This window comes from Melanotaenia boesemani, chromosome 23 (assembly GCF_017639745.1).
Source record: "Melanotaenia boesemani isolate fMelBoe1 chromosome 23, fMelBoe1.pri, whole genome shotgun sequence".
Lineage (NCBI taxonomy): Eukaryota > Metazoa > Chordata > Actinopteri > Atheriniformes > Melanotaeniidae > Melanotaenia > Melanotaenia boesemani.
In genome coordinates this window covers 2,127,330-2,192,557 of record NC_055704.1, presented here as the reverse complement: position 1 = coordinate 2,192,557, position 65,228 = coordinate 2,127,330, and the positions used below count along the sequence as shown (strand labels likewise).

At 39.3% G+C, this 65,228-nt stretch overlaps 1 protein-coding gene across 2 annotated transcripts; it reads left to right on the top strand.

Annotated features, from left to right (window-relative positions):
- Positions 1–4,565: 4,565 nt before the first annotated feature.
- On the top strand, positions 4,566–58,379 carry LOC121634677 (leucine-rich repeat-containing G-protein coupled receptor 5-like). Of its 2 annotated transcripts, none has more exons than XM_041977537.1 (20): positions 4,566–5,140; positions 17,563–17,634; positions 25,193–25,264; positions 25,805–25,876; positions 31,401–31,616; positions 33,205–33,276; positions 41,899–41,967; positions 42,061–42,132; positions 42,413–42,484; positions 44,341–44,409; positions 46,007–46,078; positions 46,265–46,330; positions 46,614–46,685; positions 47,961–48,032; positions 48,236–48,361; positions 48,476–48,615; positions 48,954–49,034; positions 51,555–51,798; positions 52,701–52,858; positions 53,877–58,379. In XM_041977537.1, exons 1-20 carry the CDS (start codon positions 4,821–4,823, stop codon positions 54,563–54,565), a joined length of 2,826 nt encoding a protein of 941 aa, XP_041833471.1. In that variant the 5' UTR covers positions 4,566–4,820; the 3' UTR covers positions 54,566–58,379. The 2 variants fall into 2 exon arrangements, with proteins under 2 accessions (XP_041833471.1, XP_041833470.1); XM_041977536.1 differs by having other exon boundaries at positions 48,951–49,034.
- The last annotated feature ends 6,849 nt before the right edge of the window (positions 58,380–65,228 follow it).

Below are 65,228 nucleotides of genomic sequence, written 5' to 3'. Positions count from 1 at the left end.
TATATAATTAGATAAATATTTAAGTGAATGAAAATTGATAAAAAATTGATATTTGTATTTGTAGTTCCTTATTAATCAGTAACATTGTCTTTTTTTCTCGTTTCATTTCTCTGCACACCTTTTTTGTATTTCCTTGTGTTTATTTTCAGATTTTTGTGACACTCCAATTTTTCCTTTAATTCTTTTAGATTTTGCGTTAAAGGTGGGAAACCCAGCCTATTACTATTAAAAACAAGAATCTTGTCCGTTTTGAACATTATTTTTTTGTAGTATAGATTCTGATTTTAAAATTTCACAATAACATTTTTAGACAAACAACAACAAAAACATCTAAATTGTAATGTGAACAGTTACCATTTGGAAGAACAAATTATCATATTGTAAACATCTGAGCAAAAATTAACCCAAGTTGCAAAAAGAAAAGAGCAAAAATGACCATTTGAAATAAAAAGGGCATTTATTCACTTTTTATGGCCTAAGAAAGTAATTACCTAACATTAAATTTATGGAATGATAAAGATACAAAAACAGAAATCTCAGACAAACAGAACATGCAACGTGTGAAGTAAGAAAAGAAATAAAAAGCCTTCATGCTCTTCTCTTTATGACATGCCAGGATGCTTCATGGTGAACTTTGTTCTAATAAAATGTGAATCTGGATTGTTATCTGTTTTAATCTCTGTATCACAGAAGGTCATTCTTGTACTTTTTATATCATCTCTAAACTTTGAATTACATTTAAAGACTTGGATGTACATTTAATCTGGCTTCTTTAAGAATATTTGGATCAGAAACTCCTGGAAACATAAAATTCCTGCTGGTATCTTTCTTATTTTTCTTTTATTGTTTTTATTTTTCTGTGGTTGCAATACAACAATTTGGCCACCGGAGGTCGCTGTCGTATCGGAAATAAACCCATTTAAGGAAACGCGCGTCAAATAATGATGATGATGTTTATGTCGCACAATTCTGTATTTTTCAACAGTGGGTTACTTTAAGCTGAACCAGTTTAATTCAATAATCTAACTAAGATTTTATTTTATTGTTATTATTATTGTTATTTTAGTTTTATGGTGCTTTCCAATAGTTTTTTTTTTTTGTAGATCTGTCTGTATTTCTTACTATTGTTTAAGTATGAAACAAGAAAGTTTGGCTCAGCAGAGTGGTTCAAAGTAACTGAATATTTTTACTCACCTGCAAAGATTCATTTGCAGTCTTGAGGTGGGTTATTTGTTCTCTTTTTCAAAACAGAAATAACAACAAAGAGACAAAAAGATTATATAGTTCTTTAAATGACTAAATATCCAAACTAATGAGAAAAACATAAACAGACATAAAATTACTGCAATTAGATACAAAATAAAAATGGAATGACACAAAATTCAATTCAGTTCAGGATATTTAGTGTCATTTTACAATCATAGCAGAATTTTGAGGAGTGATGACCAGAAACAAGATCAAAAAGAGATGCAAAGACAGAGAAAACAAAAGAAAGATGAAAGAAAGAATATGACCAAATGTCCAAAAGAGATGAAAATCAATGATTAGCACACGTGCAAATATTCACAAAACACAAACAAAATTATAGAAGAAGAAGAAGAAGAACAGTGGGTTAAAAAAGACATGAAACAATCTGAAAAAGACTCAAACAGTGTTTATAGCTGCTTTTAGTTTCAGTGTTTTGCTGCTCTGTTTGACTCCACATCTCACGACCCTTCTGGATCATTCGGTGTCCCTTAGGAGGACCCTGACCCTTGGATTTGCAGCCACTTAATTCACCACAGTATTTATTTGATCCATCACATGGAGCTAAAGGAGACGTAGCTCATTCACCTCCATGTTTACTTTAGTTGTTTTTTAACTTGATCTCATTTAGTTGTTGCTTTAACTGGAACTCGTCACTCAGGTCTCACCTGCAGCAGCTTTAAAACTTTTCTTTTTTTTCATAAAATCCAAAAAACACACAAAGAAAGACGACTTATGTTGAGCTCTTTCTTTAAATAAACACAGAGGCAGATATTTGTCCTGGTTTTACACAGACATGTTGCATCACTGCCTCCGTGTGTGTGTGTGTGTGTGTGCGCGCGTGTGAGATAACCATCACCATATCTCATCTTCGCTCCGCCCCTCAACACACATCTCTATAATATAAAAACACAGTGTCTTATTTCCATGAAGTCCCACAGGAAGTCTGCAGTGTAATCATTAACCTGGACTCTGTTTCTGGTTTTCACTCTTTATGAGGACCAGAGTCTCAGAGTTTCACAGCTTGTGAGGACATCTGCTCAGTTTTAAGTTAAGTTGCAGCTGGATCACCAGGGGGCGCCAGAGGAAGGACCATTTTGTTTAATTTGACTTCAGGTAGCATAATTTATTTTGGTCATCTATAAACAAGGTTTACATGTGCTACAAAGAACACACTGTACACACGGAAATGTATTACATATACGAGTTACTGGCTGATTACAAATGCAGAACAATAAGGAAAAGGTTAAGCAGTAAGAAGAAATGCAAAGTTTCTACAAATATATAAACCATGATGAGATACTAAAAATGCAACACAAAACTGGTGCCAACATTCAAAATGTCTCACAATGAAAGTTTTACATCAACAAAGTAGAGTAACAGACTGTAAAGAGCCAAAAAACAACAACCTGCAAAGAGTAATAAGCCCAAACAGCTGGAAAACTGCAATAAAAAGACATAAAACTGCAACAAGAAGGCAAACTGTGCACAAAGCGATGCCAGAGAAAGCTCCATGAAAGGAAAACAACCACAACACAAACTGCACAAAACCCATCAGGATGGAAAAGGACACAAACCAGCCAGAGTGCCGTCAAGTTAAACCAACACAAAGAGTAGGCATCTGCTTAAAAGCTGTTTGTTTATTGTGAAAATGTGAGATAGTTGTCAGGGTTGCGTGGCGTGGAAGGTGTGGACCCAGGCGTGACGAGGCAGACCGCTGCAGGAGTTAAAGGTTTTTATAACATCAACTGAAAACAAACTAGTGGAGAAACCACAGTAACATGACGTGAAGACTACAACGGACTGGCAAGGTGAAAAGGAAACCAAGCGGTATTTTTACACAGGTGAGGAACAGGTGAAGTAAAGGAACAAATCAAACCAGGTGAACAAGAAACAGAACTAAACCGGACTACGAAAACCTAAATCAGAACCTACAGATCATGACAATAATAACCCAAAAGTCAGAAGATGGACACAATTTTTCACACACCCAATGACTGCAAGGTGTCCAGGTCCAGATCATCATCCTGCCACCCCCGTGCTTGATAGCTGGTCTGACCAAACACGTCCACCTTGGTCTGGTCTGTCCAGAGGACCTTGTTCCAGAGTTCTTGTGGTTTGTTCAGAAGCTTTGCCAACCTGAGCCGAGCTGCCATGCTCTTTTTTCTCCTGCAACTCTTCCATGCAAACCATACTGGTTCAGTCTTTTTCTGTCATGAACTTTAACACTTAACCTGCTGACCGAGGCCTGGAGAGTCTGAGATGTGGATCTGGTGATTTGAACTTGCTGGGACATCCACTCCCGGGAGGACTGACAGCCGTCCTGAATATTTTCCGCTTGTGAACAACCTTTCTCTCAGTAGAACGACGGACTCCAGACAGTAATGACCTTATAACCCTTCACAGATTGACATCGGCTTCTAAGATCATTGCTGATGTCTTTCCTCCTTGGCACTGTGTTAAAAATGCAACGAACTGATGATGAGCTGCTACTGATTCTCGTATTTCCTGTGGAACCGTCACCGTGGGCTTAATTTTTCTCACAGTGCTTTTATATTTAATCTTTATCTGTGTTTGTTAAATAAATATAGGTAATTTATGTCCTTCATTTTAAGAACTGGTTAAAACAAAATGACTGTTTTGATAAAACAACAATAATTTTGTTGTTTTTTTTAATGGTGATCAGAACTACGAATTTTATTACTTAATTATCATCATTATAATTATAATTAAATTAGTCGATCATTTTGTGTTTAACAATTTATCTTCCTATTATGGAAAATAAAAGTAATCCATGAATTTTCAATAACTTTTCACTCAGAAAATGAAAATACATGAATAAAACATGAAAGAAAGAAATGGGTTATAATTTTGGTTAAAACCTTTAAAAAAACAGAAAATATGTAAAATGAACAGGTATGATAATTAAATAATAATAATAAAAAAATCTGATTATTATTGTTGACATAATTTCTTTATAAAGGTATTTAAATATGAGCAAAACCAGTTTGATCTCAGGATGTGTGTAACGTTCGTCCCCTCTGGTTCATCAGGGGTTAATTCTGCCAAAATCCGTGAAAATAAAATCATGTTAACTTTGTGAAGGATGGCTGAGTTTTATCAAGTTTAAACGTCATGAAAAGAAAGTTTTACTGATGGAAACCAGCTGCATAAAACCCACGCGGATCGATATGTGACGTGAAATCAATCACTTTCCGATCAAATGTGACATAAAAGCTCCCAAAACGTTTGCTCTCCTGCATACAGGCAGTATATAAGTGGACGGGGTTTACACGCTGCTGTAGTGTGAGTGGAGGGACTCTAGCACACACACACACTTTCACACGCGCTCTGCAGCTCCACGCGTGCAGCCTGGAAAGCAACCAACAGCAGACTTGAGCTCAGACAACCTGCGCTTTTATGAAGCTCTGAAGTCTTCCTTCCAGTCCGGATCAGGGGGAATTGTGCGTGATCCAGTCCAGCGGCTGCAGTTTTATTTCCCACTGATCGCCATCTCTGAGTGGGCTGCAGCTGGACCTGAAACTTTCACCCTCCAGGGAGAACCCGTGCAGAACATGCGGGGGTTTGTGGCAGTGCTGGCGGCGTTTGCAGTCCTCTCGGCCGGATTAAGGAGCTCCGCGGCTGGGGTGGAGATGCACAACTACTTGGCCGCAAGCGAGAGCTCGATCGCCGGCTTGCAGAGGGCTGCAGCTGCGGTGAACAGCTCCGCGCTCGTCCGGGCGGAGAGCTCCGCGGACGGGGACAGAGCAGCGGGGCGGACCACCTGCCCCAGCCGCTGCCGGTGCGAGGTGGACGGGCTGCTGCACAGGGTGGACTGCTCGGACCTGGGGCTCCGGGAGATACCGAGCAACCTGAGCGTCTTCACATCCTACCTGTAAGTTAACACCGAGGGCTCACGCGCCTCTTCTATTCAGTTTCACCAACCTGTTGCTCTCAGTCTGTGCTAAGTTATTCAGATATTCTGTGTCTGCACGCATGCATGCGTGCGCGTGCACAGATGTTACGTAGTAGTGAGAATCGGAGCACCTGTCAGCTCTGCCTCTGTTTATGTCTCGCGCATGTCACGTAGTTTTGGCGGTTAAAGTGGCCTAAAATGATCATTTACACCTAAAATCACCACAAAAGGGGTTTAAATGTTCGTGTGTGTATTTTTAAAGACAATTTTAGATGTGCCAGTAATTCCTAATGTTTAAGTGTCCAGGTTTTACAAATGTTCCAGTATTTTTACAACATCTGGGATGAGAGGTTCAAAGATTATCCTTCTGAAGGGAACTACAAGTGCTTTTTCATTCTTAAGTGGTTGTTCAGGTTCAGGTGCTCTTGGAGACGTTTGGTTCGGTCCACAGAAGCTTTTCTCAAGAGTACGAAGAGGTTCTTGAAGAGATTAAAAAGATTACTTGAAACATTCTTCTTAAAAAGCTTTAAATTCCAGGATTTCTTCAACGTCCTTGGTTAATTTTTCAAGGATATCTATTAAATTCTAAGTTCCCTGCAGATGTACAAGTTCTACAGTTTCTACAGACTTTGATATTCCAGCATTTTTGCCCATTTCCTGCAGGCGATTAGTTAAAGTGGCCCGAAGGGATCATTCATGGTACTGTATGTAGTCATAATGGACAATTAATCAGGACATATTTTCTTTATGCGTTTGTCATTTTAGAAATTCTAGTCTGCTTCCTATTAAATTATTTTAGTGATCTCAGACAGGGAAATTAGGTGTTGTAGCAGCAAGAGTTAAGGAAAACAACCAAGCATGCAAATCAATTAACAGAATGTACAAATCAGCCAGATAAAAAGGAATACGCATAATAAATAAGACCATATAAAATATGCATAGGTGTGTGTGGAAGAACATGGAGAAATTTAAAAACCCCAAACAGAATAAAATCAGATACAATAAAATAGCAATGAAGTTGAAAATGATGTTAAAATCAGCAAGTAAAGCCCTTTTTCCATTTTTATCCAAGCATTGTTGAAGAGGATCAAAGATTTCCTCCGAAGTTCTTGAGACTTTAAGGACCCCGAATCAGTTCATGGTGAGACCAGTTCACTTCAAGTGGTTCTGTTAGCTCCACCAACAAAGTTTTTAATGAAATGTATGGATTATTAATTATGTTGTAGTGGTTAATTAAGCTTCAAATTCCAACTGATCTTAAGTTTCATCAATCGATTTAGTTTTAGGAAAGAATCATTGTTCAGAATTCCAGCTCTTTCAGACATGAGGAAGTTGGAGTTTTGTTTGCCTGTGATGAATAAATGCGGTTGTTGGAGTGCATAACTAAACCAAGAACAAAAACAAGCAAAGTGGAAGAAAAAGTGTTGCAGCCCAGCCGGCTGGACTGGCGCCAGCTCGCTACTGGAAGATCGTTCCTGTGGAAGCTTCAGAGAACCTCGAGCTGTGAGAAGTTTCTTTAAGACGTTTTTGAGGTCATTTACATGATTCCTGTGGTTCTTGATGAAGGCGTCCAAGTTTGTTAGTTAAGAAAAATTCAAGATTTTAAGATTCTTATTTAATCCTAATGAAGTTTAAAGACTGTAGAGATTCCTGTGAGTCTGGATGATGCTCACTTTTTATTAGTTTATTAGTTAGTTTGGCTGTTCGGGGCTTTTAGAAGAGCTTCAAATTGTCGTCATGAAGTTTCTTGTCATCTTTAGGTTCTTGGAAAAATGTAGTTAATTAAGAAAAACTCCAGAATTTAAGGATGTTTAGAGATTTAAACAGGTTTTTGGGCTCATTTACAAAGTTTTGGAGGTATTTCAAAATGTTCTCTGCATTGTCATAAAGAAGGTTTCAGTCAAATCTGAATGCTTGAAGGATTTCAAGATTCCAGTGTCCTGTTTTAGCATTTTGAAGTTCTTGAAAGTTAAGATAAATTTTAGAAGTACTTCAGCTGGTTCCTGGAGCCAGAAGAATGTTCTGGTGGCCTTTTGTAAAGTCTCAGGTCTCATTCTTGAAGATTCTTTAGACGTTTCTACGAGTTTAGAAAGAGAAGTGATGGATGCAGTTTAGTCCAGGCATCAAACCTGGTCCTGTAGGGCCGGCGTCCTGCAGGTTTTAGATGTTTCAGACTTGTGCAGAGCTTGATGTCAAGCATCGAAATATTAAAGTTAAAGTGGTTTGCAGTGACCCTCGTGAAGTTTCAGGAAGCCTGAAAATCTTCTGTGTACACTTAAGAAGCGTCGGCGGTTCTGAAAGATATTTGAGGTCTTGAGTGGTCCTTAAGTGTTGGGGTTAGGGTTTCCCGAAGCGCTGTAATGAGTTTCCAAGGTGTCAGATGTCCTCAGGATGGGATTTTGTGGGCTCTGAAGGAGGCTCCACAGGCTGCTGTGGCCCTTTGACAACAGTTTAAATAAAGTTTTAGTGTTTCTACTTTTGCTTCTACTCCTGTTTAAACAAGACAATAAATTTAATTTAAATCCATTTCATCCCACAGCAGGTGACTGGCTTTAATTCAAGACGTGTCTCAGCTCCGGCACAAGCATTACATCATTGTATAATGTGTGTGTGTGTGTGTGTGTGTGTGTGTGTGTGTGTGTGTGTGTGTGTGTTTGTGTGTGTGTTTGTATAGAAGGAAAACCTGCTTTTGGCTGCAGTCTGAAAGCAGCACAATGTCCAGGATTTAAATTTCACTCTCATTAAAGAAAACTCACTTCTATTCAGAGCTGCAGTGTGTATGTGTGACTGGCAGATGGACACACACACACACACACACACACACACACACACACACACACACACACACACACACACACACAGAGAGAGAGAAAGAGCGACAGCCGATCAAAGGCTCTTTGTGTCGTTATTAAAGCTCCAATCAGGAATCGAATCCAAGCAAACATCAAGGAGTTTCTGTGTGTGGGTTTTAGGGTTTGTGCTTTTTAAAATTAGTTTCTGCTTCTTCTGCAGGAGCCAAGATGTTCCAGGAGATGCAGGAATGCACTTTTTTTCTTTTAACGAATAAATTAGATATTAATCGGCTGTTGTGTGGTTGGGTTTGGAGGCAGATGTAGTTTTTAGCAGAGTTTCAGCGACGCGTGTTAACAGAAGGAAAACAGGATGTTGGGTTTTGGGGCTTCACATAGTTTTTGTTATTATTAAGATTTCTTCCTGCAGCACAGTGAAAGTTTTTTACAAGTGAAACTTCGGCTGATTTAACATATAAATATTTTTTGCTGGACAGTTGGATGTATATGACTGCATCCAGAACCATCACCAGCTGATAGAACCACATGAACAAGGATTACCATGGTAACCTTCATCAAGCTCTACAATATAGAATTACATTTACAGATGTCACTTCAGACTTAACTGAGGAGAGAAGAAGCTGCATGTTAACCTGGTCCTGAGTTCCAGAGGCAGTGTCCTCTTCTCTGGACTCGGAGGCATCTTGGATGGATCATCACACAGTGGAAACCTGGATGGTGCTCAGTATTCCAGATCCTTGCTGGAAGAAATGGAGCATTAGACTGGCCTACCTGTCCCCTCAGACATGTTTACAGGACTGAAACTCTCCCTCACTTGATGCCAGAATGCCTTGACATGTTTGTGGTAAGGAATGGAAACAAAGCAGAGTGGGAAATGTTTCCTGTCCCAGCTTTGTTAGGAACGTGCTGCAGGTCTGAGATGTACAAATAGATGAATATTAACTAATGAGAAGGAGTTGGCGAGACAAAACATAAAGCTTTTTGGCTTCTTTTGTCTGTTAATTCTGCAATAAGCAAGCTGCTTCCAAACCTTATAGTTTACAGAAACGAGTTTATTTAGCCTCCTCGTCAGGTCTCCTGCAGCTCTGTTTACACTGAGGTCTGAGCAAGGTGACGTGCTGACAGATGGCTTCTCAGGGTTTGTGATTTTTTTTCTGTCTTCACACTTAAATCACTAAGAAGCAGAAAAACATCCAGCAGGCCACCATTCTTCATCCCAACCAGAAGTCAGACTTTTCGTCCACAATGAAGCAAACAATCCATCCTCTCATCATCCGCTGCTTCAGCTTTGTTGTAGCAACTTTTATAGGACATGAACTGATCTCAGAGCAGCCAACATCAGACTTCAGCATCTCCTGTGTGTGCGTGAACACTCGCTGCATGCCTAAGCAGCGCTGCCTGAAGCATGAATGGGCCTGTACGTCTCCATTCTGCCTCTGACTGACAGCAGCAGCACAGGAATGCCTTCAGCCTCAATGTGATGAATGAACTGATGTGCAAATGAAGGATTCAGAGGCCACGCCCCCCTCTGGCAGCCATATTGGACTTCCTGAGCCCTGACCATTTAGTTTTGCTTCATTTACCTCCTTGGCTATTGACTCTTCACAGTAAAAAAAACTCTGACATGAGTCTGCAGCAGACAAAAGACAGGTGACCTTCCAGGTGTGTGTCTGACCTCTCTCACCGCCTCGCAGGACAGGAAGTCCATCCTGGATGTTTGGATGGCCTCTAAGCTTTTAGACACCATGGTCCAGCACAAAGTCACTCAGGTATTTCGAACATGACATCACAGACAGGTAAACCTGTCTTCCTGTGAGGTTGTGAGAGAGGTCAGGCAGACAATGGGGAGTGATACTGAAGTAGCCTCAAGCCTGCGGCTAATTTTTTTCAACTTCCAGCTGAAAAAACACCATCATTGATCAGTTTCAGTCCCTCAGCTGTGAGGACAAACTAAACAGGGCTGGACTCTGCGGAGGACAGGAGATTTATTTAAAGCAACTCATCCATGTGTTTTCCTCGGCAGGTTGCAGACAGATGGGTGAAATTAAAGCAAAATCTGTCATTTTAGTCTTCATATTGGTCTTAAGTTGCTGGATTTGACACCTTTTACATGGACAAATATTTCTTCTATGTCATTTAAATCCATGTGATTAGAATCTCTGACATGTTTACATATTCGCTAGTGATCCGATCGCTTGTGTCTACATGATGGGCAGATTTTAAATGATCGTAACGCTTTTAACGTGCACAATGTGGGCTGATTTAAAAGACTGGAAGCTAAATTAATAGAGCAAGACCCTTAACCTCGAAGTGGTCCCTGGGTGCTGGGATCTGGCCTGGCCCACTGATCCTGGTTTAACTAGGATGGGTAAAACGCAGAGAAGAATTTTTCCCAGCTGGGATTAATAAAGTATAATAAATAAAATAATTATTAAAAAACATGTCCTTTATTTCAGGAATTAGTGTTCACAGCCCTGTTTCCTTGGTAACCGGTATGCCCCTACCCACACACACGCGCAACTTCACTAGACATGGAGGGCTCATCATAATATATAATAACATGTGTGTGTGTGTGTGTGTATATATATATATACACACACACACATATAATATATATATACATATAATATATATATTATATGTGTGTGTGTGTGTACAGTATAAAACTTACTTTGGTGTGTGTAATTAACAGCTACTTACTACCTACTTAGTTACTTTTTTTCAGTAACATGGTGTTTACAAACAATGACGTGCCCTGAACCCACGACGATCTTCGTTTTGTAGTCTGCTTCCTGTGTTTGGGCCACGTGAAGTGGACTGAGGTGTGTGTTTGTAGGCAGACCTTTGATTCTTCTTTGATATGAATCAGTTCGTTTGCTCATCGACAATTCCCAAAACGAAGCGACTTTCCGAGCAAACGGACTAGGATTGGAATCAAAAAGGCTGGTGTGAATGCGCTCTGAGTGTGTGTGACTGGAACCTCACGCTTACGTTTACACTGCCCCCTGGTGGCAGAACAAAAGCATTTTATTAGAGATGAGATTTTATTTTGATGTAGAACGAAACCGAACATCTCCTGATCTTGATTTTTGGCCATTTTAAATCATCTGAACTCATTTTTCTGCTCTGGTTGCATTTTAACTTGCAGTTTTTAGTCCGACACCACCGCAAAAAACAACAGTCATAAAAGTTATTTAGTGCTGTAGGGAATTCAAATGTAAACACAGACAGAAAAAACGGAAAGCTTGGATTTTTTTGAATATTGAGTGGAAAATCAAATTAACTCCATAAACATCTACATTTACAGATATTTGGTTATTTTTCCCGACAGATCTGATCATCACAAATATTTCATTTAAAGACTTCTGAAAAAAAATGAAGATTCAACTAATTTTTCTGTCTTTACATCATTTATTAGCCAGAAATGGCCTTTTTCTCTCTTCTCTAATCCATCTCAAACATTTTGACATCTCTTCATGTGATATCATCTGAATCTTGGCTTCCACTTTTTACTCTGCCTTTTTAGGTTTTAAGCCTGTTGTAACATTATGGGCTAAAACTGAGGTCTTGATAATCAGATAAACATTTTATGTCCTGAGTTGTGGTGATTTAAGACGAGTTATTTTCTGGTTTGTAACCGAGAGTTCCCACCAGCCTCTGTGGCTTCAGGTTTCCTTCAGACGAGCAGATCTGACAGAGCTGATTGGACAGACAGGGTATAAACCCCCCTACGTTCACCCGCCCGGGGACCCCCACTGACCCACCCCTCCCGAAAGATTGAAAGAAAGGCAGAGAGAAAGAGGACAAAAACAAGGAGAGGCCTCGCTGTCACACAACGCCTCTAAACTACACAGCTCTCTTTTCTTTCTTTCTCCAGAGTTTGTCTTTCTGCAGCCTGCCGACATTTGAATAATTGCCTGATATCCATCAGGTTGAGCTGGAAGCGACAGAAAAAAGACACAACTCGTACAAAGCTGCCTCAAATTCAAGAGGGAAAAACACACAACATGGTTAATGTATGCGTCTTCTCTTTCATCCTTCTGTTCCCCTTCTTCATCGAGGCTCTTTATCCTGAAAAACACACCAAGCATCAGCTCTCACAGCTCAAACTGTGTCAAACAAGATCCAAAAACTAAATAAATGAATGCCTCAGAATCAGGGTTAAATAATTAATCAGAGGCTCGTTATCAGGGTAAGATCCTCTTCCAAACGCCATTGTACGCTCAGTTTTACAATATCATGAAAAACAGTACTTACTTTTTAATCGGAGTCTAATATTTCATATTTATTGTTACACAGATGTTGTGTACTGGTGAAAGGTCTGGACTGCAGGCAGGCCAGTTCAGCAGCCGGACTCTTCTCCTGTGAAGCCATGCTGCTGTGATGGAAGCAGGATGTGGTTCAGCATCGTCTTGCTGAAATCTGCAAGGCCTTCCCTGAAAGAGACGTTGTCTGGATGGGAGCAGATGTTGCTCTAAAACCTCCATGTACTTTTCAGCATTGATGGAGCTTCACAGATGTGGAAGCTGCCCACGCCATAGGCACTAATGCAGCCCCATCCCATCAGAGATGCAGCTTTTCACCTGTCCACTGATAACAAGCTGGATGCTCCCTCTCCTCTTTAGTCTGCAGGACACGCCGTCCATGCTTTCCACAAACTAGTTCACATCTTCATCCAGGTTTCCACTTTGCCTCAGACCATTTTAAATGGGCTTTGATCCAGAGAAGACGGCGCTGGTTCTGGATCCTGTTCACATCTGGCTTCTTCTCTGCATGATGGAGCTTTAACCTGCATTAGTGGATTTCAGGGTGAACTGTGTTCACAGACAGTGGTTTCTGGAAGTCTTCCTGAACATATGCAGTGGTTTCCAGTAGAGAATCATGTCTGGTTTTAATGCATGGCTGCCTGAGGGCCCCAATATCACCCAAATCAAATACTGTCTGCTGTGTCCCCAGCACACAGGGATTTCTTAAGATTATCTGAATCTGTAGATATTATGTTGTGTATATGATGGAAGTTTCAAATTTTTAACAACAACATTATTCTGAAATTAGTCCACAATTTCTAGATAGTTTTTTCATGCTGATTGTTAAATCTCAGTCCAGTTTCACTTCTGAGAGACTCTGCCTCTCTTAGGTGCTTTTTCTCTCTCTTTTTTTTAAGGTACTTCTTTTCTACACAAGGGTTGATACATGTTCCTGCAGTTTTTTCTGTTTTGTCCAAACTGTTTTTGGCCTCCATCACATATTTACAACATGCCGCTGCCGTTGAAATGAAGATGCTTGGCATTTTAAATGAAATAGTAAAATGTTTCACATATTTTGTGCTTTTATTTTCTTTTTTATTTACTTTTTACAGTGCCCCATATTTTTATGGCTAGGGTTAAGTCTTTTTTGTTTATTTGTAAATTCTTGAGTTTATTCAGTAATGAAATGGTTGGTTTCTTTTCCTATTTTAAAAATATTTGCTGTCTAAAAAAAAAAAAGCTTTAATGCAGTTTGATTTTATGGCCTCAGAATCTTCTTCTTGCTTGTTTCCATAATATTAAAGTTTTTAATAACAGAAATGAGCTTCTGTTATAGTTGTAGGAAATTTCCATTTGTAATATAGTTATTAAATAGTGGATGATGACAAATTAATTTTATACAACCCCTTTAATCACACAGTTACCACAAAATGTCAACTACCAGGAAAAATAATGAAAAAAACGTTGTAGTTCTAAAAGTTTAAATATTATTTTTTTTTTAATTAAAATTTCACTGAATAAGTCTCAGAAGTTTAATTAGGAATAGTAATAATATTTAGTGAACTTTCCTGAGGTTTTCTAGGTTTTAGTAAACCTTCAGGGAAGTTTTCCTGACTTTGGCTGAATGTTAAAAACTCCAGTTTGACCATCAGCTGTTATTGTGGTACTTTTAGAGATCTATCTGGGATTGTTTAAGGAATGATCGGGAACTTTAAAGTTTGAAACCCTTCCAAAACAAAGCACAAATGTTTGCTGAGCTAGACTGTATGAATCAGGGGTTTCCAAAGTCGGTCCTCAAGGGCTGCAGTCCTGCAGGTTTTCAGTGTTTCTCTGCTCCAACACACCTGACTCAAATTCAATGGATCCAGCAGCCTATGACGTTCTATACATTGACTCAGTCATTTGAGTCAGGTGTGTTGGAGCAGGGACACATTGAAAACCTGCAGGATTGTGACCCTGTGGTTTAAATGATGCTGTCAGACGAAGAAGAGCCTGGTGGCTCTGCACCATTATCAGCTGCTCCCTTTGGTTCATTTAGCCGGGGACATTCCCTGTGATCCGAGTGCAGCCGGTCAGTCCGATAATAATTACACAGATGTAGCAGGATGTCCTTGAAGAAACTACAGAAACGGTCCATCACGGTGACTGCTGAATGCCAGTAGTTTATCGAGCAAATATGTGGTTTTTGCTGAGGTACTCTAGCAAATATTTCCATAAAATGTTCCAAAGAAAACTTTCCAACAAGACCATCAAGGAGCGTTAAGCGTGTCTAAACTTTCCCTGAATGAAGACATACGTTCTTATTCGGGAGGTAATGACGCTGCAGGTGTTAAATGACCTCAAAAACACAACCGATGTGTGTGTTAATGTTTAGTTAAAACTCATATTAACCACAGACAGTGTCTGTGTGTGTGTCGGAGCTGCAGGAATTACTTTTAAACCTACAAATGTATAATAAAGTGCTCGTTCATCTTCCAGCAGCGTGTTTGCCTCCAATAAAAACCTTTAAACTCCGATTCTCCTCCACATAAATCAACTTTGAAACCACGAAGAAACACAAACAGTCATTTGTGTAAAAGATGGTTTTAATGGTAAATGTTTATGTTGATATACAGTATAGGAGCACATTTACATTGCATAGGCCTCAGTCTGGCTAATGAACAACTCTATGTCTGGCAACACACTGCAACGGTGTATTTATGAGTGTTAGCTAATGAATGAATGAAATCTGCTTTCATGCACAGTGTGTTGTTGTGAGCTGCAGTAAAAACCAACCAGCCGTAACTCTGTTGGTCTGCACAGATTCTGCTAAAACAAGACCAAACAAACCCTCTGTGTGTGTGTGTGTGTGTGTGTGTTTGTGTGCGACTGGACTACCTGTGGACGGTGTCGTAAAGCTGCACTCACACACATTAACAGGCTTTATGGAGTGTTGAGAAAGTTTCTTAACAACTGGTATATTCAACCTGGGACACACCCTCAGAGTGTCGGAGACAGAGACAGTCTGTCTCCGTCTCCTTTCAGGCCTCCGGAGTGGAGAGACGCTACCTGCCGATATGATCACACACAGAGCGGGAAGTAGATGGTCAGATAAGGAAAGAAAAGGAGAAGGAAGAGCAACATGGCTGCACACAAACACAACTTAAAGCAAACTGTGTCCGTGTCTCTGCAGACAAACATGATGTCAGCTTGTTTTGACTCAAAGTTCTGTTAGTGACCAAAATATTCACAACACCCCTCAAAACACAACGTTCAAAAGGTTTTTCTGTTGTCAGTACGTCAGAGAGGAGATAACGTAAACGGCCTCCACCCGTCCTGCATCGTCGCTCTTTACGGTCTCTCCCTCCTTCTTATTTTATGTATTTTGTAGTAATTTTCATTCCTTTTTCATAAATTTTTGCCTGGTTTTTTGAATTGATTTTATTTCACTCTTTTTCTTAAAAAAATATTTATTTTACTCACTCAACATCTTCCTGTGATAGTTTTCCGTTTTACAGTTATTTTTCACCCAATTAAACTTATTTTATTCAAAATAACTTGACCCATGCTGTTATTTTTGAGTCTTTTTGATGTCATTTTATATGGATTTTTTTATATATAGGTTTAGGTTTAGGTTAAGTTTAGGTTTAGGCTTCTCTTTGTTTCATTTTCAGCAAACTGACTAAATTTAAAGTCAAATACACAAAACAAAATCAACAGAAAGTCAATAAACTAATAATAAAAAGAAGCAGAAAGAAGAAAAATGTACATCTGCCCTTCATCACATTTACAAGTTTTTATCATATATTAAGATATAATAATACATTTCTCTAAGACAAACAGACCCTGGTGGTAAACCTGCTACTAGACTAGCACAGTACTTCATATTTTTTATTGCACAGTTTTTAATTTGTCACCTAAAGAAAACTTGAAGGTTAGGAGGAGAATTTTAATATCGGTCTCAAAGGTCTGTGTGTCAGTCTGAGAATGTCAATGTGAAGTTTATTTATAAAGCACATTTAAGCATAGTATTTAGCAATACTGACTCTGAAATACACAGAATAAAAATACTCAATAAAAGTGGAAATTGTTTAAACAACTAAACATTATTAGACAAGAGCTGCAGAATTCTGCTCAGCTTGTGCTGAATGCCGGTGCAAACAGATGGATCTTCAAAAGAGACTTGAAAATATTCAGAGACTAAGCGGTTCTAATGCTCGGGGGAAGAAAAGGGTTATAAGGTAATTTACAAACTATTCCTTTATTCTGCAGAGAAAAAGATTATTCACAAGTTTGAAAGTTTGAAGGCAGCCACCAATATTTCCAGGAGTGAACATCCCAGCATGTTCAGCCCAAGATCAGACCCTGCGATGCTGCAAGAGCCACATCTCAGACTCTCCAGGCCTCAGTCAGCATGTAAATGATAATGTTCCTGCCAGTCCAGTTACAAAAAGACTGAACCAGTATGGCTTGTATGGAAGGGTTGCAGGAGAAAGTATCTTCTCTCTAAAAGGAACATGGCAGCACACACAAGAAATCCACAAGACCTCTGGAACGATGTTGGACAGACCAGACCGAAGGGGAGATGTTTGGTCAGAATGTACAAAAACCAAACAGCATACCAGCACAAACACGTCATACCAGCTGCCAGCACGGTGGTGGAGGGATGATGATCTGGACACCTTGCAGTCATTGAGTGAACTCCTCTGGATACTAAAGTATTCTGGAATCTTTTATAAGTTCAACTTCAGAATCAAAGACTTTGTCATGATGACATGCATATGAGAAACAACGATGGCTTTTTAAACGTTTTCTCAGTGTAAAAAATAGGGACTCTAAATCTCAGTAAAACCAAGAAACCAGGAAGGTAAAAACTTTAACTTCCATGACATCAAGGAGGGAAAAACTTGCTGTTTTCATTCATTCTGTCCTGGTTTCCAGTAACTTCCATCCTTGTTTCTCACTCAGGTGTGTGTTGACCCGATGTTTTCAGCAGCTCTTTGAAGGAGGCGTGAACTCCTCTCTGTGTGGCGTCTGATTCAGACTGTAGGTCAGGGTCAGTATGAAGGTCTCCAGAAAAGCCAGCAGGGCTGTCAGCTGTGCAATGTTTTACATGTGAGGTGTGTTGAATGGCATCTGTGTGAACAGAGTTGATGTTCTCTGGTTCGCTAATAATTCCTGACTCATTAACTGTGTTTATATTTCCCATTCATGTTTATGTTCTGCTGCTGTGCAACTACATCTCAGGTCTTTAACTGTAAATGCTGGGTGGTGTTCAGCTTTTTTTGTTATTCGATTTCCAGGTGTGTCGATAAGATCTGATCCAGAAAGATAAAATGTCTGTTTTCTGTCTGTGTGTCTGCAGGGATCTCAGTATGAATAATCTGACCGTGATGTCCAGCGGAGCTTTATCCAACCTGCACTTCCTGGAGGAGCTGTGAGTCGCATCCATCACTACCTCACCTTCATTTCTTAAACATATTCACCTATATGAACAACTTCATACAAACCTTTGTTTTTGCCCTCAGAAATATTTTGTTTACCTCTTTTAATCCAATTTTTGTCACAGTTTGTGTCTTCTTTAAGTCAATATTCACTGGAAACAGGTTAAATATGTCTTATTTCAGTCACTTTCTGTTATATTTTAATCATTTTATGTATCTTTGCAGGTTTATTTGTGTCTTTAAGATGCTTGACAACAGAGAACAGTTGTGCTTGGAAAAAAGTTTAAAATCATTATGTCAAGATGTTGAGAAAGCAATAGTTTTATCGTTAATGGGGTAACAACATAAATCATTCTGTAACAGTTTATTTTAATATCTGTGATAAAACAAACGTTTTTTCTTTGTTAGAGTTCAGGAATGGCATGGTCAGGAACAGGACATACCACATACTTAATAGCTTAATGTTAAAGATTCTGACCAGTTGCGACAATTACTGATTAAATTAGGTGCCAACCAAAAATTTTACAGCTCAGATTCAGATTCAGAAAACTTTATTACTCCTGTACGGACAATTCATTTGCAGCTTGCCACAGAGGACAGTGGCTCCAGAGCCCAAGCCATGACTCTAGGTGAGTGCAACTAAATCAAGCCAGAACCGCTCAACCTCACCTCAGACTCCTTCCCCACCAGGGAGGTGACATTCCACATCCCTAGAGCTAGCTTCTGCAGCGGAGGACAGCCCCGGACTGGCCATAGGGAGAACCGGGAGTATTCCCGGAGCGCCGGTCTAGGATTGGCCTGCTGACCTGCGTCTCTTTTTTTTTTTTTTTTTTTTTTCTTTTTCTTTCTCTTCCCGCCCAGGAGACAGGCCAGGCCAATCAGAGGCCACTCAGGCCAGTAGAATGTAAGGAGGGCAAGACGATTGGTTTATTACAATTAACACCCGCCCTAATAGTCCGTAGCAACCACACAGACAGCGCGTGTCGAGGGATGAGACGTGTGTCTGGTGCTACGGTGTGGGGGTGTAGCTACTGCTAGCAAACGACGGGATGGACTCCTCCCAACGAGGAAAAAGGAAAGGCGGCGCCGAGAGGGAGAGAGAGAGAAAAAGAAAGGCGCTGGAGGATGATGCGGCGAAATGCCTTAAAGTCACAGAGTGTGTCTCAAACCGCGCACTTACATGAGTGCACTGGAAGGTAGTGTGTAGTGCGCACTAAACACTACCTTCTGTAGTGCACACTATCGTGGGTAAGTCCTGATCCAAATTGAGCACTAACGTTTTGCACTTACCGGTAGTGACGTACCAGCTTAGCAGCGCCGCTCGGTTAATATACTTTTTTTTTCTTCCAAAATCCAAAATCACGTCAACATACGTGTTTGCATGTCATACTTTTATGCTAAAACAGTTTTTAAATAAGCAAAGATATCTTAACTGAATTAAAGTACGTTACATTATACATTTGTTTTTATTGCTGTTTACACTGATACGTTCACGTCTGCAACAGGAAACCGATTATACTAGAAATCATCATTCAAAATATGAAATGCAGTAATGAAGACGCTAAAACAGGGATGCAGAAAACATTTTATTTAAACTTTTTATTAAAACATTTCTCTCTTGCCGCCTCCTCTTCTCCAGAGCAGCGTCCAAGCCCGCAGGTGGTAAACGCCTCAGTGCCACTGCTGGCTCGGTAGTTTGATGCCACAGTGACCTACGGTGAACACAGAATGGCAGTTTATATAAAAGCAAACATTATTATGTACTTTATGGGTACTTTGTACATCACTTTAGATAAGAGTCTGCAATCAGCTACGGCTTCGTCAGTGTTACCATGGAAACGGGCCGGTTCTCTAACCAGCGGTGTTTCCTAATCAGTATTCAGATCAAGGACCATTTCGTTTACGCCAGAGACCCCGCAGTGCTTAATCTGGAGGTTCAGCAATCATGAATAAACATACGGAACCTATAGCATTAATCATTTTTAACACTTATAGCCCATCTAGATCCGCGAAATCGGCTATAAAACTGCTAACATTTACGTTGCTAACTCTACTGCAGCCTCCAACAAATGATCAGATCCATAACTGTCATCAGGGACAGAAGAGATAAGAAACATGCTGCAGTTTACATTAGAATTTTGATCAAATATCTTCATACTTACAACAGTAGAAAACAGCCTCCACCTGCATCGGTACCGCTGAGTCGGTGGCTGCCAGCTCTGAAAAACTGGTTGAAAGTCCCTCCCCTTCCGCTACGTCAGCAAGATGGCGTGCGTTTAGTGCGTGTAGTGTCCATCGTTTCGCACTAGATTTTTGGCCGAGTTTAGGGCAGCATCCGGGTACTTTCAGTGCACTGAGTTTTTACTGAAATTTCTGTGTCAGCGCACTAAGCACTTAAATGTAGTGTTCGAAGTATAGAAGTGCGCGGTTTGGGACACACCCACAGACTTATTCAGGCTCCCCATACCATTAAAAAAAAAAGATGCGTCTACAAGTAAGTTATTTAAAAAAAACACACAAAACTTTGATACAAAATACTCTTTTAAACACAGTATGAGGTCCAAGGACCCAAGGGTCCTTGAGGCTGTACACTTTCAGGCTTCACAGTGTAAATATGTAGCCTGTGTAGCCCTTGCCTTGAAATGAAGATAAATAAGACATAGGTTACACCAGGGGTTCTTAACCTTTCATGCACTGGGGCCCAACTTTTCCAGTACAAACTGGTCCGGGGCCCATTCGAACACCGTACTGGTTTAATTGGTCTCATTTTTGGTATAATTTATATTGAATAACTAAACCAGATCTGCTTCCAGTTTAACAGCTAAAACCTTTTAAAGTATGACATGATGCAATGACACCACCACAATGATACATATATCATTGTATATATGTGTTATATATATGATTGTATGTGACACTTCACATAAAACAAGAGGCCTGATATGTTGATAATTCATAGAATGTAATCAAATCAACTCCTACAAGAACACATTTAAAGGCTCAAGTCAGGCTGACAGACACAATATATGTAGTAGATTTAACTACAGCAAAAAAAGGGACTTGGAAAAATATGCTAATTTGATCAATAAAATGGTGAAGTGATTAAATATATTCGAACAATACTAGGTTTCGAATTAAATACATAAAAGTAAATTAATTTATCAAATATTTAAATGCATATAAAATATTTAATGACAGTGATTTATGTATTTCATAAACTTTTCTTACAATTTTAAGTTTTAAGAGACTTACAATTGAAAGTTGATAACCATGACAGATGTTTTTTGCTCTCTAATTTTGATTCTTCTCTTTGTTTTTGTTTGTTTGTTAAAACTTCCACCATCTTTCCCTCCAGTATTGATATTTGGTTACTAGATGCTGTTGAAGGCTTCAGTACTTCACTGCTAGTTAGCGTTAGCTTTCCCTCTATGTTGGTGTTTGGTTACTAGATGCTGATATTCTACATGACATGATTATGTTTAGCTCTAACCTTGGCACTACTTATTATGTAAAATATTTATTCTCTTAGTACTATCACAAATACAGCATTAAAGTTACTGTATATTTCAACCTTAAAAATTAAAGACCAGGGTGGCCTGATGCATGAATGACTCTTGGCCTGAAAAAGTTTCCCAGTCCGGCCCTGGCGGAGGATCAGACCGCCAGGGTTCCCGCCTTCGGCCATGGGGCTTGAGGGGATCCGGTTTGGTGGTCTCAGGATTGGGTCTCTGCTCTTCGTCGGGCCATGATCTTCAGCTCTCGCTGGAGCGATTCGCAGCCGAGTGTGAAGCGGCTGGCATGAGAATCAGCACCTCCAACTCCGAGACCATGGTCCTCAGCCGGAAAAGAGTGGAGTGCTTTTTCTGGGTCAGGAATGAGGTCTTGTCCCAAGTGGAGGAGTTTACGTATCTCGGGGTCTTGTTGGTCTCCTGGACACCTCCTGATGAGGTGTTCCAGACACGTCCCACCAGGAGGAGGCCTCGGGGAAGACCCAGGACACGCTGGATGGACTCTCTCGGTTGGCCTGGGAACGCCTCGGGATCCCTCCGGATGAGCTGGTGAATGTGGCCGTGGAGAGGGAAGTCTGGGTTTCCCTGCTTAGGCAGCTGCTCCCATGACCCGACTCCAGATATGCGGCAGACAGTAGATGGATGGATACTGAGTTGACAAAAAATACGAACGAAAATAAATAAATAAATAAGATTAAAAAGAACATTAGAAAAATGGAATGGAAAAATTTTATATAAAAGACATGGGTTAAATATCAAAACAAGTTACAAGTTACAACAAAAATTTTAAATGTCTTTAGAAATTACTTAATATAATTACTAAATAAACTGGTAAAATACAATCAAAAACACAATCACAAAATAATAATGAAACCAGATCAAACATAAGAGACTTGGGAAGAAATAAATGTAAATAAAACACCAATTATGAATATTAAAGAAAAAAAAATTAAAAATATATTTAATTAAAAGCTTTACTAAAAAGGCAAGCCTTAAGTTGTAAATTTGTCTCTCTAAAGGTGTTTTGTGTCTCTTTTCGGTTGGTTGCTTGATTGTTTTAAGTCATTTTGCACCTTTTTATAACATTTCTTCTCACTTTTGTATGTAAATATAAACAATAAACCAGTGATTCATCATTGCTTTAGGAGCAGAACCTGTTTGATCTGAGGAGGTTAAGATGAGTTGAAGCACATTTCTGAGTTTAAATGTTCAATCCTTCTGTAGTTGTTTCCTTTCCAATCCTCAAACATGATCAGCTCTGAACTTTGGTTTGTGACAGCAATGCTGAGACGGATGATGTCTGAGGTGTGGTTGTCTATATGATATGTAATCCCATCTCTCCTCACCTCCCAGCAGCATCGTGCTGTATAGAAATGTTTTCCCAAAGCTAAACGGGATCGAATCAAAAGACAGCAAGGCAGCTGGGAGAGACCGAGCCAAAAGAGACGGGCTGACCTCCCTGAGACCTGAACATGACTCTGACTGCTGTTCTGCTCTGCTGCCAGCTGTGTGTGTCTGTGTGTGTGTGATATTTGTCACCGTGGCGTGAGAAACGTCACTGCAGCGAAAGCACACCGCAGACATGCAGAGTGGATGAACTTTGTGTGGCCTCTGAAAGCAAACAGATTCATCATGGTTCAGTCTTTTTCTGAAATTTACTAGGAGCATCACGTGCACGGTGTAGTTGTATTTTATATGGTTACCATGGCAATGATAAAGAAATCCTGGAAAATGGAGATAGAATGGAGCAGAGTCTTGTTCTGTGCGTTGAGTACGGTGGCCTCTAAGGACACATGCAAGAGTGAAACCATTAAAATCTAGAAATGTCAAAAAAACAAACTAGTTGGAAGTGCTTCACTGCTTCTGGTTTCTGCATTGCTGTGATGTCATTACTGGAAAATATAATGTGGTTGAAAAGTTGACATGTAATGTTTGTTTACAGGTTTTTCTTTGGGAAAACATGGAGTACTGATGGAGTAACATCAGTAACAGAAGACTGGTTTTACTGGAGGACTTTTCATGTGAAAAACAACAAGAAAAAACAATGGCAAAAAAAAAAAAAAAAAAAAAAAAGACAACAAAAAACTAAAAACTAAACATTAATCCAGCTGTTGAGAACAACTGCTCAGTCAGTATTTACACTTGGTTTTTTTTTTTTTTGTTTGTTTGTTTGTTTGTTTTGTTTTTTGTGCAAGTTTGTCAATGTATTCTACCACTTCAAAAATATCACTTATTTTTCATAACAGTTCAATATTGTTGCAAATTTCAGCTCAAAGTCCCGTCACTCATTAGCATCTTTAGCAACTCCAGCTGTTCTCTGCTGTTTGATTGATTAATTAATCTCTTGACCTGTTGAATACCATGTTTTATTTGTGATGGAAATTAAAGCTTGAAACTCAAGATGTCCGCGTTCCAGTTGGAAAACTAGCGGGATTAGCTTATGAGCCAGGCTAGCTATTGCTAGCAATGATGTTTTTTCTTCCATTCGGTGAAAACATGGTAATAACATGTTCACTGATAGAGGTGGAAAAGTGTGTGACTGCATCAATGAGACGCGTGTTAATTAACTGTTTATTACAGTAGCTATAGGGTAGCTACCCTTAGCAAAGAGTAGTTTATTCATGTGTACTATGAGTATAATTATTTTGTACTAAAACTGAGACAGTATACTGAAAGTTTACTTTTTATATACTTTGTTATATACTTAAGAATAGTATGGTGAATGGTACTTAGCTTTTACTAAAAAGTATAAAGAAAAGTCTGAGACTAAGTACATTAATAGTACAACTTATACTTTCATACTAAAGCTTATACTTGTACTTAAGTATACTTTTTACTTCTTTCTGCCACAAAGTACTAATATTTAGTATATCTTGATCCAAGTACAGAATAAGATCAAGTCATCAACTCATGCTTACATTTAATTTAGCAGAATAAAAATGTTTTTCACTACAAACATTTGCTTTGAGGTATTACCCCTGTTTTAAACTTACATGTTCAAGATCATATAGAACTGGAGTTTAAAAGTTTACAGGAAATAGTATATATGCCCAACTGCAATACCCTTATGTTCCTAAAAGTTTAGTTTTGTAATTCTAAGTTCATAAAAGTATACTTAAAGTATACTTTATTAAACTAAAATGTGCACTAGAAGTATTTACCCAGTACACTAGTAGTATATAGACAAGTGTACTTGTATACTTAGACGAAGTCTTTAATGGGAATTCAATTGGAAACCTCCATTAGCTAACTGGCTAATGGTGTATAGCTAACAGTAGCCTAGCTTACACATACACGTTAATAAAAATGCATTGTTTTCCAGATACAAACACTGTAGTAGGATGTTAACATGACTGAAATTGGACAGTTTGTGTAGATTTGATGTAATGCTAACTGTTAGAAGTGCTAATAGGCTAAACATTGCGATAATGGAGTGATAGCTTTCCTGTTCAAGGCACCCATGATGAATTCTAAGGTCATTGCTGATGACTTTCAAAGTTGAAAGTCCAACTTTGAAAGCTAAAATCTGACCTCAAGGGTTGTTCCAGTTCATTTCAGTTCAACTTCCAAGTTTTAAAGGAGCGCATTATCAACATTTGCAAGTCTAGTTTAGCATTAGCATGAGTGTATTGGTAAACTGCAGGCAGTTTTGCCTTTTTTTGCGGTTTATACGACCTCTTCAATCACACCTGAAGCTTCATCTCATTTATCAGTTAAAGACTCCACCAGGTGGTGCAAATGAATAAAATTGCAGAAACTTATCTGACAGTCTCACCTCAAGTCTGTTGTTTTCAGCCTTGTAACTTGTTAATCAATCAAATTACCAATGACAAGAAATTTCGCTTGTGTTTTTGTTCATGTTGGATGCCTTATTTCCGAATTACTTTAAACTTCTCTGGGCAGTGTACAGTGAAAGTATCATGAAATGCCTCTGTTATTTCTGATGCTGTGAAGTGGTGGATGTCAGATAAAAATGAACATAAAATATCAAGATCTCAGCTCCCTGCTTGTTTATCATCTTTGATCTCTTTCTGTGTTCCAGACGTTTGGCAGGAAATGATTTAACCTTCATCCCCAAAGGAGCTTTCTCCGGCCTCTACAACCTCAAAGTGCTGTAAGTCATAAGTTGTCTTACTTGTGAGAACTTACTGACTTTCTGACATGGAGCTGGAAGATTCATGACTGCGATGTGAGATAAAGGCACTCAGAATTACCTGGACATTGATTTGAGCATTGTGGTTATTTTTAAATATGCTGTTATTGTCATTTTGCGTCCTTTTTAGGTATTTAGGTAAAGTTTGTGTAAATTGGATGTGTTCTGCAGCTCAGTTGGAAAAATATACATATAAATATTTTATTCATTGGAAAATGTAGTTGTGTTTAATTTTATGTTGTGAAATATGAATGTTTTTCGTAATAGTGTAAGTTGTGGTAGTTCTTTCAAAGATTAATTTTTATTTCCTGTAAAACAATAACAGACTAGAAACAAAGCAAGCAAAACAGAAAATGTACTTAAAATAATTTTTGAAAAAATAAAACATACAATTTAAGAAAACATAAAAGCTGAATAAAATAAATGAATGCATTTACTGACTGTCATTTTCCAGATGTACGGATTTTCTTATTTTACTTATTTCATTTATTGTTTTTTCAGGATGCTTCAGAACAACCAGCTGACGTCTGTACCTGCTGAGGCTTTCAACAACCTGCACAACCTGCAGTCACTGTGAGAACATTTCATTTCATTTACAGCCACGTCATAATACAGTATGTCTCATCTGTGTGTTGCCTATGTACTGTATTAAGTACAAGTAGCAATGATATACAAACCTTTCATCCTCAGGTTCCAAGAATCAGGACATAAAAAAACATAATCTGACACTAACCACATTTTAAAATGATCCAAATCCAACTTAAGGAGAGCAACAACACCTGATTTATTACCACTGTTACATTTTTCCTTGAACAACAGCTGAACCAAAATGCAGAAGAATCATGTAAACAACTAGATCCGGCCTTTTTGCTTACACTGGAATTAAGTGGGTCAGTCAGCCAAGTGCTGCTAACCAATTCATTTGATTAACTGATCTTTATTTTAGAGACTAACTCTGGACTTCAATGTAAAACAAACAGAAACAGAAATACATTTAAACAGAAGCTAAACTCTGGAAAAACTACACGGTTGACCAAAAAACAACAACAATGGTGAGGTTCTGGACATGAAAGAAGGACAGACCGCCTGGGTGAGCAGTAACATGGAGCAGGTGTGGCGATCGGTAACTAAAAACAACCTCTGTGACACAAGAACAGAAAACAACGAAGACACCTCCACAGAAAGAAGCAGGAAGTGAGACTAACAAATATTTACTAAACAAATAGAGACTAACTCAGAGGTACAGAACAAAATATAAAGAACACAACCTAGAAACCCCAACCTGGCCTTGAAGGTGCAGCGTGTAACAAAAATCATAGGTCAAAAGCAAAAAAATGTAATTATCATTAAAAATCACTTTACTAAAATAAACCATGTTTTTATATCTTCTTGCCGTGAGTCCACATACATAACAGCCGCCACATTTGTGCCAGCATTTTTACTACGGTGTCTCAGAATGGACAAACAACTTACAGCGAAGCTTTAAAACTGCAGCAGTGGCTTTGTTTGATAGAAGCTGGAGCACAGTTTAGAATAAGTAACACCTTAATGGGACCATAGAAGTACATGTGTACACAATATTGAAGTAGTCCCCAGTAGTGCAGTCATCGCCACACATGAGGCCACTGAACCCACTTTTGTTTATGTCTGGAAGAATTTTGACCATGGCCACTGTACAGTTACAACCATGCTATACTCATCTGTACCACTAGATATCAGTCATTCTTACATGCGGGACCTTTAAGAGAGTAATCCTGTAAGTGCTCCAGATGATTCTTTGCTTTGTTTTCTTATAGAGAACAAAAAGCTGGTAAAATCAAAGGAACAGGCTGGAAATTAAACAAGACTTGAGAAAAAAAAAAACCCCACAAACACAAGCTTATGTTAAAAAAAACTGGCAAATTAAATCACATCCAATTTAGAAAATAACCTAAACCTAAAAAATATCAACCAAAAAAACTAAAAATATATTATTTAACCAAAATAAAACTAAACAAAAACATAACCAGGTAAACTGGAAATGCACATGAATCTGAACAAGGAGTTAAACTAAATCCACTGATATAACAGGAAAAAACATAACTCAATAATACATCAGAAACTTAAATACAACAAAAGCCACAGGACCAGATGATTTCTTAATTTCCCTAAACATTAAAACTTTAGAACTAAAATGGTGGTTTGGTTTTGAGTGCAGCTCTGTGTAAGGGAACTTAATCTAATGTAAATTTGACCTAAACAGAGTCTAAATGTGGGGACCTGCTGCTTAAAGAAAGTCAAGTCCCCACAATGTCATTGTTTCATGTCATGCACACACTCATCCTTTAGTCTCAGTTTACTCAGTGGTGGAAAGGAATCTCTCTCACGCACACACAGTCCAGTATAGTAATGTATGTTGTGCAGACAGTGTGTTCTCTCAGCCTGATGACAGTAATTATACTGAAACTGTACCTGTGTGTGTGTTTAGATAAGAGTATAAGAATAAAGACATCTGAGTCTTTCTTTAGGAATAAGGTCTCTCTCTCTCTCTCTCTCTAATTTATCTGATGGTCGATTATGTGAAGTCCCATCCTTCTCGTCTCTCTGTGTCTGAACAGAGGAGCTTTTGTTAGGACGGACAGACGGACAGACACAGCTCTTCACATGTGTGTGCTGCATGACCTGAAGAGGAGCTGGGAGGTTTCTACCTGAACTCAAGACAGAAAAAACAAAAAGCAAAGGGGGCGGGTTGAACATGATGAGCACTTAACTCACTAATTTATATACTTTTAGTACTCTGAGATTTTAATTATTAGTAAAAACTGTCCCACAAAATATCTGTAGTACCACACTAACAAGCCAAATATTCGATTTTGATTAAATACGGCTCAGTGAGTAACATAAAACACGCATTTGGTTTGGAGAATTAGAGGCTTAATCTTACAGCTGCCGGTAAGACATCAGATTGTCTTATGAGCCCACTTAATTTAAAGAAAAATAGGGAGGAAAAGAAATCCCCTTGAACCCCTAACATTTGAATTAATTCACAATTATATAAAAACAAAATAAATACAGAAAAAAAGGAAAAAAATACAACAAAAAATATGACTGGAATAAAATATAATTAAAAATCAAATGAATTAATAATTAAATACACAGTATAAATAAATAAGAAGAATAAATAAATATAAATAATAAATAAAAAGTAAATAAACAAAATAGTAAATTAAAAAGTAAAAATTTAAAAAGATAAAGTAGTTTGTCACAATTTTGCAAAAGTAGGCATCAAGGATTTAAATCTCAAGGCCTTCGCATTTCCTATTGAAGGTGGTTTAAGCAGACAGCTGTCACCGTGGAGGAACAGACGGGGGGTCGCATGGGATTGGGAAAATATGTTTTGTCGAATGTTTTGTCAACTTGGGCTCTTGGAAACATGCTGGTCTGCACTCCAGACCACTTGGTGGCAGTAATGCACCAATTCAATTTTGCCAACTGCCAAAAAGTGTGAAGAAGAAGAACTGCAGCCCAGAGATCAGGGCTTACTGAACGCATCGATGGGGAGGGCGCTGGGAATGTTTATTCCTCCAAAGCGGGGGCACGGTAGAAAAAGTTTGAGAACTACTGCGTTAATCCCAGGTATCCACAGCATGCAACTGTAAAGGTATCAGGTTAACAATGAGGCAGGTGTTGGTGGTGATCCTACGCGCTCCATCACTGCAGCTCTGTACATAATTAGTGCACAGAGGGTCCAAAGTGGGCAGTTAAGGCCGTTTTATGCTTGATGCAGAAGATGGATGTGCAGACCGACGGACAGTTTCGCCTGTCTTCTGCGTCGGTTACTTCCATAATTTGGTCTGTTTTCAGGGAGCTTAGCTATCCGTCTCTTGACATGGAAGACAGTGCAATACCACCAGAAATCCTGGGGCAGTATTGAGCTAACTCAATACTTGTGCCAGCGAAAGGAACAAACCAGAAAAAAGAAGAGGAACAGGAAGAAGGTGATGCAGAACCGCCAAATAAAAAGCAACGGAAAAAGAAGGAGATGCAGACGAAGAAGAAGTTGAGAACAATAACATTCGCATGTACTGACACAACTGTAGACACGGGCAGTTGTAAACAACTTTATAGAGGTGCATTACCGCTACCAATAGGGGTCAAAACGTGGAAGTGACCTCTGAACTCTGAGCACTGCCCACTTGTGGATGAACTGACTTATTACCCATGGAAACGTAAAAGAGCCGTGGAAGTATGAGGACATATGACGAATCTGTCCATCAGTCTGCATTTTTGTCTTCTGCGTTGAGCATAAAAAGGCCTTTACTGAAGAAACTTTGCATCTCTGTCAATGTGCTGCTTTCAAACCTTCATCTTAGTGTATTGCCGGGTTTGCAGTGATGCAGCATTTCAACCGTACTGTTCACAAAATTAATCCTCTTTATTAAACAACCTGGGTTCTGCAAAGTCTCCACTTTCCACAAAGAAGGCAGAAAGATTTACAAGCTAGTTGCTAATCCAAGGCTAATGCATTGTGTTGGGCCTGTTTAGCTGCTTTTGCTCTCCTTATGCACTCAATTCTACTGTTTCATAAATGTGGGAAACAGGAAACTGATGAAAAAATGTTGAACGGTCCAACTTCAGTAAAGCAGTTTTCCACCTTTTGGCATGTTTTAAGCAACTACTGTCTTACACATATTACATGTTTACATGCAAAACTCTGATTGATTAACTCAGGCTTTTAACAAGAAGATAGCTTGAAAGCTTTAAAGGTGATTTGGTAGTAAATGATAAAGCAGGAGAGCTTAATGTTGTCATTAAAGAGCCATGATATTCAGAAGCTACTTCCATTATGCTTGCACATCTTACCCCCAATTTCCATCGGGTACATGTGTGCTGCATTACGGCTGCCTCTGCATCTATTTGCGGCCATATTAGTCAATGCTTTGGTTCACACCGGGCGCACCACAGCGTGTCAGAACGCATCAAACTCAGCAGTTCAGATGGGGCCGACAGGAAATCAGACACAGGAGCAGTGTAAAAGTGTCTGGTAATTTTCAAAACAAAAGCCCCCTTGCAGGTTTGCGCTCGCTGAACCATGTAAACATCACACCATTAATTGGTGTCTCACTGTTTTTTTTTCATCATGGATGACGAGACGTTTATCCTGGCAGTGGAGAATCACAAGATCCAGCTAGGTGGACTGCACTCGCGGGCGCTCCGTACCTGACACGCTCCCGGTGTGGACTGATGCACCACGGAGGTCGGAACAAAACTGCGGCGGAGCCGTAACGTGGCAAACATGCACCTGGTGGGAATGAGGGGTTAGCCTTTAATATTGAGACAGAAATCAGGTTAGAAGATGCTTCCAGAAACTACACACTAACTACAGTATTGAAATTATTTTATTTTGACCCACTCTTGACCTGACCCAAACAACAGCATTCTAACAAGGGTCAAATTTCCATTAACTTTCCTCATGCCTCATTCAGATATGCCCGAGATTCTGACAGAAACAGCCACGGTGTGCACAATATTTAATACAGTTTTACATGACACTGGACAATAAATTAAGTGAGGTGCATCGCTGAATTCTTCATTGTATTATTATATTAAAAAGATTTTATTAAATTAGTGCAAAATAAATCAATAAATAATGCAGATTTGTTTTCATTTCTAAAGATTTTTTATTTACGTTACTTAAATTTGAAGTTATTGCATCCTGAGTTCAGAGTCTGACGAATTCACTAAAACTTGCCTGAATACTCTCTACAACAAGTGTGTGCTCATTAACATACTTTCCTTTGGCCTGAGAGCCCAACAGCTTGTTAAGTGGTTGTCAGGCAGCCTGCTGATCATTCCTCTGCTCCTGCTCAAACTCTTGATTTCTAATGTACATCTTAAACCACTTCAGGTTAAGTAAATCCTCCCATTTCGTACCCTTAGTGAGCAAACACTGAGTTTCTCTTGAACAGTAGCTTTCTGTTGCTGGATATTTGTTGCAATGCACTTAAAAAGCACGTCCTCTTTGACTTTTGAAACATGTTTTCAAGTTTCATTTTATATTGGAGCAAAACCAATCACTAACTTTACTTACTTGTTGTAAATTAATATCTCTATATAGGCGTCTGGACGCCAACCACATCTCCAGCGTTCCGTCTGGTTGTTTCTCTGGCCTGCGCTCGCTGCGTCACCTCTGGTTGGATGATAACTCTCTGACGGAGGTCCCGGTGGAAGCTCTCAGTGAACTTCCTGCCCTGCAAGCCATGACGCTCGCCCTCAACCACATAAGCCACGTTCCTGACCACGCCTTCAGCAAGCTTGGCCGCCTGGTGGTGTTGTATGTGCACACACACAACATATTTATATACTGTGCAAGTGTATTTTCAAGATGGTTCCCCTGGACAGGGGATCACCAACTCTAGACCTCTTGGTACAGACTCATGCAGGTTTTAGATGTTTCCCTGCTGCAACACACCTGATTCAAATCAATGGGTCATTAAGAGGCTTGTGCAAAAGTCGACAATAAGCTGTTGGATCTATTTAAATTTAATCAGGTGTGTTGCAGTAGGGAAACATCTAAAACATTCAGGACACTGGTCCAAGAGATCCGGTGTTGGTGATCTCTGCCCTGGACTTTCCCACTAATCTCTGTTTGCTTCATTAGTAATAAATTACAGGAGCATTTTTAAGACAAAACTCACGAAGGTTCCTCTGTTGGTTAACTTTTTAGTTTACTAACAGTTTTGCTAGTAAGTTTGAGCTAACCAGTAAGTAGTAACCTAGCCAGTTGGTTGTTCAGTTAATTAATGACTTTGTTAGCTTATAGATTAACACACGCACACACAAAAACAGACACACACACTCATTATACAATTAGTTATTGGTAAATAAGCTACCAGCTTTGGCCAGACATTTTGTTTTCTTTAAATTAGCAAGGTAGCTTGTGGCTCCTTCATACATTAGTTACATGCTTGGCAGTAGGTTAGTTGCTTAGTTTGTTTGTAAGTCAAAATATAGTCATTTAATTTCTGTAATTTAACTTACTGTTTGCCCCAGAAGTAGGTTAAGGGGCTTGTAAATTAAGGCCCATTTATGCTCCCTTACGTGCGTAATTAGTGGCTGATGACTGGTGATCATTTGTCACAGCCAGCAAAATTCAGGATCAAGACTTCTCATGAGTATGTATGAAAAAGCTATGAAAAAAAATCAAAATCATAATCATGATTGCTAATGCTTTTTAAAATTTAATTTCTTAAACTGTCTTCTCTTTCCTTTTATTACAATGTGTGCAGCTTGACTTACAAACTAATGACAAACCAGAAGGCTTGCCGTATGTACTCACATCTTTAGTTTGTTGGGAAGAAGTTTGTTCAGTTACAATGTTTTTAAGCTTTTTCTTAAACTAAAACCCTATCAATAGATTTACTTCAAGTCAAACTCAGAACTAAAAGGAAAATTCATCAGAAAACTTCAGATGTGATCAGACCATCTGATTTGACAAAAATTTAATCAACACGCTCTAGATATGTGAAAACTCCTGTATTGGGTAGAGTTTTTGTGTTTGTGTTTGTGTGAGTGCTCATGTTGCTAGGAGTCATGGCTGAATTAAGTTGAACCGCGACAGCAACCGTCCCTGTCTGTCTGTATTAGCTCCTTAATAACCTGCAAACTCCCTGTTTGCGTGTGTGTGATGGCATTCAGTGCGGCAGCATTGAAGTCTGCTGTCATTTCTTTTGTCTAATAGGCTTGAAGCTAATTTGCATGAAATTACCAAGAGAAAAAAACCTTCTTGAGAGGCCCCAGGGCCCCTTTCAAAAAGACACCCACACATGCACGGACACACACACACACACACACACACATTTATATACACGCACTCTTTGTCTGCTTCATTAGTCCATCAGTCTCCCTCTCTCTCTCCACAGGCATCTCAACAACAATAGGATCGTTACCATGGGAACGAACTGCTTCCACGGACTCCACAGTTTGGAGACGCTGTGAGTTTCTGTGTGTGTTTGTGTTTTTGAGGGGGAGCTGGAGCAGGGAGGGGAGAGTTTAGGTCAGGGTGAAGGGTTAGCAGATGAGAGGGAGTTTTAATTTGCACATATGGAGAAGAATTCTGTTTTCAGACAAACCTGGATGGGTTTCATCTCTGTAGATGCACTAAAGGTACAAATTTAGACAGGACAGTCTAGCTAGCGTGGCTTAGCACAAATACGGGACTCAAGGGAAAATTGTTGACATAGATCAAACTAAATAGAAGAAATACAGATAAAAACACGTTAACATGAATCTTTTTATGTAGCAGTAGGTGTGAGGGGCTATGTGCTGTGTGTAATTTGAGGAACGTCTGTGTGTGTGTGTGTGTGTGTGTGTGTAAAGAGATGTTTCTGTTTTCTCAGTCAGCCAGAGAGGCAGGTTTAAACACACAAACATACACTGCCTTCATTTGGAAATACTTTGGTGTGTGTTGAGGTGACTCTGTGTGTGGCCCGGGCTGTATGCTAATCATAATTACTATTCATGCATACTTACACACACACATCTACACACACATGTACTGCATGTGTTTGTGTGTGTTGGGAGGCTGTACCTGTTCAATCAGCAATATTAAACTAGCAGAGATTCGTGTTATTCTGGAACTGCAAACACCAACAGACCGATGAGGAAAAACAGAAACAAAAACAGAGAAAATAAATTAATTCTACCAGTTTGTCTCAGTCTTACTGAAAACACATCCAGATTTTAAAAGAACCCACTCTCACCAGCGTCACTGTCGACCTCAGCTGCTAAGCTCAGTTTCACATCAATTTTGGCTCATTTTTCTGGTTCGGGCGAGTAAAGATGATGGAATCCAGCTTTCAAAACAGGTCAAACATTTGAGAGTCTCTAATCCGAATCTCCCAAAAACAGCTGTTTAAAAGAGTGTTCGTCTAATCTGGCAAAGGTGACCTACCAGCTGTTTCTGGTGAATGAACCCATGTAACTGACCCACAGCTTCCCACGTTTGATATTACAGATATTCCCAGACATGAAAATACTTCCTGAACAGTACTTCTGTCCGTTTTCCTCTTGTGGATGTCCACCACAGCTGTTGCTTTGTTTCTTCTCAAGATAAGAGCTCTATTTTCTGGTTAGGATTTCTATTTTTACTGAATTTCAACCAGTAGCAGCATCATATATACCACCCCCATCTGGTGAGAAATGCTGCCCAGTTTATTTGGTTAAACAAGGCTACAGAAATGAGCATATAAACAATTTATTTACAGCATTTAAAAGATCATTTCAGATTTGATTCATTAGTGAATGAATGAAAATAATCTTAACTAACATTAGCCCCATTTCCACCAGCAGATCTGGGTCAGTATGGGTTTCCACAGCGAATTGTACCCTTACCTGGTAATCAGCTTATCGGTCTGATAGCGATAGATGCCTCAGCTATGTCCTAGCGTGATGTCATAGCGGTGTAAGGCCTTCCTTAAATTAAAACGAAGAAGAACGTAGACAACCAGCAGTTTGTCTTCTTTCTTCTTGGCATGTGTCCTAGATTTAAACATGGAGCTGTTCCTGCTTTGTTCTTATTGAATTGTCACACAGGAAACGATGATTCTTTAGACCAATCAGCAGGTTGCAGTGTGTCAAGCGCCACTCTTTTGAGTTGCATCTGTAAGAATGGGGCCCCAACAGAAGCCTCCTGAAAAAGTAGGACAGTTGGATCGGATATTCTAGCACCTTCCCAGTTTTTTGCCTGTGGAAACACATGCAAAAAAAAAAAAAAGAAAAGTGAACTACCTGGTTTTCCTTCCTGGTTGTAGTTCTGATAGAGGTTTTCCTTCCTGGTTGTAGTTCTGATGGAGGTTTTCCTTCCTGGTTGTAGTTCTGATAGAGGTTTTCCTTCCTGGTTGTAGTTCTGATAGAGGTTTTCCTTCCTGATTGTAGTTCTGATGGAGGTTTTCCTTCCTGGTTGTAGTTCTGATGGAGGTTTTTCTTCCTGGTTCTGGTTCTGATGGAGGTTTTTCCTCCTAGTTCTGGTTCTGATGGAGGTTTTTCCTCCTGGTTCTGGTTCTGATGGAGGTTTTTATTCCTGGTTCTGGTTCTGATAGAGGTTTTCCTTCGTGGTTTTGGTTCCGATGGAGGTTTTCCTTCCTGGTTCTGGTTCCGATGGAGGTTTTTCTTCCTGGTTCTGGTTCTGATGGAGGTTTTGCTTCCTGGTTGTAGTTCTGATGGAGGTTATCCTTCCTGGTTGTAGTTCTGATAGAGGTTTTCCTTCCTGGTTGTAGTTCTGATGGAGGTTTTCCTTCCTGGTTGTAGTTCTGATAGAGGTTTTCCTTCCTGGTTGTAGTTCTGATAGAGGTTTTCCTTCCTGGTTGTAGTTCTGATGGAGGTTTTTCTTCCTGGTTCTGGTTCTGATGGAGGTTTTTCCTCCTGGTTCTGGTTCTGATGGAGGTTTTTCCTCCTGGTTCTGGTTCTGATGGAGGTTTTTATTCCTGGTTCTGGTTCTGATAGAGGTTTTCCTTCGTGGTTTTGGTTCCGATGGAGGTTTTCCTTCCTGGTTCTGGTTCCGATGGAGGTTTTTCTTCCTGGTTCTGGTTCTGATGGAGGTTTTGCTTCCTGGTTGTAGTTCTGATGGAGGTTGTCCTTCCTGGTTGTAGTTCTGATAGAGGTTTTCCTTCCTGGTTGTAGTTCTGATAGAGGTTTTCCTTCCTGGTTGTAGTTCTGATGGAGGTTTTCCTTCCTGATTGTAGGTCTGACGGAGGTTTTCCTCCCTGGTTCTGGTTCCGATGGAGGTTTTTCTTCCTGGTTCTGGTTCCGATGGAGGTTTTGCTTCCTGGTTGTAGTTCTGATAGAGGTTTTCCTTCCTGGTTGTAGTTCTGATGGAGGTTTTTCTTCCTGGTTCTGGTTCTGATGGAGGTTTTTCCTCCTGGTTCTGGTTCTGATGGAGGTTTTTCTTCCTGGTACTGGTTCTGATGGAGGTTTTCCTTCGTGGTTTTGGTTCCGATGGAGGTTTTCCTTCCTGGTTCTGGTTCCGATGGAGGTTTTTCTTCCTGGTTCTGGTTCCGATGGAGGTTTTGCTTTCTGGTTGTAGTTCTGATAGAGGTTTTTCTTCCTGGTTGTAGTTCTGATGGAGGTTTTCCTTCCTGGTTGTAGTTCTGATAGAGGTTTTTCTTCCTGGTTTTGGTTCTGATAGAGGTTTTCCTTCCTGGTTGTAGTTCTGATGGAGGTTTTCCTTCCTGGTTGTAGTTCTGATGGAGGTTTTCCTTCCTGGTTGTAGTTCTGATAGAGGTTTTTCTTCCTGGTTGTAGTTCTGATAGAGGTTTTCCTTCCTGGTTGTAGTTCTGATAGAGGTTTTCCTTCCTGGTTCTGGTTCTGATGGAGGTTTTTCTTCCTGGTTCTGGTTCTGATGGAGGTTTTTCTTCCTGGTTTTGGTTCTGATAGAGGTTTTCCTTTCTGGTTGTAGTTCTGATAGAGGTTTTCCTTCCTGGTTGTAGTTCTGATAGAGGTTTTCCTTCCTGGTTCTGGTTCTGATAGAGGTTTTCCTTCCTGGTTGTAGTTCTGATAGAGGTTTTCCTTCCTGGTTGTAGTTCTGATAGAGGTTTTCCTTCCTGGTTCTGGTTCTGATGGAGGTTTTTCTTCCTGGTTTTGGTTCTGATAGAGGTTTTCCTTTCTGGTTGTAGTTCTGATAGAGGTTTTCCTTCCTGGTTGTAGTTCTGATAGAGGTTTTCCTTCCTGGTTCTGGTTCTGATAGAGGTTTTCCTTCCTGGTTGTAGTTCTGATAGAGGTTTTCCTTCCTGGTTGTAGTTCTGATAGAGGTTTTCCTTCCTGGTTCTGGTTCTGATGGAGGTTTTTCTTCCTGGTTTTGGTTCTGATAGAGGTTTTTCTTCCTGGTTCTGGTTCTGATAGAGGTTTTCCTTCCTGGTTGTAGTTCTGATAGAGGTTTTCCTTCCTGGTTCTGGTTCTGATGGAGGTTTTTCTTCCTGGTTCTGGTTCTGATGGAGGTTTTTCCTCTTGGTTCTGGTTCTGATAGAGGTTTTTCTTCCTGGTTCTGGTTCTGATGGAGGTTTTCCTTCCTGGTTGTAGTTCTGATGGAGGTTTTCCTTCCTGGTTGTAGTTCTGATGGAGGTTTTCCTTCCTGGTTGTAGTTCTGATAGAGGTTTTTCTTCCTGGTTGTAGTTCTGATAGAGGTTTTCCTTCCTGGTTGTAGTTCTGATAGAGGTTTTCCTTCCTGGTTCTGGTTCTGATGGAGGTTTTTCTTCCTGGTTCTGGTTCTGATGGAGGTTTTTCCTCTTGGTTCTGGTTCTGATAGAGGTTTTTCTTCCTGGTTCTGGTTCTGATGGAGGTTTTCCTTCCTGGTTGTAGTTCTGATGGAGGTTTTCCTTCCTGGTTGTAGTTCTGATGGAGGTTTTCCTTCCTGGTTGTAGTTCTGATAGAGGTTTTTCTTCCTGGTTGTAGTTCTGATAGAGGTTTTCCTTCCTGGTTGTAGTTCTGATAGAGGTTTTCCTTCCTGGTTCTGGTTCTGATGGAGGTTTTCCTTCCTGGTTGTAGTTCTGATAGAGGTTTTCCTTCCTGGTTCTGGTTCTGATGGAGGTTTTTCTTCCTGGTTCTGGTTCTGATGGAGGTTTTTCCTCTTGGTTCTGGTTCTGATGGAGGTTTTTCTACCTGGCTTTCCTCTCCACTGTCTCCTTGTGCAGCTCAGGATGGAGGATTGAATTAAAGAGATTTCATCCAGTCTGTTTCTTAGCTAGGTAATTATTTTATTAATTGTTTCATATCAACACAGGTATTATAAACCGGACTAATGTGGACCACATAACGGATTTCTTTTTAATCGGAATGAAATTGGACTACGATGAACTGAACTGTCTCTTGTATAAATAAATATTTGTTTTCATCCACTACTGCTGAGATAAACAAAAGATGGAGTTAATTTTTCAGTTCGGTGACATTTAAGTGTAGAAAAATGGCTTTTCTGTTTCATGTCTTCTTAAAAAACAAATCTTTTTTGCAGTGTTTTGTCAAATTTTTTAATGAGCAAACTAAGAATGGCGGATGGAAATACTCACACTGTCTGAGAAACAAACAGGATAACTGAGACGAATCAAAAATCTGTGGACCCCCCTCTGAACTATCAAATAAAACCACCCATCCAGCTCTGATCTGATCCCAACTGCACGAATAAAGCTTTGGAAAGAAGGCACAGCAGCTATTGTTGTTACCAATCATCGTCTGGACACACACATGGACTCACACAATCAGACACACACTGAAACAATTTCAATTTAATGGTATTTTCACAATGTGGCAGCTTCATTCCACACACAGCGTATTTGTGTGTGTAATAGCCACCTGCATCCCAGAGATGGATGAGAGGAGCTAATTGGAGCCATGTGTGGACTCCAGGAATGCTCTAGTCTCTATTTTTGAAGAAAGAACAGAGAGCAGGGAGGAGGCACAGTTAAATGTTTTTTTAATAGAATTAAAGGATGTGAGTAAAAAAAAGATTAAAGCTAAGCATGATGCTTGAAACACAAACATTTCCATGAAACACTTTCCCAGCCTAAAGCCGACGTTCCCACAGTACTGTGGCCATTCCATGACGGAGCAAACACTGAGCTGTCATTCCCATTATGAGGCTCTGGTACCAGTTTAGAAATATAATGTCTATTGACAGACTGCTATCACCAATGAAACAATGAAGACATGGCATTCCCAGACTAAAGGGAAATGTTCCTTGAGTTTAATTGCTCAAAAGTTGGCATCGCTGTTTTACCCTATAACATTCAGAGAATCCATAGTTTAGTTGTTTTAGAAGTCACCACCATGTAGTAGATCATTCCCAGTTCAGGTGTAGTAAAATAAGACAAAGATAAGATGAGATAAGATTAGATTTTATTGTTTTTCTTATGAGAAACTTCGACATTTAGGACGACACACTTGGCATAACAGCTCATATATACAGTCTGATAATATTGCAAAATGTTCCAGCCCAGTATCCCCATTCCCACTGTTCCCAGTACACATTTAGAAACATGCAGTCTGAAATGTTCCGTCTCATTATCTCATCCTTCAGCGTTGAAGTGTTTCAGCCTCTTTGTGAGACAGTAAAGTAGTTTCTTTAAGTCAATGATGCCTACAAAGTAAGATGGGTCTTTCCAAGTCTCGTCCTTCTCAGACTGGGAAAGAGCCTTTCCTTGTACATGAAAAGCACCAAATTGAACCGTCCTAACGAGTGAACATCACAATAATCATCGTGCTGTCAACTAGACCCACCACACGCAACAGTTAAAAAGTGACATGGCTGCTAAAAAGCTGCAAACTGATAGCTGGCGACTTACCTGTACTTTGATGGAACACATTAAACTGCAATGCTAGCAACGTCATGATGACACATGCAGTAAAAATAACCCGAATTCAATCCAGTTTATTTATAAAGTGCTAATAATAAGGGCTTCTTCCTGTGGTCTATTTGTTTAGTACAATCAAATGTCTGTGCACATATACACATGCATGCAGATAAATACCTTTACATATACACATAAATACAACCTCCATAAACTACTCATTTAAACATATATTAATATGTATATATGTATACACATATATACATATATGTACACACACAAGGTCTGCAAAGTTTTTTTTAGTAAGCTCTACAAAGGGATTTAGGGGGAGTGAACTCTGCTTCTGGTTTACATTAAAATAAAAATCAATAGCATACTGTATAATGCTAAAAAACAAAACAATGAATAATTAGGCTGTGAAACAACTTCACACTACAGTCAACCAGTAAAGGCTCCAATCACATTACAGGAGCCTGAATAGCACGTCTCAGTATTCTTACGCAGAAGGAAGCTGATTGATCCGGTAATCCGGTCGCCATCACCTTTTAGTTTCTGGTTTCCTTCTGCGGTAATTCTTCAGGCAGTGCACCGCAGCTACACTAGAAAAGCTGGTTTCTACATCAAGAGGAGTCAAGCTTCCGAGATTTGGCCTCATATGCATTTAAACTTGATTCTGTAATGTTGGTTCAACATGAATTAATCAGGTAAAAATTGAGTTGTAAAGTTAGAGTAAAAAAACAGAAAGTAACAATGTACATGTTACACACATGTTTCCTTTAATAAAAACTGAATTAAAAAATATGAACGAACAGGCAGATTCTTTGTTTTTGGTGTAGCACGTTCTCCACCACGCAACCATTTTAAAAAGAGGCTTTTGCTCTGCTGCTTTTGAGGGTGGTAGCATGCGCTGTGAGGACTGGATGAATTGAAAAGCTAGTAAAAAGCTCAAGAAGATGACAGTTGGGAGACAAAAGAGAGGAAAACTCTCATTTTGATACAACAAAGCCTTCGGGACTAAGTCTTTGAAGCATCTTTGACATGGGAACAGTCCTTCGGCAGGATTAGAAGTGGCATCCCAGAAACAGCTGCTGTTGGAGATCCTTCTAAGTGCAGCCAAAGGCCAGAGGGTTTCCATTGTTGGCACCAAAGATGTCCTGCGAGTATCCTGGACTGGTTGGCAGCTGAGTTTGGAACCGTAGAAATGAGAATCAGGGCCCGGTTGTTCAAACATTGCTATAGAATAGGATCAAATCTTAAAAATGGGTTGTTCAAAAGCGAAATCCGGATTCCGAAATCAGCTTGGATCACGTAATCCCATCCTGGTTGTTATCCAGATAAAACCTTCACTTTGGGTTGTTCAAAACTTCTGAGTAGGATCCAGATAACTTTGATCCAAGAAAACAGGATTATCCTGATCCCAACAGAGGGCAGGATTACAAGGTGGATTTCAGGAGGAAACTGCGGTAAAACCTCAGATTTGAACAAGTATCTTTTTGTCGGCGTATATGCTAATATTTATACGCTGCACCTGACTTACAGGGATAAAGTGTTTAAAATAGGCATAGGCTACCTGTTAAGCCTTTCAGCATAGTAAAGCAAGAATAAAACATGACATCATCATGTCCCCATGAAATACACCCCCAAAGAAATTCTAGAACAAACACACACAAAATAATTGACCTTCCTGTCAATCATCGCTGTATAATCAGAAAAGAACCTGTCAGAAATAATGTCTAACGATTGCATCCCTCACTACAAGTCTCGTCCGTCCCTCCTTCTGACAGAAAGCCGGAGGCTGGGCCGCTACGTCTACACGGGGCTCCGGTGCGTAACTAACACTGTCACAGAGAGGGACGCTGCGCCTTCGTGAAGACATTTCCAGAATATCCACAATGTAGTTGTTAACGGATTAGTTTTATATTTTGTTGTGGCTTTGATGGGAAATCATACTATTAAACATAGAAGTGGATGTTCGTGACTGCTGTGTGTTGTCGCCAAGTGAAACTTACTTAAAGTGACCTCATACCAGGGGTCTACCTGTTCTTCACATAGCCGGAAGCCCGCATTGTTTTAAAGGCTGGAAATCCAGATTTGGTGATCGGGGTGATCCAATCCAATGTTGCTTTGAACAACCGGGATAAAAGTAAGCTGGATTACATGATCCTCCATCCTGAAATACAGATAGCTTTTATCCACTTAAATGTTTTTAAAAACAGGCCCCAGAGCATCAACTCACCGGGGAGCACTTCTACAGCCATATGTCCATTTTTTTTTCCTCAGGGATTTGAATTACAACAGCCTGGTGGAGTTTCCTACGGCCATCCGCTCACTCAGCCACCTCAAGGAGCTGTAAGTCCCAACTGGCTCATAAACATATCTGGATACTTTGAAGGAACATGTAAAAGAATAAATTAAACTAATTTATGTTATCTTTCTCTTTAGCGGTTTCCATAGCAACAACATCCAGTCTATTCCAGAGCACGCCTTCACTGGGAACCCTTCACTAATCACCATGTAAGTACCTCCATATTCTACAATTATTATTAAGGATTAGATTCTTTAAATCTTCTTTCTTACGATTGTACTTCCACCTGAATTAATGTTTGTCCTTTTCAGCGCTTCGAAATGTTTAAACTTTTCAGTATTTGTTGCTTAAAAGTTGTAATCTTAGAAATTAGCATCCAGGATAAACCCTTAACCCAACACAATGGAACCAAAGTGGACGACAATGTTTATCGTCGTCTTTCGTGTTTCCGTGTAAGAGAAAAAACATGTTTCTGTTTGTGTTTTGCAGATTTTTCTACGATAATCCCATCCAGTCTGTTGGACGTTCAGCCTTCCAGAACCTACCGGAGCTTCGAACGCTGTGAGAAACAAACACATTAAACTCAAGAGTAAAGCTAAGAGTTGTTCAGACTCACTAAGCTCTACTCTGTTTTTTAGCTTTACTTGGGCAATTGTGTCCAGGCTGGGAAATTTTCTGAAAACAGAGCTGGAATGAGATTACAGTCGGTTTTAGACATGTGTACACACGCAAAGTCCTAATATGATAACCTCAGAAAACAGGCATAAAGGTGGTGTTTGTTTTCAAGCTGTAAATATAAAATAAATTCTGTAAAACTCATTATTTGGATCTCAGACCAAGAAGCAAAAGAATGGATGGATGGATGGATTATTTAAAGTTTTGGAACAGAGGGAAAAGCCCTCCTGATGAGGGAAGAAATCAACTTCTGCACACTTTACATGTTATTGCATTTTGTTGCCACTTGGGGGCAGTACTCCTGAAAACTGGCGAACACTCTGCTGTGTGCTGCTCTCGAGTGTGTTGGTGCTTTAACTTTGCTCTGATGTGAAAAGACAGAAGCCAAAGATCTGCTTAGTGTTGGAGTGAAACTACATGTTGAATAACAAAGATGTTTATGTAGCTGTAGTTTTTGTTGTTCGCCCTTCTTCACTTGAGATTTCAGCCAATCAGCATTCCAGCACCGTGTAGCATCACCTCTAACATCTATCTGTTGTTAGCAAATGGATTACTCTGTGAAAGTATAAATGGCCCTAAACAAAACTATAACTCTTAACAGCTAAACAAACTGTGGAAAACAATATTTTAGTTGCATCATGCTTAACAAGACAGCGTAAGATCAGAGCAGGATCCTAACATGGAACACGTAATTTTCTTTCATTACATGAGCAAATCCACTAATGAAGTGAATCTGGATCTTGCCCTATAATGAATATAAATGTCTTGATATAATAAACAAACAATCAAACACAGCCTAGGTTTGGACCAGGAACCTTCTCCCGTTGAGACAACAATGCTAGCTTTCACACCTCCGTGAATCACCTAAAATTGGAGTTTTCTAACTTATTGATTAAGAATAGAAAACTATAACAGGGAATTTATGGTTAAGACCAACTCTAGTTCGTAGAGGTGCATCCCCGTCTGTCCCGTCTGTAGTTTCTGCGTGTGTTGATGTGTCGTATTGATTTATTTTACCTGGTTATGAACGAGCAGTGGAGATGATTGATATATGACTCAGTGCTTTGTTGTAGCTCACCTTCCAACCAAAAATGAATGCATGTAAAACATTTAGTAAAAACTAACACGGTTAAAAAGATGTTATACAAGTGTGATTGAGAACTGCAGAAAGTACTCTTGTTCCTGATTTATTCTCTAATACGTAACAAAATTAATATTATGCTGTATTAAATAAGATGTAAAAATGATAAAATAATTAAGAAAATGTTTTCTCAGGTCATAAATCATGTGAAAGATTACTGTTTTTCCATTGACAACCATAAAACTGACTACAACTCTCGCCCCCTGTTGGCCACCAGCTAGAATGCAGGCACCAAAAGTTAATCCATCTCCTTTAAACTTTGTACAAACATTAGAGCAGTCCTAATGGCCGGGCCCAGGAGGTGTTAAATTCCTTTTGTGGCATGTATGGAGATTACAGTTAGAGTGATACTGTACATTTTCATGAAGCAGCATTCCTTTCTAGCCGGTCTCAGCATCCACTGATTTTTCAGATGCTTTCACTCCCTGAAGGAAACCAAAGGTCAGTTCCAGGTGACTCAACATTCAGCCTGATCCTCATTAAATCAGGTGCTAATTACACAAAGAATGTCACACTCAAACTGAACAGCAGCCAGGATATTCTCAATTTCCACCACATAAATGTGCTTTTCTCAGCTTGAAGTCCGCCTTGTTTTTGTCAGATCTCTGAATGGAGCTGCAGAACTCACCGAGTTTCCAGATCTAACAGGAACCAAAAGTCTGGAGAGCCTGTAAGACACACACACACACACACACACACACACACACACACACACAGAGGAATGCTTCATATCTGAATGTGTTTGCTGTTGTAGCCGACATCACTGTGTGTTTTGAGAGCTGAGCCTTAAATCAGACTGCTGTTATTAATACGCTGCAGTTATTATTCTATCTGACAGGCTGTAACTTTATTTTTCTGCAGCTCAGCCTGAAATTAAAACCCTTTCTTTCTCCTTGTTGTGACCCAGATTTCCATGTCATAATAAACACCTTCTCTGTGTTTATTTTCTTGTATTTTTCCATTTAAACTAATTTCTGAAGATGGTGTGTGTTCAACAGTAACCTTACGCTGAACCAGAAGGTGGAAATAAAACTCCAGCCAAACAAACCATCCCACATTCTTCCACTCGCTGCCTTTGGACCGACCCTTCCCAGTGTTAAGCCCTCCGTCTTTCATCAAATGACCTCAAGTTCTGCACATAACTGCTGTGGTTTAGTCACACGTTCACATATTAATGCTTTATGCTGTTTCAGGTTTTTGTTTGAATGAGTTGTTTCACCTGAATCATCTTAAAATGACCAGAACAACATGTAGAACATGTACAATCCAATATGCCGTTGGTGTACCTGAATGCACCACTGAGCTGTCCACCATCTTTCATGCATGTTTAATGTTAAGCAAAACACATATGACGTACAAACCACATGCTAACATGACTGGGACACAGTGTAAAAATATAAATAAAAACAGAATGCAATGATTTGCAAATCTCATAAACTTATATCTTATTCCCAACAGAACATAAACAAGATATTAGATGAAACATTTTAATATTAAATGGTTAAATGAGCTCAATTTGAATGTGATGGCAGCAGCACATCTGTAAAAAAAAGTTGGAGCAAAAGGCTTGAAAAGTAGCTGGTACAAATCAGAAACAACTGGTGGAGCATCTGACAGCTAATTAGGTTAACTGGCAACGGGTCAGTAACACATATAAAAGGAACATTTCGGAGAGGCAGTCTCTCAGTAGATTTTGTATCCAATACCAAGTAAATAAAGGGCTAATATCGTCAATACAGATACCAATATTTCTTAAAAGGACTGTCAAAATTAAAGTGTTAAAGCAGAGAGATTGATCTGTAGAATTAATGCATTTTTATGCAATAATACATAAACAGCAAAGTTATGACTCATAAAAATACGAATTTTGCATTATCCTGGTCAGAGAAACGGATTTTCACTGTGTTGGTGCCTTGTGACAGCAGTGAGCTGAATCCATTAAAACCATTTTATCATCCTTATTTATGAAGATTCTGACAGTTTTCCAGCCTTACATTAAAGTATCGGTGTTAGCACGCTGGAATCGATTAATACCAAATGTGGTTTTTGCTATTTGTTGCTGCCTTGTGCAACTTTTTTGTGCTTTCTTTGCGCATCATGTAATGCTTTTAATATTTTCTGTAAAGTACTTTGAATTGCCTTGTACATAAAATTAGCTATATTAATGTTGTCAGGAGTGTGAACTGTTCTTCCAGGTTCAGGTGGAAACACCTGCAGCGCTGCAGACTGGTGCAGGTCTAACATGTTCCTTCTGTATGTGTGTTTAGGACCATCACCGGAGCTCGGATCACCTCTCTTCCCAGTTCCGTGTGTGAGCAGCTTCCACACCTCCAGCTTCTGTGAGTTCAAACATAAAGTGGGTCATGTGACCCAGCTCGTCTCATTCATCAAAATCTTCTCTTGTTGAAGCAGAAACTTATTTTCTGTCACATCTGTGAGCTTTTATAGACTTGCTGCAACATGATGCATTCAAGGTGTGTAGGACCTGACTGTGCTGATAATTAAAACTTCATCCGTCTCTGCAGCGATCTCTCCTTTAATCAGATCCAGACACTCCCCAGCTTTTCTGACTGTGAGAGCATCCAGAAGATGTGAGTTTTACCTTCATGTTACATTTCATTAACATTTATATCTTTTAAAAACTTTCCGTTTCTTTAGGTTTGCTCCAAATATTTCCAACCTGTGAGGCCTGTACAACAGTCATCCTAATTACCATAGCAACCAATAAAATAGATCCAGCTGTGCGTCATGGGAATAATTAGCATGGTTGTAGAAGATTCATGACTAATCAGATCTCGCAGAGCAAACTTTCTTTAAAACAGAATTGATTGTAGTGATGTAACGGAGACAGCATGGCTAATCTGTGTTTTCCAGTGATCTGCACCATAACGAGATAGAGGAACTGAAGGAGAACACCTTCACCGGCCTGATGTCGCTGCGCTCGCTGTAAGCACACACACACACACACACACACACACACACACACAGACTCAGCAAGTTTAATTACCCTGCAGATCCTGAGCAGTGATCCAAACTTGCCCTCTTTAAGCATTTCCAAATGGATGCGCTCCCACTGGTCCAGGTGGTCTGTTTGTTGATGGGACAGGTATGAAGCCATAACTTGGCACAAAATAATGCATTCCTTCTGCTCCTGATACTTTTTAGGAAACTTTTATTACTCTTTTGATGCACCTGAACGCACCATTTTGGATACAGCAGTTTAAAACACTGATTGCACGCAAGGCTGCTCCTAGCGCCCCCTAGAGAGCAGCATTATGGCTGGTTTTATTATCATCGTAAGTGTTAAACACACACTTTCTTTTCATCCTGGGATTAGAAACAAAGAGTGGCTGTTACTCGAGGCCCCGTGGTGCTTTAATCCAAACTAACAAGCCGTCAACAGCAGAAATTAGGTCGAGAGATTAGGTGGGTTAAAACATCCCTTGATGAAATACTGGGAAAAAGTTTACTCCTGAAAACACCATTCCCACTCAGTTATGAGACTTTATGGGCCTGAGAAAGTTAAAAAATAAATAAATTTATTATGATGAAAGATAGCTCTTGAAGAGGACCGGATTTATCTGGTTTATGAAGTTTTTGTTTTTGAATGAAATGTATGAATAAATAACAAGTATTACATCCTGGTCAGAGTTCAAAGCACAAAAAAAAAATTAATGAAGTGAAGAATAAACATGTTTGACAACTTCTCCAAGCAAGGTAAAGAACAAACATAAAACTGATTGTGCATGATGTGAAGAGCAGAAAATTTTCCAGACGAACAACTATTTGATCATTTTCTGTTGTTCATCAGTTAAAAACTGTAGTTGTGAGGACAAGAACTGGGGAGAAAAGTCTGGAAATTGATAAGGAATGTGGAGAAACCACCAGACAGACTGGGAGCAATCAGGACTGCTGGTTTCAGCTCGTCATACCTCACACTGAACCGCTCACATGAACACCGTCACTGGAAGAGCCGCTCAAAATTACTGAACTACTCTGAAAATCTTTTCAAGATAAGCCACAGTTTTTCTGGGACTTTTTTTGGCAAATCAGACACCAGAGAAAATGTCTTTAATTAATTTGTTAGAATAGAAAATAAGAATACACCACCCCCTCCCCGTTCCTCAAAGTGCCGTACAGTAAAAATAAAACAATAAAAACAATTCCTTATAAATGAGGGCCGCGGTCTGTTCAATACCGTTTCCTCTTTCTGTCTTGTAGGGATTTATCCTGGAACAGGTTGTCATCTGTGAAGCCGAACTCATTCTCGGCTTTGCCAGCTCTTTCTAAACTGTGAGTTTTTATTCATCTGAAAATTTGTCACTAAAGCATTTGTTTAATCTTTTAATTGAGAGACCCAAACAAAAGATTTGGCCTTCTCAGGTTGAAATGGCCCTTCCAATCAGGCTGCTAATGCTGAAAATACTCATGAATAGTGTATTTATGCAAGTCATACACGTAAATAACCAAAAGCCACACCCTTTCTGTTTCTACAGTGACCTGTCATCCAATCAGCTGTTGTCTCTCTCTTTGATTGGTCTGCAAAGTTTGACTCATATTCGACTGGCTGGAAATGATCAGCTGACGGAGTTGATACCCCGAGAGGATCTGCCGCGAGTCAGGTGAGTGAAGAAGTTTATCTGTGACTCTCTTTCCATCATTTCTGAGCTGTTTGGACAAAGAGACATTACAGCATGGAAGAAGATGTTTACTATGCTTCGTGTATGTCTTCTCAGGGTGATGGAGCTTCCTTATGCCTTCCAGTGCTGCGCCTTTGTCTCCTGTGACAGAAGAGGTGGAGGAGGAGATTTGTCCTGGGAGACAGATGAGGCTCCAGATTCAACTGGGAAGGAAGTCCCAGCCCTCTCCAGTCAAGGTGAATCCTGAAACCAGTAGTTTCCATCAGAGGACCCAGTACTGTTTTTTTATTTTTTACCCTCTGAAAATGATTTTTCCCAGAGTTTGTTTCTGTTTTTGTTTGTTCTGCTTCAACAACAAAAGAAATCTTCAGATTAATGCACTGTCTATGTATAAAATTGTGGCATGTAAAAACGATCTTCAAAAACATTCAAATGTACTTTGACTGAACCTTTTAGTTCTTTTGGAAAGTTCCCTGAACATTTTCTAGTGGTGGTGAAATTAACCTTTTACATCTAGGAGGCCATAAAACAGAAGTTTTCTATAAACTAACATGAACTCGTGTCTCTGCAGCAGACCAGGACTTCGAGGATTTTATCATGGAGTTAAAGGATGAACCTGAACCTCAACACTTTGTCCACTGCAGCCCAGCACCAGGTACAGATGTAGGAAACAGCTACAGAAGAACAGATATATAATTAGTTTGATTGCATTAGACGAAGGCAACTTCACTGTCATCCATTTAAAGGGGTCATTAAATTTTTAAGTTGAACTTTTCTTGTGTTGTAGAACATGTTGAGCAGATTTACAAGTTGAAAGCAACAAAAATCCAAAGTGCATTAAAAAGGGTTATTTTCTCACATACGCTCCAAAAATTGTTTATAGTTCAGACAAACGAGTTCTTCTGTTACTCAGTGACATCACCATGTGTCAGATTTGCATAATCTCTGCCCTGGTTGTGTTCAGACTGCCCACTTGCCCACTCACATACCAACTTTATATTGTTTACAATACAGAAGACGTGCTAGTGCATGAGAGTAGCCAGCTACTGATGCAGCTGTACTTCATAATTATGAGCAAGATAGTCACAATTATTTATCATCTTTGTGGTATTTTTTACAACAATATCTCTAACATAAACAGACATAAATCCATATGTTCTTATTATGTTGTTTTGCTTTATCTACCTACACGGGCACTGAGTGCAGATGTTATGATCTTCTGTATAATAATAATGAACTAATATTACTCAGGAAAAGCATTAAATGTGTCAGAGCAAAACAGTTGTTGGTAAACAGCTGGCTTTAAAGCTAACTGCCCCATTACTATAGTTTACATAATTTCTTTTTTTATATGAGCTACATTAACAACTACTCCAAACATAGTCACAGTTTAGACTGAACAAACTTAGGTTTAAAAATATGGTTCCTGTACATATTTCACTACTCAAATTCTGGGTCTTTTGCAAAAAGGAACACTGGACACTTAGATTAGCAAGAGAAAGACAGAAGTTAAAACGTAGCATTTCAAAAAGGAGGTGATAAAATACTGCAGAAACATACTCAATGAAAATGATGTGAAAAGTACCTTTTCTGGTAGATTCTTTAACTCAAATTAGCCTGTAAACAAGCATGTTATTGGATTCAAAAACAAAAGGCTTTTGGAACATTTCTAAGATCACCTCGTTGATTATTTAGAGGTGATCAGCTTTAATCTCCAGCTTCAAGCCAAGCCAAGCCAACTTTCTTTATAAAACACTTTAAAAACAGTAAGTACTGACCAAAGTGCTGAACAGTAAGAATACATATACTATTTAAAAGGCATAAAATAAATTTAAGAACGTAATAAAGAATGTAAAATCAGACCAAAAATGGACAGTGAGAAGACCTGTCTAGCATGCAGTGGCTGCGAGCACAATTTTTTTTTTGATGAAATATGAAGGGGATTAGAAGTAGAATGAATAAAATAGTGTTACGACCCACTTTAGGGGTATGGTTGGGTGCAACAAAAAATAGACGTTGGGGACAGATGTAAAATAATAATCAGCACATTTTATTAAACACCCATGAAACGACGAATAAAATCTGTAACGAAAATACACAAAATAAACAAGTGTTTGGGTTCGAGGACCTGCTGAAAGAAATATATAAAACATATACCAAACCCACCAAGTGCAAACAAAGAAGTGATGAAACTCGGTGAAGAAACTAAAACCAAACAAAGAGCAGCAGATCCATAACTAATGTGACCGTCGTCACAACAAAAAAAAAAACCAACTTATCCCAACACTAAAACGAAACACAAAACACCCACTATGACAGAACAAATAAAGTGTACCAAAGCTTAAACGAAACTGAGTGTAAAATGGTGAATCCAACTTAAACAGAACCATGACTAAGTCCTCCCACAGGACAGCACAAAATGGTCTGCAACCAAACGGATCACCCATACAAAGCACAGCGAACACCCAGTTAGCCATACTACTGTCAAATTCTGTCAAAGTCAGGACGAGGCCACCTGCGCTAACCAGTCTCGTCTTGATACTACAAATACACACACCCGGCGCACAAAGCGGCCTGAGCCATCCCGGCTTCCCCCTCTTCGACTGGCTTCTGCTGCAGCCTTTTCACCGTAGGCTTCGTCTAAGTTGCAGCCTGATTGGTCCGACGATTAGCCAACTAGAGGGGAGGAGACTGAGGTGCGTTGGTTCCAACCACTCCCGACAGAGCCTCCACACCAGGCAATCAGCGGCAGAATGAGCCGCAGCTGCCAGCAATAGTCAGTGGCCGTAACAACAGTTTTAAATCTTCAAAAGAATTTGAAATGTCTTTAAAAAGCTTTTTAATTTACACATAATTTTGTCAGTTAACGAACAAAACTGGTTTTGAACACATACATATCAGCAAGACAAACTGGCAACTTTGTAGCCTCTAATTTTGAGAGCTTTATATTCATGATACAGATATTTATTTTTGTCGGAGACCTACTCGTTTTTCATATTAAACACCGGGTAGCAACGCAGAAAGGAGACGATACTGTTTCTACAGCTTCAGCATTGAACAATATTGTAATTATTCATAAATTTTACTAGATGGAATTAAAACCATTAAACATCATATTAACTTAAATAAATGGATTCAGCAAACATTAATTCAGTGCTGTTTTAATTTCCCGCAGGACCGTTCCATCCCTGCCTCCACCTGCTCGGCAGCTGGATGATCCGTGGAGGGGTGTGGCTCATTGCAGTGATCTCATTGATCAGCAACAGTCTTGTTGTCCTGTCAGTCTTCTTTTCTCCAGCAAGCTTGGTCACGCCAGCCAAATTGCTGATTGGCCTGATGGCTCTGGTGAATGGCCTGATGGGAGTGTGGAGCGGTTGGCTGGCGGCGGTGGACACCTGGACATTTGGCAGCTTCTGGAGGTATGAAACCAAACCAGACACACTTTGGAATACTTTGAGTCAGTTGATAACTACAGATCTACTGAGAAAAGATGACATGCCGAGTTCGTCAAGCCCCGTTTTGAGACTCTTTTTTCCAGCATCCAGCATGTTCCCATGTATGCTGACGACACTCCGCTCTATATTACTGTCTCTCCAGGGGACTCCATACAAAGCTTTAGTATGTGACTCAAATCAATACTTAGATGTAGGAACGGGCATATCAATACTCTGGAATCGATACTTCAATATTTGCCAGTCAAAATATCAGATTTGATGCTCTTTTATTTGTTTTAACTTCTTAAAATTTTAGTTTGAGTAACATCATGTGCAAAAACGAGCCAGATGTATTCCTTCCATGTCACATAATTATGTTAGCCTATCTGATGTCATGATGATGATGCTATTATTAGTGACGATGATGTGCTTTAATATTTTATTGGTTTATTAAACACAATGTTCTTTCAATTTAATAAAGTTAATTAATTTTAGATAATTTTACATTAAATTGTAATTCAAATTTTTTTATTATAATTTTGAAAATATTTCAAATTGAAATATTTCATATTAATTTTTTTAAGAATTTCTTTTAAGTACTTATGCTTGTGCCAGAATTTTCCTCAGCTAAATAAAGATAAATCTGACATTGCTGGTTTTGGAACCAAAGATGAGCATCCAAAGATCAGTTAGAAGTGTTAAACAAAACCAATGCATCAGGCAGGTAATCTTTTAATAAGCTAGGGAGTTTTGTCCTATTTTTCTATTTTCTAGAATATTTACACTGATGTCCGTTTGTATTGTAACTGTATGTATTCTGATTATGTCCAGTACATTGTGTTGTCTTATGTACGAAATGTGCTAAAAATAAATTTGCCTTCCCTAAGGTACGGGATAACGTGGGAAAGCAGCTTCCTGTGTCGCCTCAGTGGCTTCCTGTGTTTGTTTGCGTCTCAAACCGGACTTTTCCTGCTGACCGTCGCAGCTCTGGAGCGATGCATGACTGCTTCCGCTGGACAACGCAACAAAACTGGGAGTAGCAGCTGTGAGAAAAACCTCCACACATACAGTGTATAACAGTGATTTAACAACATACAGAAGGAAAGCACCAATAAACACTGAAAGCAAAGTGCACCTTAAGGTGTTTCAGGCAGCAAATATACAGCAACTGCCTTGTATGTAGACCCATGGTAAGTAGATATAAATGGCTTATTCTAAGAGAATAAAAAGTGATTAGATACCAATAGAAAGTCTTTTTAATGATATTTAACTTTTGACTTTTGATTTTGTTACACTCTGCTCTTTTAATGTCTCAAGAGGGTAGTAAATAATTTTCTCAGTGTTGTGCTGACTTAGGAAAATTAAGCTTAATTCCACAGTGTGTCAGGAGAGAGACTGGCTCTGTTCACACTGCAGGAAAAGTGAGTGGACTTTTTTGTCCATGTGTGACCCATTTCTGATCTTTTTATTACAGTCTGAACAGCACAAATCTGACCCAGGCCACACTTTAACATGTGGTACTGAATCGGATACAGGTCTGATCCTTTTCAAAGCAATCTCAGTCTGAATGGTCACATTTTATCCGACTTTTACGTCATTGAAGTCAGGCAGATGTCAGAAAAACTTCTCTGGAGGAGGCGGTACACTCCAATGTAAACAATTAACGTAACAATGTTATATCAGATTTTCTTTTACTCTGCACAACTTTGAAACTGATACACACATGTGTAACATCCATATTTACCTCCGTAAACAAAACGTGTTGAGTGTGACATCAGGCCTTTCTCTGCACATGCGGGTCACTTCAGGGCCACATACAGTTGTCACTGAAGTGTGATGGAGGTCACATGCAAATGATAATGTGAACACACACTCAAAAATATCAAATTTGAGCATTAAGACCTGCAGTGTGAACATAGTCTTGTGTCATATGAACCAACACAGCTAAAATGCCGGCCTTACAAAAAGAAAAATGTGCCCAAATGCACAGAAATATCCTTAGTGATGCATGAGGGAGTATAACATAATTTAAAGGTATTGATTCAGCTCTCTTTTTTCTGCAGATCGCTGTTCTTTGCTCATCCGCCTGTCCATCTGCTTGTGTTTCCTGCTGGGCCTCACCATCACGCTGCCACCTCTTATGGCCAGACACAGTAACACCTCCCTCTGTTTGCCCCTGCCTGTGTCCTCCTCCTCCTCCTCCTCCCTGGCCTTCTCTGTGTCCCTGGTTCTCTTTGACTCACTTTGTTTCCTCCTCATGACCCTCGCTTACTCTCGTCTTTACTGCCGTGCCCACAAAGCTCCGCCCGCCTCAGACGAAGAGGCAGTGTTGACTCGACATGTCACCTGGCTACTCTTCTCCAACTGCATCCTCTACCTGCCCGTCGCTTTCCTCTCCTTCTCCACCATCTTGCAGCTCCCTGCTGCCGGGCCAGAGGCGGCAAAGGGCGTGCTGCTGCTGGTGGCGCCGCTGCCGGCCTGTGTCAACCCGCTCCTCTACCTCCTCTTCAATCCACTTGCAAGAGAGGAGCTGGCAGCGCTGGCCAAACGCACCTGTGGTGGCGTGGTGGTACCGAAGCTACAGAGAGGAGTAAGAAGAGCTGGAGGAAGTCTGGATTCAGCGTACGATGAGGATGCAGAGAAACAGTCATGTGACTCGACGCAGGCTTTGGTCATTGTTTCAGGGGTGAAAGAAGAAGAAGGAGGGAACGAGACGCAACATTCGGTGGCGTTTGTCGCCCCGTGTCACTGAACAGGTGCACAAAACACAACTCTCATCTGACAAACGCTTGAACCTGATTGGCTGTTTATGTAAGAGGCTGTTCTTGTTGTACTTTGTCCTGTTAAGTGCCTCCTACCAGATTAACAGGGAATATTTCGCCACCACCTGCTTCCTGTGAAGTTAAACCAATCTGAATGTCAGCCAACAAATTAAACTGAAGGTTTGAAAGCAGATTTAAAAGACTTGCTTTCATTCACTAATGAATTTTAGGCCTCAGAGATCCTAAAAAATCCCCTTATGCCCCTTGTCTGCCATCAGAAATAATGGGCATTTTTGCCTCTAGGGGCACTAGCAAGGCTTTAGCCTCATCTCAACTTTATTAGCATTTGTCAGGTGAGACAAAACCTTCACACAAACACACACATATATAAACACACAGCAAACTGACAGATGGGACTGTGAGGCAGCAAATGTAGCAGCAGCAGATGAAGAGAAATGAAGGCACAAGAAGGAGCTCACCATAAATGCACCACCTGTTTGGACTTTTATCCTTTTTTTCCCCTCTCCATCTTTCTTTTTCTGCAGCAAATTGGATAATTAAGATGAAGCATTGGATTCCGGGTTCATGTTTGGATGTTGTCCAGGACACAAACATAAACATCATGAATGGTGTAAATTCTCCAGCTTCTTTTTTTTTTATGTGACACAGTTTACAGCGCTGTGTTACCAAACGTTGCACCAAATGTTCGCGGTGACGGCTCGTGTTTTTGCTAATGTGTGTGAAAACTATAGCATGCATGTGAGTGTCGTCAGAGTCGGAGCTGAAACGGAAAACTGGAGTCAAGAGGACAACAAGCAGCTAAAGCTCATGTCTGCTAAAAACACGGAACTGCTCCTTTAAAATGTCCTGTTTTCCAAGATTTCTCAAAGGAAAACTTTTCTGTTTAACATACATCTCACGAAAATACCAAAAGAGAAGTATTTTCTGTCCACTCATGAGAAGGGCCAACCTGCTAAATGTTGTGGTTATTTTGAATGTTTACAGGTATTAAAACACCTGTTGAGAAAGTTTAATTACCATTTGGAAATATTATACAGTATCTGGTTTCAGTTTCATTGGACAATGAAAGCTGGTTTGGTCTCATTTAGAAACAAATTCTCTTGACTAGAAGGATCCCATATGTGTGGCTGGATTTTAAAAGTTTGTATATATTATTGTAAATTGAAGCTTCTGTGACAATCCTTTGTTTTTTGTGTATTGTGAATGTTTATGTTGTCTTTAACATGACAGCCCCATTTACACTTGCTCTTAGTTTGCCTTGAGCAGACTATAAATAATGAATCAAGCTTGTGAACACTTTTGAATTTTTTGGTATAAATGTGACTTAAAACATCCTCAGATTTCTAAAAGTAGATGTAGAGACTTATTAAAAAAAACAAGACAAATGCTTGGTAATTTATTTCATGTGGAAAATGATCCAATATTACATATCTGTGATAATTAAACATTTATTTTCAGTATCTGCTCTGACTTTATTATGCAACAATAACTTAAACTAAATGTGTCCACTCTGAATAATTTCTGAACATCATTTCAGGGGTATTTTGATTACTGAACATCTAATTTCAGGTTATTACACATATTGTTTTCTGAATTAAGTTTTAAATGTCAGTATTTTGACATCTGAAGCATCAGCTTTTTTTCTTTTGCTTTTCTTTGTCCTGCAGCTTCACCCTGCTTCTATTCAGATTTAGTTCCCTCAGAGTTTACTGGGCTATTCTGGCAAAAATACAGCAAAACAGACCCAAACCATGGCACTACCACCACCATGTTTCACTATTGGATGAGGTTTTACAGTGCAGTGTTTTGTTCATTCCAAACTTCTCATATAAACTAAAATGTACTCCTGTAATTTGTCCCAAAGCCTTCTGGTTTATCCATCTGCACATTCACACATTTCTTTTTGTAGAGTAGTTTTTGCTGGTTTGAAGTGAATAATCTGGACTGTGTTCACCAGAGGGTGGCAGTATAGGCTGCATAGCTAGTGGTTTTATTTTACTTAATAAAATAAAATAAAAGGTAGTTGTGAGAGGAAAATGAAGCCTTGAAAGTGCAAAAAAAAAAAAAAAAAAAAAAAAAAAAAAAAAAAAAAAAAACATAGACATCCACAAGTGGAAAATGAAGCAAGTCCTTCAGAATTTCTCTTCATCTTTGGAGATATTTTGGATATTGTATCATATCTGGGAAGATGCTGGTCAGTCATGCGAGTTTATCATTTGTCTGCTGGTGAGTCATTTTAATCTTTGCAGGTCAGACAAGATTCACAAAGTTGTTTTCATTCCCTCTGATGGGCATTAGCCTTTCCTAGAGACAGGAAATAAAAAAGCAAAACTTGAATTGATTAAATTTATTGAATTCACCTTTTCTTATCCATAACTTCTAAGGGTACATTCACACCAGAATAAACCAGGGGTTCAGTTTGCTTTGCTTTCACACTGCACTTTACTGAAGTGGACCAAACCACCTGGACAGTGTCACACAGTTACAACAGCTGCTCACTAGGGGGCAATATTTCCCAGAACAGCTGCTAACCAACAAGAATGAAGAAGCTTATCTGGCTCATTTATTGGGCGGGACTCGTTTACGGGAAGTAGACAATAAAGCAACACCAAATTTATTCAATCTTTGGGTTTCTGTTTTCACTTTGGTGTTAAAACCAGAACCTGTCCTCTGTTAGCAACAGAAGGCAGCAAGTTGTTGCTCTATGACGTGTCCTACATCACTTCCTCTCTTTGGTGGATGGTCCATTTGCTTTCACACTGCAAGAGAACCACACCAGGGTTCACTTGCAAATAAACGGAGACCACCGGTTTTCAGGCAGAGCAGAGTTGGCACTGCTCCAAACAAACTGTACTATCCATGAAAGCAGGCTTTGTTTAAAGCAGACCAAACAGAGCCAGTGTGAAAGCGCCCTTAACGTGAATCAGACATGATGGAAACCCGACCACTGATCAGTGTCTCTTGGCGCGATGATGCTGGTCCACATTCCTGTGGAGGGCAACAGTCTAAATGTTTCTCACAATCTAAACTCTATTCAAATGGCTTTGCCACTTTTTACAACATGAGCTTTTTTTCTGAGCTCCTCAGAAATTTATGATACACAAATATGTTAAAATTATTAGATTCTGATAAAACGGCACAAACATGCATCTGTTTTTATCCATTGGAAAAAAAAAACTCAAATTTACTGGATATCATAAAGGTTGACATTTACAGATGTGTAATACTGGATCATATTCTCCCATAAAAAATGAGCTACTATAATATTTTCATTTGATGTTTCAATTGGATTTTCTTTATTTACCTGAAGGATGTTTTGTGAGAACCTGACGATTTTTAAGGTCATCTTTAGTCCATAAGGACAGTGTAAATTTGTAGTCCAGATCACACCAGAACCTTTCGGTGGATCAAAACTAATTCAAGGGCTCAATGAGACGTAGTCTTTCCAGTATGTTCTAGGTTGGCCCTAAGGTCTGTTACCAAGAACACCTCAGTGGAGGCATTGTATGTAAAAGATGGTAACAGGCACTGTAAGGCCTGGTACACACATACCAGATTTTTGGGCTGTTTTTGTCTCTTCCCGACCTCGGATGGCAAACGCCCGATCATCGTGAGATTTCCCTGTCCAATGATCATTTGGTCTGTGGTGTGTTACGAGCCGATTTGTCACGATAATCCGCTCCGAAATGGGTTGTAGTCGACAATTGGGAATATTAAACATGTTCAATATTTCAGAGCCGATTTCTGAGGAACATCGACGACTCGTTCATTGTGACTGCGTGGATGGTGCCGTGGTACGGAATGTAGCCAATCAGAGAGTGAGCTGGCTGGGGAACAAGAAAGTAAATAAAGTCCGTGTTCACGGCGTCTCCAGCCTGTTATTTTTTTCAGTTATGGCATTTTCTGTTAACAATAGTCCCAACACCACCAACATTCCCTCGTCCTATATCCCCTTCCATGCTGTGTGTTGTGTTTTCCGATTGTTAGTATGTTTCTTCTTCTTCATTTTTTTGCTGGTTGTTGCTATGGTTCTTCTTCTCCGTTTCAGTGTTTGTCCGACCCGGAGGACTAGATTGTAGATCAGTTGCAGGACAGCATCGTCATGTGTTTGTTGTTCTGTGATTACACTTTCGGAGCACACCACACACAATACGATCAAAACTGATTTTTTATCTTCAGGTGTGAGGTCTCGACCAGATAAAAAATCTCATAAGATTAAACAAATCGTTATGTGTGTACCAGGCCTAAGTACGTTTGTTGGATTATGTTTTTTACACCCATAAAAGATGTACAAAATATTGATCTGTAAGGACCCAGAAACACAAAGGTCCAATCCCAATTTTTCTCCTAGGACTTTCATTTTGCAAGGACAAAGAGGTCATTTTCTTTCCAGATTCAAGGAGTGGTGGTCCTCTGGCCCTTTAACCGGGACATTGGGAGCTGTTTGTTGGTAGGGCACTGGGAGGGATGTGGGATTGGGCACAAATCTCCTGACAGTGGATTTCACGGTCTTTGGTCAACAAAGCCCTAAGTGGAGCGTGGATACTTCAGGCTCCCATGCAGGACAATTACAGAGTGAAGACCACTGATTTTACCAGTTTCTTGCATGACTGTGAGCTGACATGTCAGCCCAATGAAACGATGTGAAGGGGTCTATGTTGAGAATTAACTGTCTAAGAAACTGTTTAAAGCTCACCAGCCTGAACACAAGTTATTTGAAATTGCTTTATGAATGGCCCTGTTTAGATCAAGTTTGGCAAGCTATACATCATTTGAAAGAAAAAAGTCACATGATGTAAATGATGCAAACCTTTTGTAAAACCAGGTTGTGTGAAAACAGTAAAAAGTAGTTTTTACTTAATCTTTAAACATGTTAAATCAATCTCTTTGTCCCGACAGAAAATGATTCCAAATTTTTGTTCTTATTTCAGCGGAATGTTTTTGTGAGCAGTTTTATTGTGGCTTACGAAGTTGTGACCGGCTCGTTGCTGCCCCCTTGTGGCTGGAGGATGAAAACTTTTTTTTCTTGCAGTCATAATGAGATATTACAGGACCAAACCAAACTCACCAAACTCAAACAATGAAAAGGGGCACAAAATAAATATTTTAAGAGATGCGACTGTAATAATAAAGATCAGAGGGGGCTGCTTTGTACTCCTTTTGAGCATCTTGCTTTCTGTTCTGCTAAAAAAAAGGGCAGCACGATGGTGTGGTGGTTAGCCCCACAGCTTCACAGCTAGGTCGCTGGTTCGAGCCTTGGCTGGGGGGCAGGTTCGAACCTGGGAGGTGGTGGCCTTTCTGTGGGGAGTTTGCATGTTCTCCCCGTGTATGCGTGGGTTCTCTCCGGGTTCCCCGGCTTCCTCCCACCGTCCAAAGACGTGCATGATAGGTTAATTGGTTATTCTAAATTCTCCCTAGGAGAGAGTGTGTGTGTGTGAATGGTTGTTTGTCTGTCTGTGTTGGCCCTGCGACAGACTAATGACCTCTCCAGGGTGTACCCTGCCTCTCACCTGTTAAAATGCTGGGATAGGCTCCAGCTCACCCACGACCCGTAATGGAATAAGCGGTCAAAATAATGAATGAATGAATGCTTTCTGTTCTAACTTGTTTAGTTTCTCTGGACCTATTTGCTTTGTTTTAAGCACATTGATTAACTTTAGTCTGAAAAGTGCTATATAAATCAATTTTGATTGATTGGATTTGATTAGATTTGATTTGATTTAGCATGAATCTGGCTGGTCAAATCTAGACAAAAGACAGTTACTTCTGCTCTTTTTTTGTCTTTTTTTTTTTTTTTTACTGCAAACTGTAAAATGAAGTTGCGCATCTACACGTGTTTTCTGGTTTCTGTGTTGTGAGATCAATGACCTGAAAGAGTTTATTTAGAAATTGAATGGGAGGCTGGAAGGAGCAGGATGAGAGAAAAAATGGTGTAAAATAAAAATCCACCAACTACCATTCAGGTGACTTGTTTCTTATATTGGACTCCATATTTAGTGACAAGAAGACTGGAGACATGGCTGAAAGCTCCAAAAAAAAAAAAAAAAGTTAAATTTTTTACATCTTGTTTGGATTTAATAGCAAATTAATTAATTTGTTGTTGTAATAATATATTTACAGCATTTAATTTCTAACACTGACAAAGAAAACCTTGTAGGCTCACATATTTCTTTCTTGCTCCCATTTGTCACCATGGCAACATAAAAAGAGAAAAAAAAAGCTTGAATGTTTGCTGCACTTTTCTGTGAACAGCACTTAAAATGTTTAAAAATGAAAGTTCAGGAGTTTATATTAAAACCTTATCCCAGCACCTGTTTTCTCTTCCTCTTGTAAACTTTTTGTTTTAAAATGTGTTTGGATTTGTTCTAGAATAAAATTCAAGCTGAAGATTTAGTTTGTGATGTTAATAAAAATGGTGAAAGCACTCTGAGGTGTTTGTTGTTTCGATTCTTCACACATTTCGTGTTGTGAGTTGAGCACACATGGCTTGAAAATACATTCATGTGGTCTTTAAATAATCTTTAAATTAAACTATCAGTCATGGGCTCTTTTCTCGCGCAGACGATTGCTTTTATTCTGGCATGTGACTTTTGCAGGCTTGTGAATTTCCAGCTTACAAAGTGGTGGTCAAACAAACCAAAGACATTGTCCAGATATTTTTAGTTTAGAGCAGTGGTTTTCAAACTGGCGATCGCTAGATCGTTAGAGAAATTCGTGCTTAAAACACCTTTAAACGGAGGAGCTATGGGACGTCATAAATGCTTTTATGTCAGTTAAGTTCCTGATATCTGGAACTATCTGCTGCTTCAGACCAGCTTCTACACGGCCAAGCAGGTGAAAACATGGAAAATCCTGGAAGTTTAGAACTTCTTGGTGTGCGGATTGTGAAGCATTTGAGAATAAGACATTGTTTCTGTTTCTCTACGTACTTTGGTGTTTTATAATGTTGCTTAGTTTGGTGTTAACAAACTAGAACCCACAGTTTCACTCCATCATGGCTTATATTCCATACAATGAACTAAACTCATGAGTTCTTGTCGACTTCCTGCTTCGCAGCCACAAGTAAATTAATTTTATTACTTAAAATACATTCGTGGTGTCATATGAAGGGGGTTTATAATTCACTATTACTGATAATAAATGTGCTTCAGTCCAAAAACTTATTTTTAAAATTCACACTGTTAAAGTTTGGAAACATGCAGGGCAGGGGGTACTGGAGGACCTGAACTGAGGAACTTTGTGCTAGGAGATTAGCACATGAGGCAGATCTGGTGTCAGGAGGAGGTGGAGAATGCATAAGTTTGCCTGGAGGGGCGGCTGTAGATCATATGACTGCAGATGGTATAAAAGTAAGTCACATGATCACTGGACCAGAGTTGTGAAAACAACATTTTAAAATGAGGCGAGTTTGACAGCGTGGGAAAATGCAGAGATGACTTACATATAAGCTTTCTTCTGCACAGGACTTGAAATAAAACTGTACCAAAAAGGTAGATCAGTATTAACCGTTTGTGGCCGTACGGCAGACGAAGGAAGTTTAAAAGTTTGAAAACAAATTTTACTGTTATTCTTTGGGATATGTTAGCAGCTTAAAATGTGTGCTGGTGTCAGCTCTCAGGCTAGGTGCAATCTGTTGATCGGTCAAAAGAATATTCACTTCCTGTGCACCTCAGATCCAAGTTTAAATATACGGTGGGTTTGCTAAATGTCCACCATTCTCGTCCTTTGTTTCTGTGTCATGTTCTTTGTTATAATTTAGCAAAGCACCGACATCACGCTATTACAGAGCTATCACTATCTGGCCAATACTTTGTCAAGGGTTGGCTGTGGAAACACAACAGAAATCAGGATTTACTGAACCAAATCCGTCCTGTACCAACCCAGACCTGCTGGTGGAACGGAGCTACTGAGCATTAAAGGTGTAATCTGAACATAAATTGATTCCAAATCACATCTTCATGGTTGCCAGTAGTGGTACCACTTATTTCAAAAGAAGCACACTCCTCAGAAATAGGATGTGGAGCCCTTAAAACCAGTCGCTGTGAAAGGGAAAAGTTAGGAAGAGCAATGTGGCAATAAAACATATAAGACATTTCATTTAAACCCTCAGGATATTATGTCAGGAGTGAGATCATGTGACTGTGGAGTCCATAACAGTAAGAACTCTTTGGCTTAAAGCTCTTTACCCTGTTTCTATACAAAGATGTAAACCATGGGCTCCGTCTGGTCAGGATTCTGCACCCTCTCCCAAAAGGTGGTTTAGTGACACTTCTCCTTCAGTTATGTCCCTTACTTTGTTATTTTAATCAATTACAGCAAACTGGCTACTTTTAGAAAAGCTGATGACTAAATCTGAGTGGGTGAAACTGCTGAAGCGTAACAACAGTTCAGGGTGCTTTCATTCATCCTCGCGTTTTACGTCCTCAGATACGGTTCAATGTCTGCTGATGTGGAACAATGACTTCACGACTCCACCGTCAACCACAGACTTAATCTGCTTGTAATGCAGCAGTAAATCAGTGTGTAAATGTCTAAATTCAAAGCTTATTTTAGCCAGAATGAGTCAGAGCACACTGTTTATCATTCAGACTTACCGACTGATAGATGATACGGATCATTTAAAGTCAAAAGTCTAATCATGCAATCAGCTCTTTTTTTATGAAGTCTCCACTGATCCAGCTTGTTATGATCAGAGGTTTTGAAATGTTGGGCACACGATTGATGTTTCATTTCACATGCTTAGTTTTTGGGTTTCTCTCTGTAAACTGGTAAATGGATAAAAAAATCAACTCAACGAGAAAGGCCAAAAGAAAGGATGACGTAGCAAAACTAATAACTAAACATAAATAAAGTGGGCAAGGTCACAAATATCATTAGTTTACTTTACAGCAGTATGATTCTGTGTCCATCTTCTTTCTCCTTTTTTTTCTATTTCCCCCATTTTTCCACCAGATTTGACCATTTTAGCCAAACAAAACCTTTACGCAACAATGGTCTTAGCTTGAGGCTCAGAGAGCAAACCATTGAGTCAAGTACTTCAACCCAAACAGGATGAGCAAGAATTTAAATAGTTCCTAAAATGACACCAGGATTGTGTATCTGTTAGACTTACATCTTCAAATTGACCAAATAAATGGCAAACATATAAGTAGCTTTATCAAACATGGGTAAAATGGTTACATATTTGCTTTTATAGGCATCGCCACATGTTCACAGGATTTTAAAATAGAGGTTTTATTTGTCTCGCTCACTGGGACCTGGAACTTTTTCAGTACACAGGGTTTATTTTTAACATTTATCATAGTACTACAGGGTTTACTGTAATGATATTACTGCTGGGACGACTTTCACTGGTGCAATGTATTTAATGAAAGTGCATTTCTCCACAAGTTAGGCTTTATTACTTTGTATAGGGATGACTTTTAAACCAGATGTTTAGACATGTTAAAAAAAAATCTCACGGCTCTAAACTTCATTGTATCTCTACAAGAGGGGTTCAATTATAGAATAACTGCACATAACACACACACACACACACACACACACACACACACACACACACACACACACACACATATATAAATATAATTACAAAATATTAAGCAATACATGAACTCTATTGAAATCAATGTATATTGTGTATCATGAGTTATTATGACAGGGTATTTTATTGTTGTGTGTTATGATTTGTATTTTTAAATTAAATATCCTGATAAAATGCCTTGTAAGTGTGTATATTTAAGCTATTATTGACAAAAGGGTTTGGACTAGATAAGTATTTAACCCTTGTGGGCAACACTAATTTACTGTCCTTTCTGGTTATCGGAGGACAAAAAAAGTCCCCTCTTAAAAAACTGCTGTTAAAAAATGATTAAATAATATTTTTTAACACTTTTTCTTTTTTTTTTTTTTTTTTGCTCAGGTGTTTTAGTCATCTTCAGCCCTGACCAAAAATACCAAATATTAAATACTTTAAATTATTTTTAACCCTTTAAATGCAAATTTTCCAACACAAAGTCAATGTTTTCATAAAACTAAAAACAGAAAAATGTAGGTTTTTTTTTGTTGTTGTTTTTGTGTTTTTTTTTTTCATATAATAGATTTTGGGATGTCGTGGACTTAATGTGAAGATCAGTCTTAGATATACTAAAAATGAATAACAAAATCGATTTTGCTGCATTTTTAGTTTTTTTTTTTTTTTTTTTTGGCAGGGTCAGATTCATGATTTTTCTTTTCCTTTCGGGTCATCGGGGGACAAAAAAGTCCCCTTACAAAAACTGCTATTAAAAAATGATGAAATAATATTTTTTAACACTTAATTTTTGCTCAGATATTTTAATCATCTTGAGCCCTAATCAAAAATACCAAATATTAAATTATTTAAATAATTTTTAACCCTTTAAATGCCAATTTTCCAACACAAAGTCATTGTTTTCATAAAACTAAAAGTCTTAGATATAATAAATTTTAATAACAAAATTGATTTAGCTGCATTTTTGTTTTTTTTGGCAGAGTCAGATTAATGATGTACTATCTCATCAGACAACAAATTCCCATTGACTTCCATTAATACCACACTTTATAAATATCTCAGCCATAACACAATTTAACCATGCATTCTCTAATGTCATG

Excerpts from the sequence above, each read along its gene's own strand:
- LOC121634677 (XM_041977536.1), top strand. The coding sequence starts at position 4,821 with ATGCGGGGGTTTGTGGCAGTGCTGGCGGCGTTTGCAGTCCTCTCGGCC. Across the intron at positions 48,033-48,235 it reads TTGCCAGCTCTTTCTAAACT|TGACCTGTCATCCAATCAGC; the intron begins GTGAGTTTTTAT and ends CTGTTTCTACAG. Across the intron at positions 51,799-52,700 it reads ACATTTGGCAGCTTCTGGAG|GTACGGGATAACGTGGGAAA; the intron begins GTATGAAACCAA and ends GCCTTCCCTAAG.